At 39.8% G+C, this 72,089-nt stretch overlaps 3 protein-coding genes and 1 long non-coding RNA gene across 4 annotated transcripts; 3 read left to right on the top strand and 1 right to left on the bottom strand.

The window, feature by feature from the left end:
* Positions 1 to 30,968: 30,968 nt before the first annotated feature.
* LOC130711864 (uncharacterized) lies at positions 30,969 to 31,558 on the top strand. The gene is made up of 2 exons (XR_009010797.1): positions 30,969 to 31,141; positions 31,242 to 31,558. It is a non-coding gene; the product is annotated as an uncharacterized LOC130711864 (long non-coding RNA).
* A 7,535-nt stretch (positions 31,559 to 39,093) lies between these two features.
* LOC130712695 (uncharacterized) lies at positions 39,094 to 40,666 on the top strand. The gene is made up of 4 exons (XM_057562516.1): positions 39,094 to 39,243; positions 39,336 to 39,603; positions 39,689 to 39,785; positions 40,492 to 40,666. Exons 1-4 carry the CDS (start codon positions 39,094 to 39,096, stop codon positions 40,664 to 40,666), a joined length of 690 nt encoding a protein of 229 aa, XP_057418499.1.
* An 11,352-nt stretch (positions 40,667 to 52,018) lies between these two features.
* Positions 52,019 to 52,747, bottom strand: LOC130712694 (uncharacterized). Its single transcript, XM_057562514.1, has one exon. The coding sequence runs from the start codon at positions 52,745 to 52,747 to the stop codon at positions 52,019 to 52,021; it is 729 nt and encodes a 242-aa protein (XP_057418497.1).
* A 10,859-nt stretch (positions 52,748 to 63,606) lies between these two features.
* On the top strand, positions 63,607 to 65,586 carry LOC130712693 (uncharacterized). The gene is made up of 4 exons (XM_057562513.1): positions 63,607 to 64,209; positions 64,318 to 64,715; positions 65,312 to 65,374; positions 65,463 to 65,586. Exons 1-4 carry the CDS (start codon positions 63,607 to 63,609, stop codon positions 65,584 to 65,586), a joined length of 1,188 nt encoding a protein of 395 aa, XP_057418496.1.
* The last annotated feature ends 6,503 nt before the right edge of the window (positions 65,587 to 72,089 follow it).

Genomic DNA, 72,089 nt, shown 5'->3' with positions numbered 1-72,089 from the left:
TTTTCTATTCTCAAATTCCTTTCCATGATCACTTCGAATTCTCACAATTCCATGGCCCTTCTCTCTTTGGGAGTTGTTGACTTAGTTCTCTGAAGACTTCAAAAGTGTCTGATTTTTCTGAAATGAAACTCACCCAAGTGAATCTTGAAAAATCATCTACACAGACAAAGACATACATTTTTCCTCCAAAGCTTTCTTTCTGCATTGGTCCCATTAAGTTCATGTGTAGCAGTTCCAAAGATCTTGTTGTAGCAACATGAGTTAATTTCTTGTGAGAAGTCTGAGTCTGCTTTCCAACCTGACATTCTCCACATACTTTGTCCTCTTCAATCTTCAGTCTAGGAAGGTCTCTGATAGCTTCCTTAGAGATGATTTTCTTCATGCTTTTAGGATTGAGATGCCCTAGTTTTTGATGCCATAGCTTTGCCTCATCTTCCTTTGACACGAGACACATTGAAGTCATAGCCTTGTTATGTGGAGACCACATGTAGCAGTTGTCTTTGGATCTCACTCCAGCCATGATCACTTCCTCATTCTCATCAGTAACTTTGCAACCAGATTTGTTGAATGAGACATTCAGATCCAGGTCACACAGTTGACTTATACTGATTAGGTTTGCAGTTAATCCTTCCACCAGTAGCACATTATTCAGATTTGGACAACCACCACTAACAATCTTCCCATAACCTTTGATCTTTCCTTTTGCACCATCGCCAAAAGTGACATAGCTGGTAGAATGTGGCTTGATGTTGTCAAGATACATCTTCACCCTTGCCTACACTCTTAGAGAGGTGTAGGCAACCACTGCTGTAACATTGTTCTTAGGTTTCCACTCTCTTCTTTTTGGATTAGCATAAGTGTACTTCTGAGTGTGTTTCCAATTCTGAGGAGCCCCATAAAGTCTGTAACAATAAGGTCTTATATGTCCATGCTTACCACAATGATGACATCTCCAGCTTGAGCTTCTCACTTTCTGAACCGGAGGATAAGAATATGGAATCTGGCGATGCACGTGTTGGACGCCATGTTGTCACATCCAGTTTGACATCTTGAACTCAGTCTTCTTCTCTGTAGGTATGAACTTGTGAATGGCCTTTTTGGTTTCTTCTGATGTAGTGTCATCAACATAGCCTAAACCTTTCATATCCTTTGCCACCTTTCCTGTTTCCAAGATTAGATCAAACACATCAGTTCCTTTATTCAACATACGAACAGATTTTATCATACCTTCAATTTTTTATTTCAACACAGTGACTTCTTCTTGAAGGTTGTCATTTATGATCAGCAAATTCTGTTTCTCAATCTCCAGATCCTTGACAATCCCTTCCAATCTCTTTCCTTTTTCACAAGCATCATTCCAGATATTGAATAATAATTTATAGGTTTGAGCAAGTTCCTCCTCAGATATTTCATCATCACTTGATTCAGTTTCAGAGTTACATTTCACAATAAGACCCATGACTTGAGGTTCATCTTCCTCTTCTGAATCATCATCTGACCAAGTAGCCACCATTCCTTTTCCTAGCTTCTTCAGATAAGTTGCACATTCTGCCTTAATATGACCATAGCCCTCACATTCATGACATTGAACTGCTTTTCTTTTATTAGGTTTGTCTTCTTCCTTGTTTCTACGAGCATAACCAGAGTTCTTCACTATGTCAGACTGCTTGTCTGGCACATTTGGTCTAGGCCTTCTTTCAAACCTCCTCATAACTTTCTTGGATTTTCTTCCAAGCAGTGCTATTGCCTCAGACAGATTTTCATCAGAATCCTTCTCACTTAGATCATCATCTTCAGTATTTGACACAAATGTTATGCTTTTATTCTTCTTAAATGATCTTTCATTAAGAGACATTTCAAATGTTTGCAAAGAGCCAATGAGTTCATCAACCTTTATATTGCCAAAATTCTAAGCTTCCTCAATAGTTGTGTAACCTACATATTAAATCTCTTAGGTAAGGACCTGAGAATCTTTTTGACAAGCTTTTCTTCAGACATTTGTTCTCCCAGAGTAAATGATGCATTTGCCATGTCTCGCACCCTCATATGAAATTCAGATACAGTTTCATCCTCCTTCATCTTCAGGTTCTCAAATTGAGTGGTGAGAAGTTGAAGCCTTGACACTCTCACTCTTGTAGTTCCTTTATGAGCCACCCTAAGAATTTCCCAGGCATCCTTTACCACAGTGCGAACATGTTCTTGTCCACTCCATTGAAGATGGCATTCAGTGCTTTTGAGTAACCTAGTGCTTCATCATCTTCTTCCTTGGTCCAATCATCCTCAGGCTTCAGTTCAGTGGTTGAAGTTCCTTCTTTGTCACTCTTCACAGGGTGCTTCCAGCCTTTGACAATAGATTTCCAGGTCTTGCTATCAATTGATTTCAAAAATGCAATCATGCATGCTTTTCTAGTAGTCTATGAACAGATCCTCCTTCCTTGCTGTTGTCCATAATACCAGAAGTAGTTCCCTAGATCTCACCCAATACCAGAACAGGGTGCCTGCTCTGATACCAATTGAAATTCTGGCAACCTGTAGGACATATGTTTTACCAGATGTCTAAGACCTCTTGTACAATATTACACAAATCACAACAAACAATTAAGCAAGTATAAAAACAGAAACACTGGAATCACACAAGAGATTGTTAACCCAGTTCGGTGCAATATCACCTACGTCTGGAGGGTTTTCACCCGAGAAAGATAATCCACTATTAGAGAGAAATTGTACACAAAGGTCTCAACAGATTTGCCCCAGTTTAACTACCTTTTCTACCTATCTCTACCCGTGGCTTATTACTAGTCATTCCCTAAGTATGAGAGCCCCTATCACTTTCTCACTCTCAATCACTTCCATAGTGATTGAACTCTAACAAGAGTACAAAGACAGATCTGAAGATCACACAACTAACACAACTCTTAGCTTACAACAATGGCATAAAGCTACTAAGAGAACACTCATTATGAACTCAATAAACCCTAATACAAAACACACGGTAAGCACCTAGCAACTAGGTCTTGGGTCTTCATAAGTAGTAGTCTTCCAGGCCTTGTCCTCGTTGGGCTTGAAAGAACATAGAGTTCACACACAATTAACCGGAAGTTGTTTAAGAAACAAACTAGTAACAAATCTGCACAAAATCTTCAAACTGTGATTTAAGGTGCAGACACAAACTTCCACAATTAACTCCAAATCAAACCCTTTTGAACCGGGTTTGACAACACTGAATATCTCCCTTGACGGCGCATAGAAGCTTCAACAATAACCTAACTTGGTCATAAAGCAATCAATACAAAGCTTCACAAAACCCGCCAAGTAACAGAATGTTTCCCAGGGACAAATGTCATAGCACGATGTTACAACATCTTGTCCAACAACTTGGCACACACAAGCATTAGCTAAAATGCAGACAACCATAATAAAGGAACAACAGACATAATGCCAAAACTCAAAACGAGGTTCTTTAAATTGAAGAAAATGATTCAAACGTAGTATGGATCAAAATACGTTGGAAAACTACTTTTTGTAGTTGGCGTCGGATGAAGAAACCTCCTTTTGAAGAAAGATCGCAATCGTCAAAAGAAATGACGCGCGGATGGAAGCTTCGTGAAAAGCTCAGAATAGAAAAACTCTTCATTCAGGGTCTTTATTAAAGTCCCCAAGAAGATAAAGCCTAGCTTCGACGGACTTCCGAGAAGCCAAACCTATCGTGTGTACAGTCCAGAGTTCCGTAGCGAAACACTGGTCATGGGAAAAATACCTGAAGGTTCTTATTTTTCTAACGATTTTGATTTTCTCTTAATGTAAGACCCTAGTTTTTAGTTATAGAATTAAACAATTAAATTCCTATTCATGCTTAGGTTTCGATATATCGTGAAGGAAACCTGAACAAGTGATTCACTAAATTGGATGACTTAAAGAAGGAGAAAGTTCAGAAATGACTAAGAATAGTACTATAGTCATTATAAGTTATAGCACGAGCCTTATTCACTTCCGCCTTAGGGCGAGAGCGATAATAAAAGGCTAATCTGCTCTTAAAGCACTGTATAAGCGAAATTCAAAATCTTCAGAGAAATATAAGAATTTATCTTTATCCTTTCCATGACTAGTGTTTCGATACGAAACCCTGGACTGTACGCACGATACGTTTCATTTCTCGGAAGCTTGCCGAAACTAAATTCTAACGTTCCAAGAACCTTAAAATGAACCCTGGATGAAGACTTTTTCTATTCACAGCTTCTAACGAAGTTTCCATCCGCATTAACTTATTGCCTTCAACGATTGCAACCTTTCTTGAGAAGGAAGTTTCTTCATCCGACGTCAACTGCAAAAAGTAGTTTTTCGGGTTAAATCGATTCATACCGTTATTGGATCGTTTGCTTTGAATCCAAGAAACCTGTTTTGAGTTCTGGAATTATGTTGCCAGAATCTCACTTAGAATTCACAGAGGAATGTACAGATAAAAACGGAATCGCGAAATATTCATTTTCCCGCGTTTTCCCTTTCCTATAAATAGCTTGAAAATCAAAATATCTTCACCACCATCAACACACAACCCGCGAGCTTTAGAGGAGAAGTGGGAGAAGAGATTTTCGCCGATTCTTGACAGATCGTCGTGCTGTCAGTTGCTACGCGTTGGCATCGAGGTATGGATACTACTTCTTACCTCTGATCGTCAATTCTGTTGCTTTTCTACATCGCTTTCTATGCTTAAAGATTGGAGCTTTTTGTAAAAATGTCCAAATAACTCGATTTTACTTTCAAAACTTCATCCCTACCATTCATACATCATAATTACTCCATCAATATCCGCCGATTCTCGCCGGATCGTCGTAGGAATGGAAAACTGTCCAAATACCCATTTTTACTCTAAGGCTTTGCTTTTTGAATAAAAAACTCTTGACTTAGCTTAGCGTTAGTAGGATTAGTTGCTATAAATGTCTTTGTTAACAACCTCATCAATTTTATTTTTCAAAATTCCAACTTTGAATTTTTGAGCCTAAAACCTTGACCAAATTACCCCTATTTTAGTTTTCGACCCGATAATTTTTCCGAGCTTAAATTCACCCTAGATACGACCCATGATAACCTAGGAATCAATTTTGATTGAAGAAAAAGCGTCGGAACACTATTTTGAGTGTCACGGCCGAGAGCACCTCCAAGGGGAGGAAAATTTCTCTTTTCGTGAAAACTCATCTTCTAGTGTTAGGTTATCGTACTCTGGAGCTTATAATGCTTCGTCTAACGTTAGTAAATATTGTTTGGCTAGTAATGACTTGTTTTGATTGAATTCTGCCATGTTTGCTCAAAGGTTCGACTGAGGAAATCTTTGGAGCTTTAGGAGAAGTGAGTGAAGGAACCCTGCCAATTCACACTGGAAGACCCGGAGGTGAGGGAAACTTACTTTTCTAGATAATTACTTAGGCGTCAATAACCTCAACTTGATTATTTTTTATGCTTATGATTGATTAAGTTGATTTGGAAAATGTTTTATGAGGCTTAGGCCGTTATTAATCAATAGAGACGTGTGTCTCCGATTTCTGGGGCTTCGACCGACATTTGTGTTATTGCTTGATTATTGCTATTGATTGATTCACATGCTATACGTGCTAAGTGGTTAATCATAGGATGTGTTGATATATGTGTTATGTTTTGCTGGATTGTACTAACTATACTGTGCAATTATACATATATATGTTGAACGTCAGAGTGTGGGGAAACGGGAAGTTATGTCATACTAGTGATGAGATTTTGAGAGAATGTTTGATGGGATGAACTGAGGTTCGGGCCCTCATTATTTTTAATGGATCGAGACCTTCTCAGGGAATTACTTGGGATTATGGGATCTTTTAAGCTTATAGAGTTAGAGACAAAAATAAATGGAAACTATTTTACAAAATAAATTCATAATACACTAATCAACATCTGAACACTTTAAATAATAATAACAATCTCTGAAGAAAGCTTAGGGCTTGGAAATAAGTTTTGGAAAAAGAGAAGTGTCGCCGAATTCAAGTTTTGTTGAAACCCTGTGTGCTTTGGAACTTTGCTCGATGAGCAGTTTGTTGTTTGGCTATCTAAAGGATAAGCCGGGGAAACTGATAAGTTTCTAAGTACGTTGGTACTCTTTTGCTCGATGACCAGTTTGTTGTTTGGCTATCTTAAAGATAAGCCGGGAAACTATAAGTTTCTAAGTACATTGGTACTCTTTTGCTCGCTGAGCAGTTTTTGACCATCCGATGGATGAGCCAGATGACTCAAGAAGTCATCAAGGGTGTTTGCACTCTTTTGTTATTTGATTTCATTTTTGTTGCAGAATCGACATTTACCTTAGGGTATTTTTAGAGACAATATATTAGCTAGAACACGTTAACGGGAGAGGTTGATACGTTGTTTGACTAACCATATTGCATCATGCATACATATTGAGGTTAAATGTGATGGGATGTCGGACCTCGGTGAATCCAAAAATGATCATAAGATCGGGTTTTCACATAAGAATATCGAGTGTGTTTCTTAGTAGCAGACGGAAATGGCAGACCTGCGGGTTACGGCTAATCTGACTACATTTGTTTGGTGTAAGAGACGCCCGAGAATAAATGGTTAAACACTAGGCCAGCCTTAGGACTGACTCAATGGTGCCCATCTATTCCAGAGCATTTCTTGCAGCATGTCATTGCATATCATCATACATTTATGACTTGATGATTTGATGTTGTTGAACATCGTTGTATTACTTGATAAACTGGTTGAGTTGTCTGTATTTGTCTATTGTTATTTCATTTGAGAATATGATACTGACATGCTATGATAAGCCTATTGAACCTAAGTATCTATTCCCGTACACTTTACATGTTGTATGTAATATATATATATATATATTATTCTGTGAATTGACCCTCGCGTTGTGGCTTTGTGTGTATGCTTGTGTTTGGGCGGTCGGCCTGCTGCCAAATGTCGATGGCGGATTGGTTTACGTTGGTTCACCCCTCGGGGGGGACCAAGTATGAGATGTTGGACCAGGCTAGCCCCGTCGCATGGGTGGCTGACCCCGCCAGTCACCAGGCGATCTATATGTGGAGGATCATGGAGGACCAGATCGATGAGTTTGGGCGTTTGACCAAAGGAGTTTTGCGACGCTACTCAGTGAGCTTTAACCTGCCACCTACTGTGCATTGTGGACCTGGTACTCAAGTGCCACCACCACTGTCGTCTGACGAATAGGATCCCTCTGAGGATGAGCCTGCCGATGGAGCATCATCTGGATCGAGCTCTCCTGCCGCCGCTGACCGTTCTAACGCCGCGTCTTCTTCTAGGCCTGTTGAGCCGGAGGATGAGCCTGACACTGCTACTACCTTTCTCTTCAGGGGATCTACTTCTTCCCGTAGCTATCGCGTGGTACCCTTGGTCCACGTGATGGAGGGGGATGTGCTCATCAGCGTGATGGATGCGGAGACAGGGGTTTTTAGGTCAGTGACTCGGTCTGTGAGGAGAGACTTCATAGATGTGGATAGAGAGTTGATCATCCTGGATTCTGACACTAACGATGATTATGCCAGCGAGGAGAAGGAGGAGTGTTCAGAGACACGCTTCTTCGGGTGGTTAAAGTAGAGGTTGTGTCGTAGCTCTGATTGTCATCTCTCATTTTGGGGAAGGGTGCGTGATTCTCTTCCATGAGGATCACATTGTAAGACCTGGATTTACAGAACAAGTTTAATTTCCGACTCACGCGTAGAATCAGTGTAAGCGTGACAGGAGTTTGCTGTTCGAGAAAGATTAATGAAGAAGAAAGTTCAGGAATTGCTTGAGGAATGTTTCATAGTTGTTTTAGGAGTTAGTGCGAGTCGTCTGCACACCTGCCATATGGCGAGAGTGTCCATAATAGGCTAATTTCGCTTTTAAAGCAACGTTTAAGTGAGATTTCAAATCCTAGGAAAAATTAAAAAGTTCTCTTTATTTTTCCTTCAACCAGTGTTTCATTTCGGAACCCTGGACTGTACGCACTATAGTATTCACTTCTCGGAAGTCCGACGACGCTAATTTCTTTGCTTCAAAACCCTAAATTCAATCACTGAATGAAGACTTTTTCTATTCGGAGCTTTTAACGAAGTTTCCGTCCGCGTTGCCAGATTTGTTTCGATGTTTCCAATCTTTCTTCAGAACGAAGTTTTGTCGTCTGACCTTCACAGCAAAAAGTAGTTTTTCGGGACAGATTAACTTACACCGCTTTTGGGATTTTAGAGATCGTTTTTCCCTAATTATAGAGATTTGTTTTGAGTTCTGGAATTCTGTCGCCAGAATCTCTCATAGAATTCATCGATGAATGTGCTGCGAAAATCGGAATCGCGAAATTTTCATTTTCCCGCGATTTCACCTTTCTATAAATAGTTGAAAAATTCAAAAATATCTCACAAAACCCACCAAGAGGCCGCGAGTTGAGGAGAGAAAGGGGGAGAGGAGATTTTCGCCGAAACTTGACCGATCTTCGAGCTGTTCGTCCCTACTTCAAGGTATCGAGGTAACTAACTTGATTCTTACCTCTGATCATCGTTTCTACTGCGTTTCTTTAGTCGTTTCTGTGCTCAAAGTTTCGAGCTTTTCGTAAAACTATCCGTTTTTCTTGATTTTTCGCTTGGGGTATCTTCTGTACGTGCCCAAAAGCCTAGAACACTCGCCGATATTCGCCGATTTTGATCGAGTTGTCAAGGATCTGAAAAACTGATTCAAAACCCTTTTTGCGCACATTTCGAAACTTTAATGTCGAAAAGTCGCAATCCGACTTCGTGCCTTTAGGATTAGTTGTTACAAATGTCGTTAGGAACATCGCTGTCAAATTTGTTTTCCGAAGTGTTAACTTTGAGGTTTTGAGCTTTTATTTTGGACCAAAACGCCCCTGAATAGCCGTAATTCGATCCGATCATCCGAAAATTTTTCCGACAGTTTCTTTGCCTTAGTTTTACCCTAAAACTACCTTGTAAACAGATTAGATCGAAGAAAAAGAGCCGGAGCTCTTTTCTCTTTATGGCCGAGAGCTTAGGCAAAGGGGGGGGGGGAGTTTTTCGTTTTCGAAAACTTGTCTTTTCGTACCCGATTGTTGTATTCTGAAGCTCCGATGCTTTGTCTATCGTTAATGAGTTGTATTGTGATCGAGCTAATCGATTTTGTTTGGATTTCTGCTTTGTTTTCTCCGAGGTTCAGTTGAAGGAACTTTGGGTTTTTCAGAGCATTTGTGTGAAGAGAACCTTGACCAAGAGACTGGAGCAACTCGAGGTTAGGGCAACTTACCTAATAGCTAAGACTGCGTGATAGACGTCGATAAATTCGACTTATGCTTTACTTTGATATTGATTATGATGATGAATTAATGTTATGATGTTTTCCATAACTTATGATATTGAGATGTTATTGAATTGTGCGTTTTGACGCGACTTCGGAGGGGAGATTCATTGAACTGGTTATCTTTGATATTTCGGGTTGGGGAAACAACCCTAGGCAAGTCCAAACGTGGGGTTTGAGACTTAGCCATTCGTTGGTATACTTAGACTTTCCCCGGGAATTTCTTTTGGTGAGTTTTTGGAAAACTTAGAATGAATAGATTTTGAAAACTAGAGACTTTGGGAAAACTTAGACTTTGAGAAATAAACTCATAACTTGACTAATTCGATTTCGAAACAATTTTTATTAACGAATAAACATAGGAAAACTTAAGGGGAAAATAATTGCGAAAGACGGGGAAAAGTCGACTTTTGTTGTGGGTTTTGGAGAATTGCTGGACACCAGGGGGGTGAGCCACGGTGATGATTGAAAGTCACCGAGTACTCTAGTACTCTTGTTGTTGGAGTTGTGTTGTATTGACCGACACTAAACTCTTGGGTTTTGAGATTGGGTTTTGAGCTAAACACTTGCGTTGGGAGGACGATTCGATGTTTGGCTAACCATATTGCATCATGCATCATTCAGTGAAGAACGGGAATGCTTCACCAATAGTGAAGAATGGGAATGCTTCACGAGTGAAGAACGGGAATGCTTCACGAAGGTTGGGGATTGCCTTCATCGAAGAACACCTGGGTGTATCTTCGGCATAGCGGGCAGAGTGGCACGACCATTGATGGTTGGGGCTGATCCGACTATGTATGGGTTTGTAAGTGACACCCGAGCGGAAATGGTTAAACACTAGGCTGGTGATAGGACTGACTCGATGGTGCCCATCCCACTTGAACTATCCGGATCATATTGATTGCATTTCACGCATACATTCACTCTGACTGGAATTGTATGCTATTTGAATTATTGAAGCATTGTTAGAGCCAATAACATGCTAGGATTACTTATATATATATATATATCAACATATATATCTATAGCCCTGTCACATGTTGAGTGTATAATTACTTTATTCCGTGAGTTGACCCTAGCGCTTTGGCTTTCGTTGCATGTTTGTGTTTGGGCGGTCGGCCTGCTGCCAGATTTCGATGGCGGACTGGTTTTCGATGGTCTCTCCCTCGGGGGGGGGATCAGGTATGAGTTGGTGGACCGTCATGCCCCCACCGCTTGGGTGATCGATGTTGCGGGTCACCGAGCGACGTACCGGGGAAGGGTCATGGAGGACCGGACGGACGAGCGTGGACGTTTGACGAGAGGAGTGCTACGACGCATGGAGCTGAGCTTTGACTTGCCGCCTTCAGTTCGCTGTGGACCAGGTACTGGTCGAGGACCACCTGCACCACCTCCGACTTCATCTTCTTCTGATGACGAGGACCCAGCTGAGATCGAGGTTGATGTTGTTACACCTGTTGCGCCACCTCCTGCTACTGCTATCGATCCTACCGATGTGGCGTCGTCCTCGAGGCTCGTGCAGCCGAAGAGGGAGTCTGTTGTTCCATCTGCCTCACAACGTTTTCCTTTTACTCCACCGCGCGGCTACCGTGTGGATCCCCTGGTTCGGGTGGTGGAGGAGGATGTTCTTACTGGAGAGGTGGATGTTGAGACGGGCTTGACTAGGACGGTGCGCAGGACAGTTAGGAGGGAGGTCGTGGACTTGGACACCGAGATGATTACGGTGGATTCCGACTCGGACTCCGACAGCAGTGGGGACAGTTACTCGCCGAGCGACGAGGGAGAGGAGGAGGAGCTATGAGCAGTACTGGGAGGGTAGATTAGGCAGCGTCATATTTTGTGTCGAGCTCTGATTCGTCTTACTTTTGGGACAGGGTAGGTTCCCGATGAGTGGCTTTTTGTGTGGTTCTTTTGATGAGGAATCACAGAGAGTCTGTCGGATTATAGGGGTCTTTTGTTCAGGCCATTTTGGGAGCCGACTTTCTCTTGGATGACTGTACTTTTGATACTTTTACTTACATTACTGGTTCTGTACATATTTGCCTACGGGCACACTACTTTGAGGTCACTGCGAGTGCGCGTGACGTTGGCGTGCAGCTGAGGCTGTACATGTATATATGTTGTATATCGGTTAGTTTAGTTGTTCGGTTATGTTTTTATTTTCTATCGCTTTAATTAAAAGGAATCAAACGGAAAAAAAATTACCTGTTTTCCGCGTAAAGTTTATTTTAGTTACTAAAGTGACACCTGGAAAATCGGGGTGTTACACACATGGAGTTTGTTGGACGTAGGAGGTCTTGTGGAGGCCATTTTGGCCTGACTTACTCTTTTGGAGGACTGTATTTATAAACTTATCACTCTAACTATGGTTTGTACTTATTTGCCTGTGGGCGTTACTTTCAGTTACTTTCTGTCACTGGAGGTTACTCATGACGTGTCTTTTAATTACAGCGGGGGCTGTAAATATATTGCACATTAGTTTATGTTTGTCGCATTTGGGTTGAGTCTTTACTTTGTAAAGTCTTTTATTTAAAAAGAAAAACGAAAAAAAAATACATGCTTTTCCGCTTTATGTTGATTTTGGGTTACTAAAGTGACCCCCGATGTAAGACCCGAAATTTAATAGAACATTTATTTATTTAATCTCCTAAATCCCGACAACACGTATTATTTATTAATTAAATGTGATTGAAATATTATACGCGCCACGACGGCGAGAAATACCTTAAGGAATATTTTCCTTATAGTTATTTAATCGCGCATTTATATTATAGTATTTTGATATTATTTTCTTGACTCGAATTTAATCGCGGTTGGTGAAAATTAATCAAGTAATAATTACTTTCAATATTTCAATCTTATAGAGGTTTATTTAAGTACAAGAATAAAATTAGAATTATTTTTATGTGTTATTTCATTTTAATCTTAGAAATGTATACTATTTAATTATCTCTTTCTTTTATAGAGATGACCTGCTCTAACATGTCACCTTTTTATAATTACCTATGTTAGCCTATCACTAAAGAATATTCTTTATTCTTTTCCCTCGACCACTTATCCTTTCATTCAAATTTCCACTAACACTTTCTCTCTCTTCGTGGTCCCCACCTCAATCAGTTTGACTTTTCCTCTCTCCCCTCATTCACTCTCCAACCGTTTCCACTCTCTCTCTTTACTCATCCAACTAGAAATTAAACCCGTGCGTTGCACGAGTTCGTTTTTAATTTGTATTTTTTAATTGTAATATTTAAATTTGTAGAAAGGTAAGAAATCTATTATTTAGAAGAATATTTAGAATATGTGTATAATTAAATATAATTGAGTTATGATATTCTCACACTTTCTTTCTCTAATAAGGGAAAAAAGGATCAAACAGGTAGATATTTTTTTTTGTTGCTTCATCAGAAGAAAAAATAGGTAGATTTCTATTGAGATTGAAATGAGAGTAGTTTTTTTTGATATAAAAGAAATTTAATTACTTAATTAGATTAGTATTGAAATGAACGTGGTAGTCTACTATTTTTTTTCTAATATTGATTTAGTCATTGCAATGATGTTATCAGTTGTGCTAATTTTTTTTATCAAGATTGATGTGGTTGTTTACCATTGCTGATGGCATAAAAGTTCTTTTAAAATCACTTTCACGAACATAAAAATAGATTCTATCTAACTGCAAGATGGACGTCATTAACCTTTGAATGATTAAGTTGCTATTTTTTTCCATAATATGACAATATTGAGGAGTGAAAGATTCCTATTTCTTATCAAGAATATAGTGAGTACTACATTTTACACTTATCTTTCTAGTGCAGTATATAAATTTATGTGGCTCACACTTTGTTACTGATTTGTGCCATATAAATATATAAATGATGATATATTTCTATGATTTCAATTGAATGAGAAGAATTGTTTAGTAAATTACCATATATGTGAAACTCACAGTTTTATTTTTCAATCATCTGCAACGGGGATATATCACTAAGTAATGTAACACCCCGATTTCCAGGTGTCACTTTAGTAACCAAAAATAATCTTTACGCGGAAAACAGGTAATTTTTTTTTCCGTTTTCTTTCCTTTAAATCAAAACGATAAGGAAGTAAAGACAAAACCCAACTACTAAACTAACCAACATACATCAAATATAAACATGTACAGCCTCAGCTGCACTCCCACGTCACGCGCACTCGCAGTGACTCCAAAGCAGTGTGCCCGTAGGCAAATATCTACAGACCCAGAAGTGTGAGTGAGAAAAAGTATAATTACAAACCACTAGGAGAAAGTCGGCCTCAAAATGGCCTAAGCAAAGACCCCTATGGTCCGACTGACTCACTGTGATCCCTCCGTAAGAGAACCACACAAAAAGCCATGCATCGGGAACCTACCCTGTCCCAAAAGCAAAACGAATTAGAGCTATTACAGTAACAACCAACTCCAAAAGACTCTAACCACCCATACCCCACACTACTATCATCGACCCTCCCTCGATCAGCCATGAAGTCTGGGTCCTCGTCGAAAGCTTCAGTAATAGACATCTCGCTCCGGGTCTTTCCCGCACAACGAATCATCACGAACCGGCTGACAGACGCCTGGCAGCAGGCCGACCGCCCAAACACAAACATACAAACAAAGCCAAGGTGCTAGGGTCAACTTACAGAATACAATAGATATACAATCAACATGCGATAAAGGGGGTATATACATATGTTGTATATATATACATATAAGTTATGTATTGCCTACTCTAAGGTATATACATAGCATGTTCTCGAATCTCCTACACAGTTCAATCATTAATACCTAACGATGTTCATCAACATCAAATCATCATAATCTCAACATATGAAGTTAGGTGATAAGGTTAGTCAAACAATGTATCGTCCTCCCAACACACACGTATCCAACTAAACCAATGTTCCCTGTCGTTGCCCTAGGGTAAACGACGATGAAATCTCACGCTTCCATGAAGTCTCACGCTTCAATGGGGTCTTACGCTTTCACGAAGTCTCACGCTTCAGTGAAATCTCACACATTCACGAAGTCTCACGCTTCAGTGAAGTTTCGCGCCTTCACGAAGTCTCACGCTTCAGTGAAGTTGCACGCCTCCGCAAAGTCTCCCGCTTCAGCAAAGGTGTACGCCTCCGCAAAGTCTCCCGTTTCAGCGAAGGTTCCCGTCTCCACGAGGTCTCCCGCCTCAGTGAGGTTTCTGCTTTCACGAAGTCTCACGCCTCAGTGAAGCTTACTCACTTTCACGAAGTCTCACGCTTCAGTGAAGTTCCATGCTTTCACGAAGTCTCACGCCTCAGTGAAGCTTCCCGGCTCATCCTTTGGATGGCTAAATAACCTGCTCAACGAGCGAAGGAGTACCAATGTACTTGGAAACTTATAGTTCCCCCGGCTTATCCTTTAGATAGCCAAACAACAAACTGCTCCGACCCAAACTCAAAACAACCCAAGAGTTAGTGTCGGTCAATACAACACAACTCCACCAACAAGATTACACGAGGGTCTAGTGTCGGTCAATACAACACAGCCCAAACAACAAGAGCACTAGGTGTCGGTCAATACAACACGGCTCCATAACACTTCCCCAAGAGTACTAACGTACTCGGTGACTTTCAATCATCACCATAGCTCACCTTAGTGGCTTTCCCAATTCCGATAACTCTCCAAACCCACAACAAAGGTCGACTTTTCCCCGCCTTTCGTAAATATTTTTCCCCTTCAGTTCTCCTATGCTTAAACGTTAATAAAAATGATTTCAATTCAAATTAGTCAAATTATGAGTTTATTTCTCAAAGTCTAAGTTTCCCAAGTCTTTATTTTTTGAAAGCTCTATCATTCTAAGTTTCCAAAAATCAACCACCCAAAATACATTTCCCGGGGAAAGTCTAGGAATTCCAACGAATCCCAACAAATGGCTAAGTCTCAAACCCCACATTCGGACTTGCCTAGGGTTGTTCATCCAACCCGAAATGTCAAAGATCACCAGGTCAATGAACCTCCACTCCGAAGTTGCGTCAAAACGCTCAATTCAACACATCATCAATATCATAAGTTATGAAAACAATCATAACAATAAATCATCATCATAAACAACATCAGATAAAGCATAAGTCGAATTTATCGACGCCTATCATGCAATCATAGCTAAATATAGCAAGTTGCCCTAACCTCGAGCTGTTCCAGCTTCGCAAACAAAGTTCTCCTCAAACAATTGCTCTGAGTATTCCAAAGTTCCTTCAACTGAACCTCGGAGGAAAACAAAGCAGAAACCAAACAAAATCGATTAGTTCGATCGCAAAACAATACATAAACGATAGACAAAGCATTAAAGCTTCAGAATACGACAATCGGGTACGAAAGGACAAGTTTTCGAAAACGAAAAACTCCCCCCCCTTAGGAAATAGCCCACAGCCATAAGGAGAAAAGGGCTTCGGCTCTTTTTCTTCGATCAAATCAATTCACAAGGTAGTTTTAGGGTAAAACTAAGGCAAAGAAACTGTCGGAACAATTTTCGGACAATCGGGCCGAAATACAACTATCCAGGGGCATTTTGGTCCAAAATAAAGGCTCAAAACTTCAAAGTTATCAGTTCTGAAAACAAATTTGACAGCAACGATCCTCATGACATCCGTCACAACAAATCCTAAAGGCACAAAGTCAGATTAAGTCTTTTCGACAATAAAGTTTCGAAATGTGAGACAAAAAGGGTTTTGAAACAGTTTTTCAGATCCTGGACAACTGGATCACAATCAGCGTTTACTGACAGAGGTTTTAGGCTCTTGGGAACCTAAGGAACATAACCCAAGCGAGAAATCAGAGAAATCGGACAATTTTAGAAAAAGCTCAAAACTGTGAGCACAGAAACGACTTCAGAAACGCAACAGAAACAACAAACAGAGGTAGGAATCGTGTTAGTTACCTCGATACCTAGAAGTAGGGACAAACTGCACGAAGATTGGTCAAGTTTTCGCGAAAATCTCCTCCCCCCTTGCTCTCCACGAATTTTGGCCACTAATGGAGGAAAATGAAAGATATTTTGCTTTTTCGCCTATTTATAGGCGGCGAAATCCCGGGAAAATGAAAATTTCGCGATTCCGATTTTTGCAGCACGTTCACCAAGGAATTCTAAGAGAGATTCTGGCATCAGAAATCCAGAACTCAAAACAAATATCTATGATATGGGAAAAACGATATCGAAAATCTCAAAAGCGGTGTAAGTTAAATCTGTCCCGAAAAACTACTTTTTGCTGTGATCGCCGGACGACAAAACTTCCTTCTGAAGAAAGATTGGAAACGTCGAAACAAATCTGGCATCGCGGACGGAATCTTCGTTAGAAGTCCCGAATAGAAAAAGTCTTCATCCATTGCTCGAAAATAGGGTTTCGAAGCAAAGAAATTAGCGTCGGCGGACATCCGAAAAGTGAAACCTATCGTGCGTACAGTCCAGAGTTCCGAAATGAAACGCTGGTCGATGGAAAAATAAAGAGAATCTTTAAATTTTCCGAGAGTTCGAAATCTCACTCAAAACGTTGCTTTAAGAGCGAAATAGCCTATTCTGGACACGCTCGCCATAAGGCAGGTGTGCAGACGAATCGCACTAGCTCCGAAAGAAACAACGCCACATTCCTCGAGCAATTCCTGAACTTTCTTCTTCATTAATCTTTCTCAAATATCAAACTCCTGTCACACTTACACTGATTCCACGCGTGAGTCGGAAATTAACTTGTTCCGAAAATCCGGGTCTTACAATACTCCCCTCCAAAAAGAAAGTTTCGTCCTCGAAACTCAGAGTTCTGAGAAAATTCCGGAATACAGTTCCTTGATCTGGTCTTCCAATTCCCATGTAGCATTGCCCGTGTCATTGTTCCTCATAACCTTTACTTAAGCAAGCTGTTTTCCCCTTAACTGTTTCACTCTTCTATCCCCACTGCTAACTGTCGGTGTCTCAAAAGACAAACCATCATTCAACTTCATGTCGTCTGGCTCGATCACTTGCGTCGGATCTCTGCTTGAAATGATACCGGTTGGCACTCCGTGCAGTCGCTCAATCTTAGCCACTTGTTTTTTTTTTTTACTGTCGGTCATCCGAAATCCTTCTTAAACTCGGTGCCTCTCTGTCATCTCAAAGTAGATACTCAACTTGTCCTCGTGATCTTCATCTACAGTCCAAAACTCCACTTGTTCGTTCGATAACTCCTAGACGAATCCTCCCCCTTGGAAACCGCTAGTCCATTAAAACACCTCTAACTTCGTAACTATCTTTACACACACCAAGAAATCACACTTCTACTTAGTCACTATTCGAATTAAAGCACGACTTATGTCCTTATTTCTTGTCCTTCACTAATCTTATCCCCTTCAACATCAATTTATCAACAACTTATAAGATAATCCTCCTCTTAATACCTAACAATCCATTATTATCGTCTTCTTCCTCAAAACTTCCCTCACTCAAACCTATTTACACTTACTGAAATCCCTAACACTTCGCACAAATCGAGACTTATCCTCTAGAAGATTAAATCATAACTATACCTCAAGGGACTTAACTAGCCATTTTATCATCCGATCCTTCAACATTCTGAGATTTAACTGTTATCGTAGCCGCTAACACCACTAAATCTCTTATGTGTACATGAATCTCAGCTCACTAGGTCAACCTTAGCCCTAGGATTCTCATTCAACTTTAGTAAAATTCACTTGTTACCCGTAATATGCATCATCAAAATCCATAACAAAGTCCCATTGAATCTTATACTCTACGAAACACGTCAAAATATAACAACCTCAGGTATTCATCTTAATACTAACACTTTCCTTTTCGTCACTCCATCACCATCTCGTCACTCAACTTCTTAATCTCTCAATCAAATTCTGACAACCTTCGAGTCTTACACACCTTAGATAGACATTCATAGATTTAAAACCTAAACCTACACCAAGTTTGGTCCTCTAACGACCTTTAATCCTTCAATACTTCTTAAATGAATATCCGTTCCTTAAAACTATAACTCCTTCACTTACCCAAACGACCTGATAAGTGTCGTCATGCTTCCACACTCACCACTTGATCCTGCTATCCATAATCATAACTTATTATGCTAACGTCATTCAAATCTTATCACATGGTCATGATGTCCGCAACCTCATAATCAACATCAATCGATCACCAACCTTAACACTCCACACAACCCAGAATTCCTTTACTTCAAGATCTCTCTTATATTATACCTCAATGGTCTTAACCCGAAGCTCACCTTCAGGTCTTCAATCTTCTAAGATTCAACTCCTATTGTCACACCTACAACCATAAGATCTCCTATTCGTACGCGATTCTCGACTCTCAAGATTCAATCTTAACCCTAAGATTTCAATCCAACTTAGTAAATCTCACTTAGTAATCTCAGCATATTTCCTTGGAATCCATATCACCAACCTCAAGTATTCAACTTATGCTAAAACTTTCTTTCTCCAACTTAATCATTAATTCAACACTTTTCAAATGAAAATTCATCTCTTAAGACTATAATGTCTCCACATATTAATCAAACGCTTAGCGAAACTTATTGCTCGAACTCGACTATAACAATCTAGTTCAGAGTTAATTCTTCTCACTCTTGCTACCATCAAGCTATCATCTAAAACCTGATTAAATCCAACTTATTTAGTCTCTAACAATTCCACTCAGCAATCACATAACATATAACTTCATAACTTCCGAGAAACTACTTAATACTTTTCCAGCACTAAATCTCTTGACTTGGTCTACCTCTACTTGGAGTAATCACACGAACTAACCAATCAATGTCTATACGACACTCATCGACTTCCACAGATTCAAATCTTAATCTTTTACAATCAAATGCTTAACACGAACTTTCCTCCCAAATCCGACTAATCCTCAATCAATTCAAATTCATCTTACACATCCTTCTATCAAGGTCCATTACCAGCTGTGATTCCGAATATCACCCCCTCAATATTAGGTTGATCAAGCCTAATACATCGAAGGTCGAAATTTAGAAAAACCCACTGGAACAGTCAATGAGTTCCTAACATCCAGTAACCACAAATATCCCGATACTAAATCTTCTAATGATCCCGCTACGGAACTACACACCCTCAACATAACACGTATACTGCCCATACGGAATATCCCTAAGATTCGTTCTTCAGCTACTAGCTTCCTCATAATCGCATTGGTGGAAGACTACTTTCTAGACTTAGTGTGTCATTCTAAACCTCATGTAACTTCTATAGTTAAAACACGAGCAACTTCGAATAAGGTCCTACATCGTTCCCACGTTCTTCCTCGTTCAACTCCTCAGCTCTTGCCCTCCTTGGCATGAATCCTTTCCTCTGGAGCAAGTTGTTTTCCTTTCCCAACATTCCCTAATGATTCGCCCTTGGGTGCCTTACAATCTCTGAAGAAATGTCCCGGTTGGTTGCAATTGAAGCATAGACTCTCTTTGGTCTTGCAGTTCACAGCTAGATACCCCTCTCGGTTACACTTGAAGCATCTCCGTCCAATCACTGAGCACTTGTTAGCAAAATGCCCAAACTTTCCACAACGAGTACATGTCACACCTTTGTCACCAACTGGCTCCCCTCCAGTATCAGCAGTCGTTGGTTTGTAGACTCTTGAGATAAGATCTCTTCCCTTGAAACGCTGATACGGTCCCCACTGATGGTAGCTCTCCCTTCTGTTGTAGCCTTGAGATCCTGACCTTATTGGTCCCCCAGCTCCTGTTCGGTTCATTCCTCTTTGTTGATACATCGCCGTCGCCATCAATCGTTGGTGATGCTCACGTGCAGCCTCTTCAGCGCGCATATAAGCGTCTTCCGCAGCCTGGTTCATCATTGCCTCGATCAGTGTAGCTATTGCCCCCGCCATCCGGTTAAGGTCCACCATCCTATATCTCATCAAACGTCCGATTAGTACTAGCCATACGGTAGCACTAGACAAACCACTCAATCCGATTGAGTAGTAACGCAAGCAATTAGAGCGGAAATCGCTCTGCAGACAATCAATTTTCACTCTTTACAGAGTCACAGAACCTAGCACAGAAGACCTATTCCCCAAAGACTCCCAAAAGACTCGACTAAGCTCTGATACCACAATGTAACACCCCGATTTCCAGGTGTCACTTTAGTAACCAAAAATAATCTTTACGCGGAAAACAGGTAATTTTTTTTTCCGTTTTCTTTCCTTTAAATCAAAACGATAAGGAAGTAAAGACAAAACCCAACTACTAAACTAACCAACATACATCAAATATAAACATGTACAGCCTCAGCTGCACTCCCACGTCACGCGCACTCGCAGTGACTCCAAAGCAGTGTGCCCGTAGGCAAATATCTACAGACCCAGAAGTGTGAGTGAGAAAAAGTATAATTACAAACCACTAGGAGAAAGTCAGCCTCAAAATGGCCTAAGCAAAGACCCCTATGGTCCGACTGACTCACTGTGATCCCTCCGTAAGAGAACCACACAAAAAGCCATGCATCGGGAACCTACCCTGTCCCAAAAGCAAAACGAATCAGAGCTATTACAGTAACAACCAACTCCAAAAGACTCTAACCACCCATACCCCACACTACTATCATCGACCCTCCCTCGATCAGCCATGAAGTCCGGGTCCTCGTCGAAAGCTTCAGTAATAGACATCTCGCTCCGGGTCTTTCCCGCACAACGAATCATCACGAACCGGCTGACAGACGCCTGGCAGCAGGCCGACCGCCCAAACACAAACATACAAACAAAGCCAAGGTGCTAGGGTCAACTTACAGAATACAATAGATATACAATCAACATGCGATAAAGGGGGTATATACATATGTTGTATATATATACATATAAGTTATGTATTGCCTACTCTAAGGTATATACATAGCATGTTCTCGAATCTCCTACACAGTTCAATCATTAATACCTAACGATGTTCATCAACATCAAATCATCATAATCTCAACATATGAAGTTAGGTGATAAGGTTAGTCAAACAATGTATCGTCCTCCCAACACACACGTATCCAACTAAACCAATGTTCCCTGTCGTTGCCCTAGGGTAAACGACGATGAAATCTCACGCTTCCATGAAGTCTCACGCTTCAATGGGGTCTTACGCTTTCACGAAGTCTCACGCTTCAGTGAAATCTCACACATTCACGAAGTCTCACGCTTCAGTGAAGTTTCGCGCCTTCACGAAGTCTCACGCTTCAGTGAAGTTGCACGCCTCCGCAAAGTCTCCCGCTTCAGCAAAGGTGTACGCCTCCGCAAAGTCTCCCGTTTCAGCGAAGGTTCCCGTCTCCACGAGGTCTCCCGCCTCAGTGAGGTTTCTGCTTTCACGAAGTCTCACGCCTCAGTGAAGCTTACTCACTTTCACGAAGTCTCACGCTTCAGTGAAGTTCCATGCTTTCACGAAGTCTCACGCCTCAGTGAAGCTTCCCGGCTCATCCTTTGGATGGCTAAATAACCTGCTCAACGAGCGAAGGAGTACCAATGTACTTGGAAACTTATAGTTCCCCCGGCTTATCCTTTAGATAGCCAAACAACAAACTGCTCCGACCCAAACTCAAAACAACCCAAGAGTTAGTGTCGGTCAATACAACACAACTCCACCAACAAGATTACACGAGGGTCTAGTGTCGGTCAATACAACACAGCCCAAACAACAAGAGCACTAGGTGTCGGTCAATACAACACGGCTCCATAACACTTCCCCAAGAGTACTAACGTACTCGGTGACTTTCAATCATCACCATAGCTCACCTTAGTGGCTTTCCCAATTCCGATAACTCTCCAAACCCACAACAAAGGTCGACTTTTCCCCGCCTTTCGTAAATATTTTTCCCCTTCAGTTCGCCTATGCTTAAACGTTAATAAAAATGATTTCAATTCAAATTAGTCAAATTATGAGTTTATTTCTCAAAGTCTAAGTTTCCCAAGTCTTTATTTTTTGAAAGCTCTATCATTCTAAGTTTCCAAAAATCAACCACCCAAAATACATTTCCCGGGGAAAGTCTAGGAATTCCAACGAATCCCAACAAATGGCTAAGTCTCAAACCCCACATTCGGACTTGCCTAGGGTTGTTCATCCAACCCGAAATGTCAAAGATCACCAGGTCAATGAACCTCCACTCCGAAGTTGCGTCAAAACGCTCAATTCAACACATCATCAATATCATAAGTTATGAAAACAATCATAACAATAAATCATCATCATAAACAACATCAGATAAAGCATAAGTCGAATTTATCGACGCCTATCATGCAATCATAGCTAAATATAGCAAGTTGCCCTAACCTCGAGCTGTTCCAGCTTCGCAAACAAAGTTCTCCTCAAACAATTGCTCTGAGTATTCCAAAGTTCCTTCAACTGAACCTCGGAGGAAAACAAAGCAGAAACCAAACAAAATCGATTAGTTCGATCGCAAAACAATACATAAACGATAGACAAAGCATTAAAGCTTCAGAATACGATAATCGGGTACGAAAGGACAAGTTTTCGAAAACGAAAAACTCCCCCCCCCTTAGGAAATAGCCCACAGCCATAAGGAGAAAAGGGCTTCGGCTCTTTTTCTTCGATCAAATCAATTCACAAGGTAGTTTTAGGGTAAAACTAAGGCAAAGAAACTGTCGGAACAATTTTCGGACAATCGGGCCGAAATACAACTATCCAGGGGCATTTTGGTCCAAAATAAAGGCTCAAAACTTCAAAGTTATCAGTTCTGAAAACAAATTTGACAGCAACGATCCTCATGACATCCGTCACAACAAATCCTAAAGGCACAAAGTCAGATTAAGTCTTTTCGACAATAAAGTTTCGAAATGTGAGACAAAAAGGGTTTTGAAACAGTTTTTCAGATCCTGGACAACTGGATCACAATCAGCGTTTACTGACAGAGGTTTTAGGCTCTTGGGAACCTAAGGAACATAACCCAAGCGAGAAATCAGAGAAATCGGACAATTTTAGAAAAAGCTCAAAACTGTGAGCACAGAAACGACTTCAGAAACGCAACAGAAACAACAAACAGAGGTAGGAATCGTGTTAGTTACCTCGATACCTAGAAGTAGGGACGAACTGCACGAAGATTGGTCAAGTTTTCGCGAAAATCTCCTCCCCCCTTGCTCTCCACGAATTTGGGCCACTAATGGAGGAAAATGAAAGATATTTTGCTTTTTCGCCTATTTATAGGCGGGCGAAATCCCGGGAAAATGAAAATTTCGCGATTCCGATTTTTGCAGCACGTTCACCAAGGAATTCTAAGAGAGATTCTGGCGTCAGAAATCCAGAACTCAAAACAAATATCTATGATATGGGAAAAACGATATCGAAAATCTCAAAAGCGGTGTAAGTTAAATCTGTCCCGAAAAACTACTTTTTGCTGTGATCGCCGGACGACAAAACTTCCTTCTGAAGAAAGATTGGAAACGTCGAAACAAATCTGGCATCGCGGACAGAATCTTCGTTAGAAGTCCCGAATAGAAAAAGTCTTCATCCATTGCTCGAAAATAGGGTTTCGAAGCAAAGAAATTAGCGTCGGCGGACATCCGAAAAGTGAAACCTATCGTGCGTACAGTCCAGAGTTCCGAAATGAAACGCTGGTCGATGGAAAAATAAAGAGAATCTTTAAATTTTCCGAGAGTTCGAAATCTCACTCAAAACGTTGCTTTAAGAGCGAAATAGCCTATTCTGGACACGCTCGCCATAAGGCAGGTGTGCAGACGACTCGCACTAGCTCCGAAAGAAACAACGCCACATTCCTCGAGCAATTCCTGAACTTTCTTCTTCATTAATCTTTCTCAAATATCAAACTCCTGTCACACTTACACTGATTCCACGCGTGAGTCGGAAATTAACTTGTTCCGAAAATCCGGGTCTTACATTATTTAATATAAGTAGTTGAATAGGTTTTTATAATACAATTTTTTTCAGTTTTTAGTTTATTAAATTTTTTATTTTTTAATGTATTTAATATAAAGGTATGTGAGCTTTTATGGTTTAATACATATGTGTATTTGTACTTAATACTTAGCTCAAGTGAGCTTTACTAATATATATAGATAGATAGATATTTTCTTTTTGGACAAACCAAATATATATATATATATATAATTACTTTGAGAAATAAGAGCCCCAAGTACAATATAGATAGATATATATTGATAGAAATTTTTTTATTTTAAAAGTATTTTATCTAAATTATTTATTAATGAATATTATTTTTTTATTTTGATTTTTTAAATTTGTCAAATGCAAAGCTCAAGTCAATTTTAAGTCTATGAATTTTGTTATTTAATATAAGTAGTTGAATAGGTTTTTATAATACAATTTTTTCAGTTTTTACTTTATTAAATTTTTATTTTTTAATGTATTTAATATAAAGGTATGTGAGCTTTTATGGTTTAATACATTAATTGCATGCAAAAATACAAGTGTGCTTTACATATATATATATAGATGAGAACAACCTTCTCATTTAGATAATTGCATTGGGTCACACACATACCCATATCTGTTGTTCCCTACCACACCCTTGATTTGCCAAAAAGTTTGTCACAGTGTTTCCCTCACGCAATACATGCACCACACCAATACACTGAATTATAGACATCTGATGATCTATATGATTAAATACATGTTCCAATTTTCATGACCTCTTATCTCCCCTAGACATTCACTGTGAGACCCAAGATTTTAAGCTTAGAATAAATTAGTGAAATTCCTTATTAACGAATAAGTTCGATGTATCGTGAAGGGAAACCTGAACAAGAGTTTATTGGATGAAATAAATTTATGAAGGAGAAGGTTCAGGAAAAGTTCAAGGATTGTATCAAAACCGATATAAGTATAGCACGACTAACATTCGCCTAATCTTAGGTCAAAGACACTAGTAAATAGCTAATTTACACTTTAGGACGCGATGGAAACTAATTCCAAAAATCTTCAGAGAAATGTTAGAATTTCTCTTATTTGTCAGTAAACAAGTATTTCGATGCGAAACCCTGGAATGTACGAACGTCAAATTCCAATTCTCGGAAGTTTGCCGAAACGGAATCCCTGATAGTTCAAAAACCCTAAAATCGACGGACGATGAAGAATTTTTCTATTCGGAGCTTCAAATAAAGATTTCATCCGCGCACGCCCACTCTAATCGACGTTCCGAATCTTTCTTCAGAAGGAAGTTTCTGCATCCGAGGTCAAAAGCATAAAGTGCATAAAGTGCATTTTTAAGCCGGTAAACATTAAAAACAAGCCTCGAAAACCAAAAATCATACTGATATTTCTTTGGAGAATTAGAAGATTCAGCGGGAAGAATATCGTGTCTAAAATACGTTGGAATCAGTAGGAAAAATCGGAATCGCGAAATTCTCATTTTTCTGCATTTCCCATTTCCTATATATAGTATGAAAAATGAAAAAAAAAACAAAAAAATTCACAAACACACACACACGGCCGAGGGGTGCAAGGAGGAAAAAGGAAGAAGTTGATTTTCGTCGTTTCTTGCCCGATTGCTTCACCGTTCGTTGCTAATCGAAGACATCGAGGTATAGTTACTATCCCTCACTTCTGATCGTCAGATCTGTCGACTTTTTCTATGTTTTTCTGAGCTCAAAGTTTGGAGCTTTTTGTAAAACTGTCCAAATAAGCTGATTTTGGTGTCTAAACTTAATGCCCACGTGCTCTAGAGCATGAATATCCAGTTGTTTTCGACTGAATCCTGTCGAAATCGTCGCAGAGGTCAAGTTTTCTGAAAATACCCATTTTCTGACAGAGGTTCCGCTTTTTGGATCAAAAACTCTCGACTGAGCTTAGCTTCAGTAGGATTAGTTGTTATAAATGTCGTTAGGATCGAGCTCATCAAATTTGTTTTTCGAAATTCTGATTTTGAGTTTCCGAGCTAAAAATAATGACCAAAATACCCCTGCGACAATTTTCGACCCGATAATTTTTCTGAGAGTTTCCCTGGCCTAGATATCGCCTAAGAATACCTAGGGATTGATTTAGATCGAAGAAAAAGTTCGAAAACCCTATTTTCTATAGTGGCCGAAACCTATTTGCTTGGGTACCGGGTCCAAAAATAATTTTTGAGTCTCTATGACCTGAGCCATTGCGTAGCTCTTTCAATTGTGGAAATTTTGGCGCCGGTTTCGTGTCATTCCGAGTTCTGTAGCTCAAGTTATGCACGTTTTAGCGAATAAAGTGTTTTTGTACAAAACCTGAATCGAGTCAAAACTCATCCATTCGGGGAAAGCCCTTCCTTTCGTGCCTAAATGTTGTACTCTGAAGCTTCTTGAGCTTAGTCGAACATTAGTTAGGATTGTTTCGACTGTATCGACTTGTGTTGATTCATTATTGCTTTGTTTGCTCAAAGGTTCAATTGTGGAAACCTTGGGATTGACTGAACAAGCTTGTGAGGGAGACCTACACCGCGAGACTGGAACAACTCGAGGTGAGGGCAACTTACTTACTAGCTATTTTTGTGTGTAGGCGTCGATAAATTCGACTTGAATGTATTGTGATCGTGAGTGGCAACTCACCGTTATTAGTTAATGACCTAGAGTCGACTTGTTCGACTTATTTGTTAAATTCTGCACAAATATTGCATGAACTGTTCTGAAAAATGTTTTCTAGAGGCTTCGACTGAGTGAACTTATATGAGACGTGTGTCTCCGTTTTCTGAGAGGCTTCGGCCGTTTACTGGTTTCTGTCTTATCGCTTTCTAGTGGACATGACAGGGTTATGTTTTGCAGCACTGCATTAATGTTTCATCGCTCAATAGAGCTTGATTTATTTGTGTTTAAGATTAAAATGTGCTGACTGTATTCGTGCATTTAATGCGACTTTCGGAGTGTGGATTACACTTATCTTCGTCATGGCAATGACGGGTTTGTTTTGGGAATGTTTGATAGGTCGAACCAAGGTTCGAGCCTTTATTGTTTTAGGAATCGAGACCTTCCCGGGGAATTACTTGGGTTTATTGGGATCTATTACTTATAGAGTTTTGAAACAAACGAAATCAGAACTTGATTTGTAAATGAAATTCATAATACACTAATCAAAGATAGAACACATTTTAAATAATGATGATAACCTCTTGGAAAAGACTTAGGATGTGAAAATGGTTTGGAAAACGGGAAGGGTCGACAATCTAAGTGTGAGGAAAACTTTGAGTGCGATAGCACCTTTTGTTCCTTTAGTGGTTTATCTAGCCATCCAAAGGATGAGCCTGGGATGATTGGAAAGTCCCCAAGTGCGAGTGCACCATCTTTGCTCATTGAGCAGCCTTTCGGCCATCGAGCTGATGAGCCTGAGTAAATTGAAAAGTCACTGAGTGCGAGCAGCATTCTCCTTGTTCGTTGAACAGTCTATTCGACCATCGAGCTGGTGAGTCAAAGTAACTTGAAAAGTCACTGAATGCCAGATGCATTCTTTTGCTCGTTGAGCAGTTTATTTGGCCATCGTGACGGTGAGCCCAAGTGACTAGTAAAGTTACCAAATGCGATTAGCACTTCTTTGTTTACCTTAGAGTATTGTAGAGACAATGTACTCTAGCTAGACACGCGTGCCTTGGTGAGGACGATTCGTTGTTTGGCTAACCATATTGCATTCATGCATACATTTCTTGGAAAGTGTGCTGCTTTCCGAAGGACGATCTCAGATCGGACTTCAACGGAGCTTGATGCCCCAAATGGAGCTAGCTGCTTCACAAGAGCGTGCTGCTTCCCAGGAGCGTGCTGCTTCATAAAAGCGAGATGCTTTAGCGAAGCGAGGTGCTTGGCTTGTCCCATCCATCGAGATGGTGACATTTTATCCGGATCATCTTTTGAGCATGACATTGCACTGGCACGCCATGCACCTAACCATACTTGTGAATGTTATTGTGATTTGTTGTTGATAAACATCGTTATATATATCTTGATGATTTTATGTTGATAAACATGCTATGTATCAACCTTAGGGTAGGCAATACATGACTTATAAGTATATATACAACATATATATATACCCCCTTTATCACATGTTGTTTGTATTATCTATTTTATTCCGTGAGTTGACCCTAGCGCCTTGGCTTTGTGTGTATGTTTGTGTTTGGGCGGTCGGCCTGCTGCCAGGCGTCCGTCAGCCGGTTCATGATGATTCGTTGTGCGGGAAAGACCCGGAGCGTAATGACTATTACTGAAGCTTTCGACGAGGACCCGGACTTCAGGCCTGATCGAGGAAGGGTCGATGAAAGTAGTGTGGGTTATGGGTGGTTAGAGTCTTTGAGATGGTTGTTAGAGTCATAGCTCTGATTGTCATTCCTTATTTTGGGGCAGGGCAGGTCCCCGACTATTAGCTTTTCATGTGATTCCCTTCCATGAGGATCACAGGGAGTTTGTCGGACGTAGGAAGTCTTTTGAGGCCGTTTTGGGCCGACTTACTTTCGTTGGAGGACTGTACTCAGAATACTTAACCTTTGTTTTAGTTTGTACATATTTGCCCACGGGCACTACCTTTCCGTCACTGGAGGTCACTCGTGACGATGTTTAGTTGCAGCGAGGGCTGTGCTTGTATTGTATATTAATCGCTGTTAATCGCGATTGAGTTGAGTCTTTATTTCGACAAGTCTTTTTATTTAAACAAAACAAAAAAAAATACCTGCTTTTTCCGCTTTATTTTATTTTGAGTTACTAAAGTGACGCCACCGAAATCGGGGTGTTACATTCACCCAACCACTAAGGAGGAATCACTCTCAATCACCACATTTGAAAATTTAAATTGCTAGAAAAATAACAAAGCATGTAACACTATTTGAACCTTCGTCAAAAGCCCACAACTATTCAGTTCTTTTTACAAAGTATCTTGAAACATCCCCTTCTTGATCCCTCAAAACCTTACCAATACCACTCACCACTGGTTCCCTTTCGACGCCCCATCCACATTACACTTCAAAAACAGTGGTTGGCGGTGACTCCCAATACATTGTACGTGGCATCTTTTGTTTTCGTGACCATTCTTTACGCTCAAAGCCTCTAGCAAACTGTTCCAAATCATATGGACAATCATTCTACTTCCCCTTAACCCACCAAAACACACAAACCAAGCAATAGTCTTATATATGTTCAAGAGAAATAACTTTGTTATTAAACACTCATGCATTTCTCTCTAGTAATTGATATTAAATAATTAGCCCTGAAGTAGTCTTAATATTTTATTCATTTTAAAATATAGAAATTCATTATGTGAATTTGAAATATATTCAAGTAATAAGTTTTTAATATCATAAATAAGTTATAGTGACATATTTTCTTACACTTTATATCCACAATGAAGTAATTTTAACTTTAATAATTATAATAAGAAATGATTTTTTAGTGTAAATAATTATTTATTAAATTTAAATTTATTGGACTTTGGTCATAGTTATTTTACTTTGTTATTCTTTCTCAATCATTTTTACTAATATATAATAGATCAAAAATTATATTTGAAATTTTTTTTCGACGAATACACACACATTATAGTTAATGGTAAATACCTATAGAATGCTACTTTTTATTTAAAGACTACTCTTTCTTAATTATTTTTAATAAATATTATTTTATTCTAATTAATTTTGACTCTCAATATTTTTTGTATATCAAAATATTACTTAGTTTTATATTAATTTTTTCCCCTTCAATTTATGATTGATAATTAATATTCTAACATTTTTAATTACTATTGAATAAAATATTTTCTTATAAGTAACTAAAATTTATAATTAATAGTTAATACAATTAACACAACACATGAGTTTTTTATTATTTAAGGAATTTTCTATTTTTACTATTTAATATATAGTACTGCCATTTGATTTAATGTATTTTTTTTTACACTTGATGATTTTTTTTCCTGAAATAAAGAAATAATTTTATTATTTAATATAGGTAGCAAAATAGTCTCTAGTTAATTTCTTTCAGTTTTCAATCTTTATATTTAATGTATTTAATAAAAAAATTATTACATAATTTAATTCAAAGGTTACATCATATTGGCATGTGTAAAGTCAAAAAACAAAAAAATTGACATGTTTCAAAAGTTACATTATATTGAAAGTTGAATAGAAATTTAATTTGTTTAACTTTATTTTTTAATGCATTTAATACTTATAGCTCAAGTGAGCTTTACATATATATATATTTAGATTTATTTTTCCTTTCCCAATCTCTCTCCAAGGGCCCCACATCCACCCATTCAGACTTTTTCTCTTCCTTACTTCACACTCTCCCTTCTCACTCACGATTCTCTCCCTCTTTCTCCCACAAAAGAAAAATATCTCTCTTTCTTTTATTATTCTGATTTCTTTCTCTCAAAAACAAAAGCTGCAGAACACTTTCTCTGAACCTTGTCTGCAACTTCTCTTCTTCCTCCTCACCATTTTCTTCTTCCCAACATGTCTGGAACAACACCACCACCACGATCCAAAACCGCGAGCACCATCACCTCCATGCCTCCTTCACGCAGCAACCACCACTGTCCCTGTTCTGTTTTTTTCCTCTCCATGAGAGCCACCACCAAAACCCTAGCCGCCACCTTGTTCCTCCGATCTCCGGCGAACCATTAAGTTTTTGGAGAAACCAACACCACCACTGAACTCCCCTCATCATCCGCAACAAAACCCCCTCCATCGATTTGATGATCGGCCACCGTGACTCCGGCGACTGCCGCCGCCGCCGTCTTCTCCGGCGAGCTTTGTTATGAGAAAGGAGGCCAATTTCGTGAAGCTCTCAACCTCCTCTTCCTGAATCCAAGGCCCAATCATCAGTAAGAGGTGATTCTCCTTATCTATTTCAAGTTCCCCTTTCAAACCCTAACTTTTTTTAGTTCACCTCATGAGTTCATGCCCTGAATATTGTGTCTTTGCTGTTCAGCCATGAGGTTCACTAGCAGAGAGGGGAAACACGACCAGACCAAAGGATTGAAGCTCAGTCCCATGACCATGAGACTTGAGGTAGAAGGAGGAGGACATGAACACTATGAGTTTAAAAAGCTTTGTGTGATTTCTGATGGACTGGAAAATTTCATCTTTAAAACAAATAAAATCAGCTTCTGTACAATCTTTTGATAATAGGTTGCCATTGTAATGGTTCATGTTTTTCTTCTCTTTTTGAAAGTCAAAAGTGTACTTAGAGTACTGTCATGTGGATAAAAGCTTTGTTTTTCAAATATAAGGCAGATTTGAATTGAAGGATTAAAGTCTATCTTTTAGATTAATTGCTTGGGGTGATACCGTTTGACTTGTTTTAGTCCTACTAATGTAGGAGAGCATAAGTATATGGGAAAGAAATTAAAATCCTTAAACTTTTTGAACACAAATTATAAACTCTGACTTAGTGGCATATGCGCGTGAATTATTTAACCCCATCCCTCTATATACTGTATACTAATTTGGAGAATGAAGATGTTTTAATCCTTAAGTTGCGTACTGTATGTACCTTGTGTTTAGAACGCGTGAGATAGTAAACCTTTAAGCCATACTACTAATTGTATAGGCATTGCTTCATAAACTCCTAGCACTTGCAATAAGGAATCTCGTGATAGAGACAAATTGAGGATGTCATAGTGCACGTGGTTGTAGTTATAACTGAAATAGAATGTTGGAAGTTCATGTTCGGAATTAAAAAGAAAAGGTACTGATGTGCATGAGACGAGTGATAGTTATAGAATACAAAATATTAAGATTTATTGATTAATTCAGTCATGAGCCCTTATCCATTACCATTTGATGCCTAGGTTGTGAGATTAAGATTTATAATTTTTGGTTAGGTGATTGGGTGAGAAAAGTGATTTATTAAGTCAGAACTTTGAGGACGCTTGAGGTCAAGAGTGTAAGTTGTGTTGGAAGCCGTGGTGTCAAGAAGGTGAATTGGGGTTGAATCTCAAGTTTTAAGGAGTTAGAGGCCCTTTCTTATAAACATGTGCATGTAGAGGTTTAAGGTTTGAATCTTTAGAAGTTCGATGACTTTGAGGTAATTAATTGATTAATCGAGAGCTAGAACCTAATTCGTAGAGATTGAGGACTCATTTATGGATTGAGCTTTTGTGGAACCAAAATGGAGTTCCAAAGAAGGGTTTTGTTTCTTTAGGAATATAATGGTTTAAGTTAAGAGAAATGATTCGACAATATAAAGAGCTTAGAGTCATTGCTTTATTAGACAGAACAAATGATGGTTATAGGAAATAATAAGAGAATGCCATTGCAAGGTGATGTGTTAATTTCTTGAAGAAGTTTTGTGTGCATATTGTTTTGAAATGCCTCAATGAGCACCCAAATAGAGATTAAGAACTCTAAGGACAACGAGAGGAGTAACTACTAGTGATGTATACTTTTCTATTTTAACAAAGATATGAGTATTTGGTTTTAAAGTTGATTTACTAAGCTAAAAGCTTTTGAAGCATTGTTATTCGTTTTTGTTGTCATTATGACGACATGCCTTGATTTCTGAGTTTAATCCTAATGGGTTATAGCCATTAAGGAGATTGAGTGTATGTAGCTCAATTAGAAATTACGTTATGTGTACTTATGAAGGGTACGAATGACGGGAGCGTTTGACGACGAAGCTAAAGAATAAAAGGAAGCGAACCGACACGGGAAAGCAAAGATATGTTGGGATTGAAATTGCAGTTAGTATGGGAATTGGCTAAGGTGAGGGCTACTCACTGAATACTAGCTAATGCTTTAGGTGTCGACGAATTCGACTTGATTTATTGTTTATGCACTTGATTGTGTTTGACTGGGAAAAATGTTTTCTGAGGCTACGACTGACAATTGATAATCATTTATCGCTTGAATTGTTTTTGAGATTGATTCACATGCTATGTGCTAAATGGTTAATCTAGGATGTGTTGATATATGTGCCATGACTGTTGGATTGTGTTACTTTGATTATGCAAATACACATATATATGTTGTACGTCAGAGTGAGGATAACGGGCAGTTATGCCACACTCATCATGAGATTTTGGGAAGTTTGACGGGACGAACCGAGGTTCGGGCCCTTGTTATTGTTTTAATGGATCGAGACCTTCTCTGGGATTACTTGGGATTATGGGATCTTTTAAACTCATAAGGCTAGAGATAAAACTAAATGAAAACTACTTTACAAGGAAAATTCATAAGATACTAAACAACCTCTGAACCTTTAAATAATGATCACAAACTCAAATAAGAGCTTAGGACTTGAATATTAGTTTTGGAAAAATGAGAAGTGTCGCCGAGTCCAAGTTTTGGGGAACTAATAAGTTTCCGAGTAAGTTGATACTCTTTGCTCGATGAGCAGTTTTGTTGTTTGGCTATCTAAAAGATAAGCGGGGAAATTAATAAGTTTCTGAGTACGTTGATGCTCTTTTGCTCGATGAGCAGTTTATTGTTTGGCTATCTAAAGGATAAGTCGGGGAACTATAAGTTCTAAGTACATTGGTACTTTTTGCTCGCTGAGCAGTTTTTGACCATCGGATGGAGATGAGTCGGATGATTCGAGAAATCATCATGAGATACTTTTCATAATTAATTATCTTTTGTCGCAGAATCGACATTTACCTTAGGGTATTCTTTTTAGAGACAATAAGTTAGCTAGAACACGTGACGACGTGACGAGTGAGGTCGGAGACGTTGTTTGGCTAATCACTTTGCATTCATGCACTCATTTTGAGGTATTAACACGGCAGGAAGTCGGACCTCGGTGGATTCCAAAAATGGTCATAAGACCCGGATTTCCACATAAGAACACTGCGGTGATTCTTTGTAGCAGACGAAAATGGCAGACCTGCGGGTTCACTGCTGATCTGACTACATTTTGTTTGGTATAAGAGACGCCCGAGCGGAAATGGTCCCACCGTGGCTGGTGTTAGGGCTGACTCGATGGTGCCCATCCCTCCGGATTAAGAGCTAATAATGAGCATTGAAAGCTTTGTCTCCATTTGAATTTCAAGTTTTTTTGTGAATGCTTTGCGGGAGTGTTTGGCCGCAAGTTTATTAGGGTAAAGGGGGGCAGATTTTCTTCTCTTACCATAGACCATAAGCTGAGTTAGTAGCCTACTCTCACACTTCCTCATCATTCTTCATTTCCTTTGCAAAAAGAGACAAGAAAGAAGTGAGAGAGAGAGAGAGGTCGGATTTGAGAAGAAGAAGAAGGAGAAGAAGAAGGAGAGGAGAACGTGTAAGAACAAGGGAGAAGGAGAGAGCTTCAGCAAGGAGGGGAAAGGAAGAGCAATCTCTTCAAAGACCAATCACCTTCATCACGTTCCTTCTCAATCACCAAACTTAAGGTAAGGGCTGGTCCTAGGATTGGGCCTGTTGTTAGGGAATTGTTGCCATGATTTGTTGTGAAAAGTTTTGTTGTTGAAGGGTTTTGCATGAGGGTTGGTCTGGGATAGCTTGCTGGACTTTTATGATCATGATGCTTGCTGGATTGTTCCATGAGATACTATGTGTTATTGTTTCACTATACTTGCCATAGATCTTGATGCTATGTGAAGATCCCATGCAATACTTGCTAAGTTTGGCATGAAATCTATTTGTCCAACATGATGATTGAGATGTGTTAGGTTCTGAAATCTTTTCTTTTGGGGTGATTCCACATGAATATATGATGTTTTGTTGCTGGAAAATGGTTTTGGAACCTTGCACTTGCATTTTTGAAATTTTAATTTAGGGCAGAAGTGACCCTACCAGTTTTATGTACTGGACAGCGAACTTCGTGGCCCAATATCACCTATTTTTGGTCTTCAGATGAAAACGTGGTAAACTAGAACATTGTAGGTTATTAAGTTGGCTTTCCAGGAATATAAAGAACATAATTTTTGGTTTAGTAATGAGGTCTGGAGGTCGATCTTAGTGACTGTTGCACCTGCTGTTCTTCCTGTACCGGACAGCAAGCTTTAAGGCCTAATATCACCTAATTCTGGGACTCAAATGGAAAAGTGATAAACTAGAAAGATGTAGAGGTTCGAATTAGCTTTCTAGTCATGCATCATGTGAAATTTTTGGTTAAGTATTGCGGTCTGGAGACCAGTTTTAGTACACGCTGCACCTGCTGTCCAGAAACACTAAATTTTGTGAAATTGTTGGAAATGTTAGTAACATGTGCCTAGGGACATTTGTGAGATTTTTATATGATGATAACTGTAAATTGAGCTTCTGGAATTTGTAAAGAGTTTGTGAATTTGTGAGGCCCTGATTATTTTTATGCTATGCATGAAGTTTAGTCGAGATTTGTCTAGGAGGTCGCTCATCCAGCTGTAATTCCTCCTAGTGTGACTGTTATTTCTTGACGTTGTAATCTGATACGATATTAACTCATAAGACTCTAGGATTGACCTTAGAGCCATAAAAACCAAGAGAATGAGACTTAATGAGATTCAACTCGCTTGCAAGTAAACTTAATTTAACGAACATAGGTCGGTGTAGACTATGGTCCATGAGAACGATGGGCTTGCACGCGAGGGAGACTTGTGGATTGACTGTGTTGGTCTCCACGTGATAACCAAGATTGAGTCATGGGATAGGGATTGACTGTGTTGGTCTCCCTGAGATTTGTGGATTGACTGTGTTGGTCTCCACGTGACTTTGTGTTGGGTCCAGGTGGGCCAGCATCCTGCCTGCTAGGTAGCGTTCGAAACGGGGCGCTGTCTGCTACGCTATAAGGAAATAACGTTGCGCCCTCACTAACACCAATTGGTTTTGGCGTAGTGGTAAGCGCGTGATCCTTTAATTGGTATCAGAGCCAGGTCCCGTGTTCGAATCCCACGGAAGGCATGTTGTGCAGCTAGTTTGGCTGGCAGGTGCTGGGGGGGGATTGTTGGGTCCAGGTGGGCCAGCATCCTGCCTGCTAGGTAGCGTTCGAAACGGGGCGCTGTCTGCTACGCTATAAGGAAATAACGTTGCGCCCTCACTAACACCAATTGGTTTTGGCGTAGTGGTAAGCGCGTGATCCTTCACTTGGGTCGACTGTGTTGGTCCTCTTGTGATTGTGCATCTGCGGATGTTCGAGATTGACCAAGGTGTTTTGGTGGGTTGTGTGAAGTGAGGAATCCGTTAGCCTAACTGAATAACTATTGATGAAATCCCATAAGAGACATTAATTCTTAAAGTGTTGATTTTTTATTATTATTTGTTTTGCTGTCGACCTGACCCTGCTTGTTTGTTATGTGTTTATTTGGGGGGGGGGGGTAGATGGTGAACACCAAGACAGTGGAAGCTATCGTGATCTGGGAGATGGTGTTGAGTGATCCCGAGGATGACCGACTATGGGTGACCGACGCGTCTGGAGTCCGGAGAAGCTACGCCGGCGATGCAGAGCTCGTAGGAAGGGACATACATGGAAGAGTCGTAGAGAGACAGACCCTTGCGGATGGGGTAGTCATGTTGCCTCACCCTCCCGCTAGGTTTTGTCATACCCAAGAGGATAAGCCGCTCGAATCATGGGAGGACGAGGAGGATCCTTCAGAAGAGACTACAGCTGAATCACCACCAATGGGGGAAAAGGATGCAGTGGAGTCTTCTCCACCGGAGCCGAAGCAAGCTAGCCATGTTGATGAATATGGAGACATGCCCGCATTGGAGCCTGTTCCGGATGCCACTGAAGAACGACCGCCTAGGAAGAGGCAATGTGGATGGCTTTCAGGATCTGAAGGTGAACCAGCTTATCCAATGAAGAGTCGAGTTGCCAAGGACTCGGAGGTCATATACATCTCTAGTGACGACGAGGATTAGAGTCGAGACTTTTCTATGTTGGGGTTTTTCTATGAGAGCTATATCGAATTTTAATTTATTTAACCTGTTGGATTATTATTTATTTCAGTTTTTGAGATCACTTATGTACTTGGTTTTAGGCTTTGCCATCGGATTCGGTTTTGTACTCTTGGATTTACTCCTCGATTTTTTTTTAAATGCTATTTCATTCAGAAGTGCATGATTTATTTATTCCACAAAATTTATCCGTAAAGTTTCAAGGGTTTCACAATAAATGAGCTTTGTCATTAATTAAAGATTAATTAATTGAACGGCGAAAATGGTGACGTTTGGGTTACTGTGTGACGCTCGAGAAATCGGGGCGTTACATCTCGAATCACACCTCCCATGCCCATGCGACGTCTGGTATGATCATACGAACCATCAACGGTAAGGGACACAAAACTTGTGGTCGGAGGATGCCACCACTCCATCTGCAAAAGCTCCATGATCCTCCTCTCTTGGGTTTTGGCAAGGTACTGGATATACTCCCTTTCCTCATTATGAATCTAGGAATAAGCAAATTCAACTGTCCTTTTAGCATCCCCAATCACCCTCTTGTTCCTCCACTTCCACATGCGCCATAAGGTCGAAACAAACAAGGTGGAGTGCTGGCCTTGCGTCTGAGACCGAACCCAAGCCAGAACATCCATGTTTCCAAACTACGGCCAAACAAAAACTTACAACCTCAACTAGATCTCCCTCAAGTGCGGGCAGTCTCAGGGACAATGTAAAGCATCCTTCACAGGATGCAAGCACCGAGAGCATCAAAGAGAGGCAACGAGATGACAACGAAACCGCACAACATTAACCTAAAGCACGTCGTGAAGGATCAACATAAATACTTCCATCTTCTCTGGTGCCCTGATCTTCCACAGCCACTTCCAATCGCTACCCATAGCCACCGGGGATTGTCGCTGCAACAGCCAGTGGTACGTCATTGCAACAGAATACTCACCGGCCCGATTCAAACCCTAAACCCAAGAGTCTGGTAAATGCGTGTCCAAGACAGGATGAACCTCCATCAACGCCGCAGAGATTGGAGAAGGGAGCACCGTGTAAAGGCTAGACAAGTCTCAAGTACTGACAACAATTAAATCTTTCAGGCTCAACTAAATATTATAAATGTGCATAAAGGGCAACAACGAGTCAATGACAAGACAAGAGCATCTTAATTCCATTAAACATTTAGCTTTCAAAAAAAATAGAATCCACTTATAAATGACTCTCCTCAAACCCATCTCTCTGGCTGACAAGTGTCACCGCCAGAGAGACTTTCGCATATTAATTGTTAACACCAATTTCTCTCTAATTTGTCACCTATTAAATTAACACCCATTAAATGACGAAACAAAAAAAAAACAGTTTGATACACCAAAAACATTTAGATCCAATCAAAGCGTTACTATTCTTTTGCCAATCATATATTTGAATTTTAAATAGCTTGACTTTTTACCTCCAGGCTTGAACGTTGTTTTGCAAGATTTTTTTCAATCATAAATGCTTGATTTGGTCCAAACATAACTACACGCTATTTCTGCATGACTTTTTTCAAACAATAAATGCATTAATTTTCACCTGTGCGTTGTTATTTGAAATCCACGTTTTTTCATTCATAATCCCACAATTCCATGCGTGCATTATCAATGCATTTGATTTTTTAATTTTATGGACAATTAAGGAATCTTTTTAATTTTTTACGGAAAATTGATTGATTGGCCCGTGCCTACAACAAAATATATGATGGCAATTATTTTCAAAAAAAGTCTCGATTTTGTAAGAAAATAACACGGTGATTTCATGTGAATAGAATCAGAAATAAATGAGGAATAATTTGACCGCACCATTTATTACTAAAATATCGTAGGGAATAAAATCAGAGTGTGAACCCTAATTTCACACTATATATACCCCCTCATGGCACATTTCTCCTCCATCATTCCCAACATTTCCCATCATTCCTTGCATATTTCAACTTAACCTCCTTTTTGATGGCTTCAAGAATCGACGATCTGGCAAAGGTCGATGCCTCCAAAGAAACCTGGACAATTGTTGCCAAAGTCAGTCATCTATGGCTTAGTCCGAGCCTATATGGCTCAAAACTACCCTTTTCATTGGACATGATACTTATGGATGGCAAGGTATACTTTATTTCTTTTGATTTAAACCTTTTTAATGTAATTTTTCTTATGCATTCGTAAATTGCTTAGTTTGTTTATTTTTAAAATGTCAGGGCTGCAAGATTCATGCTACTGTTAGGAAGACTTTGATATATCGATTTCAGTCTTCCCTAACTGAGGGAAAAGTATACCAGATTTCCTACTTTGGTGTGGGCGAGAGCGGACGTGATTTTCGCCTGACCGAGCATCCATTCAAGATCAACTTTGATATTCAAACTTCTGTACGACTACTACCTAACAAGGCTATCAACATAACGACGTACTCTTTCGTTCCACTTGCTGACATTATGTATAAGGACCTGGATACATCATTCCTTATAGGTATTTACTCTTCTGCATCCTCTTGATCTTTTCAAAAATAGTAATTAATTTGTCTTAACATTTTTTTGTTTACTTTTTTCACCAGATGTAATTGGAATTCTAACGGGAGAAAGTGGAGAACAAGAGTTCGAAAAGGATGGTACTAAACAGAAGAGGATAACTATAGAACTTGATCAAGATGGGTATGTGGCGTCCCCTTCCTTAAGTGACGAGTTCTCCCTAACTCCATCACTCAGGAGTGAGCACGCTACGTGAAATAGTGAACTTTTTTTTTTCTACTTAGGGTTTCCTCATTAGGTCGGGATCGCAAGAGTAAAGAGTACTCGAGCGTCTCCCTTAACATCCCTAGGCATTTCGCCCTCCTAACTTAAGACTACGGAGAATAACGATATAAACCACACAAATCATACATAGCATGCATAGTTGGTGGACGGATCCACCGCATAAGTCTGCAGATAAGAAGACAACACATAAAGAGGACACAGTGCCCTCAAACACATAGTCTGGTAGAGGTAATCAAAATGCAGAAACGGAAACATAAATCATCATCATCAGAAACTCGGACCATATGGCTTCATCCCCTCGAATCTTCCTCATCTGGATCCTCCTCACTGACTCCCCCGCTGGCTGCTGGCACTGACCCTGGCTCTGCTGTCGGACCCTGCTCTGACTCCCTGACTCCGGACGCCTCGCCTCTCTGAAATCTGCGACGGTAAATCCTGGCATCTCGGGAGAATCTAGGGGATCTCACTCGCTTGCGGGCTGTGACCCGAAAGCAAGACAAGTTCCTCCGGGGTGGAGGAGATCCCATAGACTCTTGGGTCTGCGGAACTCTCTGATCTGGGGATCCCGGTGGGCTCACCACGGTGACTGGTATTGCTGGGATAGGTCTCCATTGGCTCGCCTGTCTGTGGATATGGCACCTGTGGACTGCCTGGACTCCGCGGACCTACGTGCTCAGCGTGGGTCGGCAGGAAGAATGAGAACACCATCGGGAGTGTCACTAGGAAACCGATGTGTCCTGCTCTTGGATCCCTGCACCACAAAAATTGTGAGTCCCTGATAAAAGCAGTATCCGGTAACTGGGTCAACATGCCAGCCAGGTCGGGACGGGAAATCAGCGTGGATCGCGAGGACTGGAGGGAAGCTCATTGTCACACCTGTTATCTGCTTTTATAAAAATAAGTGTAAGGGTGAGTCATACGCGACTTGCACAATAATACACATCAGATAAGATAAGCGTTAAAACATAAGCCAACATATCATTAATCACACACATGTTAGCAAACACTAGTAATAATGCAATATGGCTAAATCAACCTTATTCCTCCGTCCTTCGAATTGACTTCTCTCACTACTTCGTAGGAAATGGTGAGTTCATCGCCAACCTTTTTATTATTTTATTTATCATGTGATGAGTATAATTTAAGGGCCCGAAGCTATTGCTTCGTTATCTTCGGAAAGTCGTCTCGGGAACATGGACACTCCTTACAGTCCACTCTTTACCGGATAATGATTGCTCAGTAGCTCACAGACAGAAGTACACGACTATGCGGTCCTTGTTACATCACATCAGGCCGGCCTTTCCGGGACCCTGCCGGTAGCTGATGGAGAGGTAGGGCCATCGCGTAAATCCCGGGTCAATTCATCTCTGAACATGACCACCTTTGGCGTCTCTGTATTCCCACTCTCTTAGTGGTAGTGACAGTACTTTCCTACTCCTTATTGCTCCTTAAGTGTATTTTCAAATATCGATCATCTCCCCCTTATACTTCCATTAAGTTTCTAATACATTAGAAACAAGCATCTGCTGCCTTACTTAAAGTAAGTACACCATAGTAATTATAGAGGTGGGATCTTTGATAAGATCAAGTAGTTCTAGGAATACAAGCGGGAGTTCTAATCCGCCGTTAATGGTTATGTACTTTTAATTGCTTAGAGAAAAGGGCTCACTTACTTATTCTACTATCATTATTCATTTTATTATTCTACCTATCCTACGGTTAATCCTAAGGTGTTATAGGTGGTTTAATTTTCAAAAGCAAGTATCAATAACACATTAAATCGGGGATTATCTTTTCCCTCTTCCCACTACCTCAGATGCTTAGCGTATCAGGAACAATCCTAATACCATGTCACTTATAATCCTAAGTACCACTATATATCCCATAGTGTACTATCATCCCTTTCTACTGTGCATCAGTTCAATCATAGATCACAGTCACAACAATTCAGCACAATAATTCATCCAACATTCACTCTTCAAGCACAACATCCAATCATGCATCCAATAACATATAAGCAAGTAATAATATGCTTTCTACCGTAATAACGTTCAACTTATGAGTTGTGTACCAAGACAAGGTCTTGTATAATCCCCCTTACCTTTAACCTTTACCAATAGAGGATCGTGTGTGTCTGAGATAGCTCCCTCTGCATCATTGATTATGCTTTGGTCAAGATAAGCTAATCGAGGCATTAAATCGTTCGTTACTATATATTATTATTATTATTATTATTATTATTATTATTATTATTATTATTATTATTATTATTATTATTATTATTATTATTATTCCTTTTAGCTATTAAACTAGCGTCATTCTAACTTAGCCTTGATCTCAACTAACTAGGGTGTAACCTATATTTTGCATGTCCATTAATCTGACCTAATTAGTTTTCAGTCACTAAATCATCCACTTAGGTTAATTACTAATTTAACAACAACTTAATCATCTAGTTATATTATGCAAACTAATTTCATTTTCTAATAGCTAATTCCTATAATTCTTTTCATGTTACCATTTCTGTCCTCATGTCCTATACATCCTCATAATCTGATTTCATTATTTCTAAGTCATTAATCTAATAATCTAACTTAAGCTAAAATATTTCTACTTAATTATTTCTAATTACTTAAGCCATATTATGTAAATTAATTCTATGACTAACTTAAAATTCCTAAGTCTTTACCTGGTTATTATCCTACTGGTTTCAGGTTCTATTAAGCTCATTTTACTGTTCTCAGTTTAAACTCAGGTTCAGAATCACTTATTTTAAGCACTTAATTCAAAGTCTACTTGCAAACTAAGAAATCTATAAACTGAGCCTAATGTTAACATCTAATAGTCTATTCCTATAGTTTTCTACCTTCTGAGTTCAATGGAATCATCAATTTCAACTTCTGGACACTCTAACAGTGCCAATTCACGATTTCAGGGGCTGCCTACAAGGTGAAATTGGGGTTTTCCTCTTCAGGGCTCTAACACTACAATTAACTATCCTAAAAGCTCCTATGACGTTCCAGAAGCATAAACTAATCCAGTTTGCAGGCCAATTCACTCTCAGAAGCTCAACCCGATAGCTTCTTCGAGCTTCAAAAACCTTGGATCGGTTCTCATTGATTCCTAACGATTCATGGCTCTAAACTAGTCTAAAGCTTCCTATCTATGTCCTAACATGCTCAGGGGATCAATTTGGATCGAAAACAAGCTAAAATTGGCGAGTTTCAGAAGCTACCTCGCCGGAAGTTGCAGAACTCGCCGAAGAAGACGATCGGAGGGTTGAAAAACGTGACCGCCGTGCTACTCCGAGTACTGGGGCTTGATCTACAGGTTGTGGGGAGTTGAATGGTACTCGTGGGTGTGGCTGAAGTGCTCGGTGATGAGAGAAAATGCGCGTTACAGGTTGAGGGGTCGTCGGAGCTTCGCCGGAGATGGTGAAAGCTTCGTTTCTCGACCAAAACTTGACCACGAATAGTCAATCCTCTTCCTATCCTCTCCAGGAACACAATGGGACAAGAATCAGGGTCTAACTCTCTCTGGTTTGATAGATTCGAAGAGAAGAAGTTTCTGAACTTCCTCTCGGTTTTTCTCTTCTCTCAAGCTCTCTGCGCACTCTCTGAGGGTTTCAAGGGGCTTAGTGTGATGCTGTGGTCGCGTGGAGTCGAATGGTACTCCTTATATAGGCTGAAAAGTGATTAAATGGCTAATCCAAGCTTAAGCATTTTCAAGGTTGCACCACCAATGGGTTTTCATGCATGGTGATTAACCTAGGGCTTCTGGTTGCGTGGGATGAGTTTGGAAAGCTTCAGAAGCCATCAGAGGTGATGAAGGAAGGGTGTCATGGCTGATTGCATGCTTGAGTCAGCGGCACACAAATCCTAGGGTTCCGACTGGTCGATTTCTTTATTATTTTCCATGTCGGGACAAAACTGATGCAATATTATACTGGTTCAGGTTTGTTAGTGCTAAATTAGAGTGTATTTCCCCTCTCAAGGTTCAATATCATCTCCTTAGAGTGGTTAAAGTATCACTCTTTTAGCTTGGTTCGGGTTTCGATCACTCTGAGACAATGCATTTATCATTGTCAAGAGATGTGATCAGATCATCTATTTAGCCTATCCTACCTCTATCTCGAATTCATCCTCTTTTTGGGGTTATTGTGACCATGTCTTTGGTACTTTCATTGCCGGGTCGATTGACCGACGTCTCGGTTTACGTGCAAACAAGCAATATAGTAAAATATACACACATACATGCATACACACACACATATTATATATATTATATATATTATATATATTATATAGTATAGTTAGATTGTTAGTGCGTATTTACCTATTCCGACTTTCTAGGGTTTCGTATTTCCTATGAGGTCGTTACCTGGTTGGTGGGATGTTGCACTCTCCCCTCCTTTTTGAAAATTTCGTCCTCGAAATTCACATCCTAAGATACTAAACAGTTGAGGGTATTTCCTCCTCATATCCTCCTCTAATTCCCAAGTAGCTTCCTCATTTTCCCCCTCACTCCAAGCTACTTTCACTAACGGGATTTCCTTTTTCCTAAGTTGTTTCATCCTCCTATCCAATATCTTTTTAGGTTCGGCCGTGTATGTTAAGTTCTCCTTGAGTTGTATATGTTCAGGTTTTATCACATGAGAAGGGTCGGGAATGTATTTCTTTGTTTGGGAAACATGAAACACATAGTGCAAGTTTGACAAAGATGGCGGTAGCGCCACCTGGTAGGCTGATGTTCCTACTTTCCTAAGGATTTGGTAAGGTCCTAAATATTTTGGTGTAAGCTTTTTCGACTTAATTGACCTTCCTATCCCTGTAATTGGGTTAACTCTGAGGAAAACATGGTCTCCCTCTTCAAACTCCAAAGGCTTTCTCCTACGATCATAGTAAGCTTTCTGCCTATCCTGTGCTATCTTAAGCTTCTCCCTAATTCCTTGTACCTTTTCCGACATATCCTGCACTACGTCGGGTCCTAGTACTAGCTTATCTCCTTCATCAAACCAACTTAACGGGGTTCTACACTTCCTTCCGTACAATGCTTCAAATGGTGCCATTCCTATGCTTGAGTGGAAGCTATTGTTATATGAAAACTCCACTAATGGCAAACAATCTTCCCAACTGCTTTGCTCTTCTAAAGCGCATGCTCGCAACATATCTTCCTGTGTTTGAATGGTTCTTTCTGTCTGTCCGTCCGTTTGGGGGTGATATGCTGAGCTAAACTTCAAGTTTGTTCCCAAGGCTTTGTGTAGGCTCTTCCAAAATTGTGATGTAAATCGCGGATCTCTATCCGAAACTATGCTTGCCGGTATTCCATGATGTCTCACTACTTCTTTCACATATATCCTTGCTTATCTCTCTAGTGAGTATGTCATGTTAACCGCTATGAAATGCGCGCACTTAGTGAGTCGGTCTACAATTATCCAAATAGCATCGTTCTTGCTCTGAGTTCTTGGTAATCCTGTGACAAAATCCATGGAAATGCTCTCCCACTTCCATTCAGGTATCTCTAGAGGTCTCAATTCTCCAGAGGGTTTCTGATGCTCCACTTTCGCCTTTTGACATGTCAGACAGGTCATTACCTTCTTCAAGATGTCTTTCTTCATTCCGGGCCACCAAAATCTTTCCTTCATGTCCCGATACATTTTGGTGAATCCAGGGTGTATGCTCAAAGCGCTTCTGTGTGCTTCTTCTAAGATTCTTTCTCTCAGCTCCTTGTCTTCCGGGATGTATATCCTCTCGTGGAATCTCCACAATCCACCTCTCCCTTTGATTAGCTTCTCGCCTTCATTTTTCCCCATCTGCTCTTGAAAATCCTGGTCTTCCTCTTGTCTTCGCTTAATTTCCTCTAGAAATTCGCTAGTCACCACAACCATACCGAACTTCATCTGCTTTGGTCGCAGTTCCACAGCAAGGTTCAGGTCTCTGAACGCTTCCAATAGCTTCAGTTCCTCTATCATCATTGCTGAGACGTGCAAGCTCTTCCTACTCAGTGCATCTGCCACCACATTTGCTTTTCCTGGGTGGTACTGTAACTTGAAATCGTAATCCTTCAAGAATTCTACCCATCTCCTCTGTCTCATATTCAACTCCTTTTGGTCGAATAGATACTTGAGACTCTTATGATCACTGAACACCGTGAAGTTCGCACCATACAAGTGGTGTCTCCAGATCTTGAGCGCAAACACTACTGTTGCTAGCTCTAGGTCATGAGTGGGGTAATTCACTACATGAGGCCTAAGTTGTCTTGATGCGTACGCTACTACTTTCCGCTCTTGCATTAGCACGCATCCTAGTCCCATCTTTGACGCGTCACAATACACTTCAAATTCCTTTGCAAGATCGGGCAATACCAAAATTGGCGACGTAGTTAGCCTCTTCTTAAGTTCCTTAAAGCTCGCTTCGCACTCTGGCGTCCATTTATAAGGCTGATCCTTCTTCGTCAACTTGGTTAATGGCATCGCGATCTTGGAAAATCCTTCGATGAATCGCCGGTAGTATCCTGCCAATCCGAGAAAACTTCGCACTTCCGTTGTAACACCCCGATTTCGGTGGCGTCACTTTAGTAACCAAAAAGAAATTAAAGCGGAAAAACGTGAATATTTTTTTTTATTTGTTTAACTGATAAAACTACGAACTTAATGAAATAAAACTCAAGGATAAAAGACAGCATGACTAATGTACAATATATAATTACAGACCCAGCTATAAGTAGCGAACCACGTCACGAGTATCCTCCTCCAGTGACGGGAAATAACAGAAAGTAACGCCCGTAGGCAATATGTACAATCCAAAAGGGAAGGTCAAGTGTCCGCAACACAATCCCTCAAAAATGAGAATAAGTCAGCCCAAACGGCCTAAAACAAGACCCCCTAGTCCAACCAACTCTCTGTGATTTCCGTAGAGAAACCACACAAAAAGCTATCGGTCAGGAAACTACCCTGTCCCCAAATGAAACATGACGGGTAGAGCTATGACTCTACTCCTACACTAATCCTGTCTAGAGGAGCTCACACCAGCACTCACAACTACATGCTAGCATGATCATCGTCCGAATCGGAATCCAGAACGACTAAGTCAATGTACACCATCCTCCCTCCTCTCGCTACCGCGACACGCTCCTGTGCTGGCCTCACGGGCTTAGGGCCCGAGCCATGGTCATCAATGACAGCAACAGTGGGTGAGCTAGACTCCGCAGAAGTCCCTCCCACAGGCTCCTCCTCTGAGGGGTCCTCATCATCCGAAGATGACGGTGGTGGTGGTGGTCATACACCGGGTCCGCAGTGCACGTCGGGTGGCAGGTTGAAGCTCACAGTGTATCTCCTCAGCACTCCTTCCGTCAAGTGTCCCAGACGGTCGACACGGTCCTCCATAATCCTCCCCGAGTAAATCGCTCGGTGGCCAGCGGGGTCGACCACCTATGAGCCGGGGTCATCCTGATCGAGCATCTCGAATCTAGTCCCCCCCGAAGGGTGAACCATCGTGAACCAGTCCGCCATGGACATCTGACAAAGGGCGTAGTCCGCCAAAACACACGCAGAAGACGCGAGGGTCAACTCCAAAGAATTATGTAAGTAATAACTCCAATAGATCCAGTTTAAGGGATAACTATTTAGGCTTAGTAGTTAGTGATAGCATCATAACATTGTATATCTTCCAATGAATATAAATGACAATAATAACAATTATCATGCATCAAGTAAGATTAACAAGTATCAATCACACTCGGCAACTAAGTAAGTATGCATGTTGCATGAATGAGATGCCGGTTGACAAGATGCATTCCGGAGGGATGGGCATCAACGGATCAACCCTAACACCAGCCACGGTGGGACCATTTCGGCCCGCGTGCCTCTTACACCAACAACAACGGTAGTCAGATCAGCAGTAAACCCGGAGGTCTGCCATTTCGGTCTGCTACTAAGAATCACCGCTGTGTTCTTACGTGGAAATCCGGTCTTATGACCATTTTGGAATCCACCGAGGTCCGGCATCCCACTGTGTATTAACCTCTTAATGTGTGCATGAATGCAAAGTGATTAGCCAAACAACGTCTCCGACCTCACTCGTCACGTCGCCACGTGTTCTAACTAACTTATTGTCTCTAAAAGCATACCCTAAGGCAAATGTCGATTCTGCGACAAAAGACAATTATTTATAAACACATTATCTCGTGATGATTTCTCGAATCATCCGACTCATCTCCATCCGATGGTCAAAACTGCTCAGCGAGCAAAGAGTATCAGCATACTCGGAAACTACCCGTTTCCCGGCTTATCTTTTAGATAGCCCAACAACAAAACTGCTCCTCGAGCAAAAGAGTATCAACATACTCAGAACTTATTAGTTTCCTCAACACTTGGACTCGACGACACTTCTCATTTTCCAAAACTAAGATTTGAATCCTAAGCTTTCCTTCGAGATTGTTATCATTATTTAAAGATTTAGAGGTTGTTTAATGTCTTATGAATTTTCCTTGTAAAATAGTTTCCATTTAAATTTATCGCAAATCTTATGAGTTTCAAAGATCCCATAATCCCAAATAACTCCCAGAGAATGTCTCGTTCCACTAAAACAATAACAAGGCCCGAATCTCCGTTCGTCCCGTCAAACTTCCCAAAATCTCATAATAAATTTGGCATAACATGCCCGTTATCCTCACTCGGTAGCACAACAGATATATGTGTAATTGCATAGTCAAATTAGCGCAATCCGACAGTCATGGCACATATATTAACACATCCTAGCTTAACCATGTAGCACTTAGCATATAGGGCAAATATCACACATCCTAGATTAAGCACTTAGCACATAGCATGTGAATCAATCTCAAAAACAGTTCAGAGGTGACTAATCATCATTGTCAGCCGAAGCCTCAGAAAACATTTTCCCAGTCAAACACAAACAAGTGCATAAACAGTAAATCAAGTCGAATTCGTCGACACCTAAAGCATTAACTAATAGTTCAGTGAGTAGCCCTCACCTGTAGCTCCTCCAGCGTTATCCTCAAGCGTTCCCTCACAATCTCCGCCTTCCTCTTCTTGAAACTCCTCAAATGAACCTTAGAGCAAAAACCACAGAATTTCCATCATAATCAGTCAGAAACTCAGCACTCAATACTCACTAAGGTTACACGAAGTAGCATATACTCCGAAGTACGATAATCTAACGCGATCGGACAAGTTTTCGAAAAAGGAATTTTCTCCCCTCCCTTGGAGAGCTCATGGCCACACACTTTAATTGTGTGCGCCGATTTTTCTTCGATCAAACTTGGTTCCTAGGTTATCATTAGTCGTAACTAAGGCGAATCTAAACTCGGAAAAATTATCGGATCGAAAACTGTCGCAGGGGTATTTTGGTCAATATTTTTAGCTCAGAATTTCAAAATTGGAAATTCGAAAAACAAATTGGATGGGGACGTCACCAACGACGTTTATGACAACTAATCCTACTAGCGCTAAGCTAAGTCGAGAGTTTTCAGTATAAAGGATGAAACTTTGTCTAAAAATGGGTATTTTGAGCAAAATTGAAACTCGGCGACAATTCGGCGAGAATCGGCGAAATGTAATCCGCTAAACATGCTCTTAGGCACGTAGGGAAGAGGTTTAGATAGAAAGATGAAGTTATTTGGACAGTTTTGCAAAAACCCTCAAAACTTAGAGCACAGAAAGACATAGTGAAAAACGACGGAATTGACGATCAGAAGTAAGGATTAGCATCTATACCTCGATATCTTCAAGTAGCAATTGTTAGAACAACGATCAAGCAAGAAACGGCGAAAATATTCTTCTCCCCTCCTTCTCCTTAAGCTCGCGGGTTTGGGTTGCAAATGGTGAAGAGTTTTTGGTTTTTCTCCTATTTATAGGGGATGCGAAAATGCGGGAAAATGAAAATTTTGCGATTTCGATTTTTCCGGCGCCATCCTCCGTGAATTCTAAGATAGGTTTTGGCGACAGAATTCCAAAACTCAAAAGAGGTTTCTTGGAATTACGGTAAACAATCCAAAGTCGGTGTAAATCTATTTTACCCGAAAAACTACTTTTTGCAGTGAATGTCGGATGAGAAAACTTCCTTCTGAGGAAAGATTGGAAACATCAAGAAAAATGGGTGTACGCGTGTGGAATCTTCATTTGAAGCTCCGAATAGAAAAAGTCTTCATCGACCGTTCATTTTAGGTTTCTTGAGCTATCAGGGTTTTAGTTTCGGCAAACCTCCGAGAATTAGAATCGGACGTTCGTATATCTCAGGGTTTCGTATCGAAACGCTTGTCATGGAAGGATTAAGAGAAGTTCTAACATTTCTCTGAAGATTTTTGGAATTAGTTTCCATCGTGTCTTTAAGTGCAAATTAGCTATTTACTAGCGCTCTTGCCCTAGGTTTAAGCGTATACTAATCGTGCTATAACTTTTATCGACTTTGATACAATCCTTAGCCTTTTCCTGAACTTTCTCCTTCATAAATTTATTCCATTCAATAAACACTTGTTCAGGTTTTCTTTCACGATACATCAAACCTAATCGTGAATAGGAATTTTATTCCCTTATTCTAAACTTAAAAACTTGGGTCTTACATCCGTGACCGTCTTGGGTGCTTCCCATGAGTTAACTGCCTCTACCTTCGCCGGATCGACTGCTATTCCTGCCTTACTCACCACGTGTCCTAAAAATTGCACAGATTCTAACCAAAACTCGCACTTGGATAGCTTGGCGTACAGCTGTCGTTCTCTTAGTATTCCCAATACTAATCGAAGATGTTCCTCATGCTCTTGCTTGCTCCTCGAGTAAATCAGAATATCATCAATGAAGACCACAACAAACTTGTCGAGATACGGGTTAAAGATACAATTCATGTAGTCCATGAATATTGCAGGCGCATTAGTCACTCCGAACGGCATGACTAAATGCTCATAATGCCCATATCTTGTCCGAAAGGCCATCTTCGGTACGTCTTCCTTCTTCACTCGGATTTGATGGTCTCTGGATCGCAGATCTATCTTGGAGAATACTTCCGCTCCTCTTAACTGATCCATCAGATCATCAATCCTAGGCAACGGGTACTTATTCTTGATCGTCACCTTGTTCAGTTGCCATAGTCTACGCATAACCTCATGCCACCATCCTTCTTCTTTACCAAAAGAACTGGTGCTCCCCAAGGGGATACACTCAGTCGCACAAACTTCTTGTCCACGAGCTCTTCCACTTGCTTCTTCAACTCCGCTAGTTCCACTAGTGACATCCTATACGGGGCTATAGAGATAAGTCTCATTCCAGGAACTAAGTCTATAGAAAACTCGACTTCCCTTTCCGGTGGTAACTCGGTTACTTCCTCGGGGAAAACGTCGGGAAACTCCCTCGCTACGGGTATCCCTTCTATACCTAAGTCGTTCCTATCCGTATCTAGCATTCCTAAAAGTACGTTCGATTCGCTCTCGGGCGCTTTTCCTACGTCTTCGGTTCACTTAGTCCGCTTAGCGTCTCCTTCGCTAGTCCCAAAGGTAACCGTCTTCCTCCTACAGTTCAGGGTTGCATCGTTGGTCGCTAGCCAATCCATTCCTAATATTACTTCTAGTCCTTCTAAGGGTAAGCACACTAAGTCTTGCCTAAAGGTTCTTCCTAATGTTTCTAACCTACAGTCTCTACAAACTTTCGAGGTTCTACAGGTATTTCTAGTTGGGGTACTTACTTCTAAGTCCCATGCCAAACTTGTCACTGGTATACCTAATTGTTTGACCCTCTCTTGTGATATAAACGAATGCGTTGCACCCGAATCATATAAAACACTTAAAGGAAAACTATCAACATAACATGTACCTTGGATAAGTTCTGGCGCTTCAACTGCCTCCTCCAGTGTCATCACAAACACTTTCCCCTTATTCGCGGGTCGTCCCAACTTCCGGTTATCTCTCGGTGCCGGCGCTCCTCTACTACTTCCCTCGCCTGTTGTAGCGGTAGGGTTTCGATTCCCATTTCCGCTGGCCTGTGTACTAGCCTGTTCCCCTAACACGGCTCTACACTCCGGAGCACGATGTCCATTATTTCGGCATCTCACGCAGAATGGATTGTTAGGATTGAACCCACTTGTCCTGTTGTGGAATCCAAATCCTCCTGTTCGATTTCCGAACTAGTTCCTCACTTTCTCGGGTGGCCTAAAGTATGGCTTCCTCCTCTCTTCCTTCTTCTTCGGGGCCTTGTTAACACCTTGTCCCCTCAAGTACTCCTTCCTAGACTTCTCGTTTTCCTCAAAAATCCTACACTTCTCTACCAGAGTAGCAAAGTTTCGAATCTGGTCATGTCCCACAACAGTCCTGATGTCTGGCCTCAGTCCATATTCAAACTTGACACACTTTGAGGTCTCATCAGCTGCTGCACTATAATGCGGGTGGAACCGACACAGTTCTTCAAACTTAGCTGCATATTCTCCTACTGACATCATACCTTGCTTTAACTCCAAGAGTTCCATCTCTTTCCTCCCTTTTGCGTCCGTCGGGAAGTACTTTTCCAGAAATGCATTCCTAAAGAGCTCCCAGGTTATGGCTCCTTCCGCTGGAGTGATCCTTCCTCTTACTCCAGTCCACCATGTCCTAGCTTCTCCTGAAAGTAAATAACTAGCAAAAGCAACCTTACGCGGGTCAGCACATACTAACGTCTCATAAATCCTATCTAATTCTCGGATCCACTCATACCCTCCGTCGGGATTGTAACCCCCTTCAAACTTTGGCGGATCTCGCTTCAGAAACTTGTCCAAACCGTGGTAGACATCCTCTTCCGCTGGTTGGTGTCCACCTCCATTCCCAGCTCTTTCCGCTTGCTCGGTCAAGAAAGCGGTAAGTTGTTCAATAGCTCTTGCCATTGCTGTCGTCATCCTTTCCTGAAATTCACAGAGTGATTAGTTTCCTATGACCTCAACTACCTATCCTAGACTCCCTAGTAGGCTTCTAACCCTAGGCCGACGAATCACTGCTCTGATACCAATCCGTGTGGCGTCCCCTTCCTTAAGTGACGAGTTCTCCCTAACTCCATCACTCAGGAGTGAGCACGCTACGTGAAATAGTGAACTTTTTTTTTTCTACTTAGGGTTTCCTCATTAGGTCGGGATCGCAAGAGTAAAGAGTACTCGAGCGTCTCCCTTAACATCCCCAGGCATTTCGACCTCCTAACTTAAGACTACGGAGAATAACGATATAAACCACACAAATCATACATAGCATGCATAGTTGGTGGACGGATCCACCGCATAAGTCTACAGATGAGAAGACAACACATAAAGAGGACACAGTGCCCTCAAACACATAGTCTGGTACAGGTAATCAAAATGCAGAAACGGAAACATAAATCATCATCATCAGAAACTCGGACCATATGGCTTCATCCCCTCGAATCTTCCTCATCTGGATCCTTCTCACTGACTCCCCCGCTGGCTGCTGGCACTGACCCTGGCTCTGCTGTCGGACCCTGCTCTGACTCCCTAACTCCGGACGCCTCGCCTCTCCGAAATCTGCGACGGTAAATCCTGGCATCTCGGGAGAATCTAGGGGATCTCACTCGCTTGCGGGTTGTGACCCGAAAGCAAGACAAGTTCCTCCGGGGTGGAGGAGATCCCATAGACTCTTGGGTCCGCGGAACTCTCTGATCTGGGGATCCCGGTGGGCTCACCACGGTGACTGGTATTGCTGGGATAGGTCTCCATAGGCTCGCCTGCCTGTGGATATGGCACCTGTGGACTGCCTGGACTCCGCGGACCAACGTGCTCAGCGTGGGTCGGCAGGAAGAATGAGAACACCATCGGGAGTGTCACTGGGAGACCGATGTGTCCTACTCTTGGATCCCTGCACCACAAAAATTGTGAGTCCCTGATAAAAGCAGTATCCGGTAACTGGGTCAACATGCCAGCCAGCTCGGGACGGGAAATCAGCGTGGATCGCGAGGACTGGAGGGAAGCTCATTGTCACACATGTTATCTGCTTTTATAAAAATAAGTGCAAGGGTGATGTAAGATCAAGATTTGGTCATGTGGTACAACTCTATGTTTTGATGATAACAAGTATTTATTTGTGGATGAACAACTATGATACTCTAATGTTTGTCTTGAGTGTTTTGACAAACAGGTTCTGATTCTGACACCAGAAGATATATTCGTCAGAAGATCTGAAGATCAGAGGATCTGAGGATCAGAGGATCTGAAGATCAGAAGATCTGAAGATCAAAGGATCTGAAGATCAGAGGATCTGAGGATCAGAGGGTCTGAGGATCAGAAGATCTGAAGATCAGAGGATCTGAGGATAAGAGGATCTGAAGATCAGAGGATCAGAGGATCTAAGGATCAGAGGATCTGAAGATCAGAGGATCTGAAGATCAGAAGATCAGAGGATCTGAGGATCAGAGGATTTGAGGATCAGAGGATCTGAAGATCAGAGGATCTGAAGATCTGAAGATCAGAGGATCAGAAGATCTGAGGATCAGAAGATCTGAAGACCAGAAGCTCTGAAGGACCAGAAGGCTCTGAAGGTCCAGAAGCTCTGAAGGTCCAGAAGCAGAAGTTACGAAGGTCAGAGGATCCAAGCATCCCTCTGACTCTGATCACCAAGCTTCACAAGTTCCAACACGAAGCATTCCTCTGATCAGAAGTCAATGGTTAAAGGCAAATGTCTCTATCAAGAAGTACAAGAGCAGTGTACTATTCTGAAAAGCCTACCTACCAAGGTTCAGCCACAGCAGGTTCTGGAAGTTCCAGAAATGCCCTCCAACGGTCATATTCTCTCAACAAAAATATCCTTTGCACCTTGGACTATAAAAGGCTGAAGAAAAAGAAGAAAGCTAAGAGAGAGATCAAGAGCTGCAATACAAGAAAAGATTCAAGCCTCTACTTTCTTCATCTGTTCTTATTAAGTTTACACTCACCTTATTTAGAAGCAAACCTTTGTAAACACCAACCTCAAACAGTTGTTTGATTTTCCTTAAGGGACCGGGTAGGTCAGTATCCTTAAGAAGACTAAGAGAGTGAATCTTAGTGGTGATTCCTTTAGGAGATCAAGGTTGATCGGATCCTAGAGAAGACTAAGAGAGTGAATCTTAGTGTGAGCTAAGTCAGTGTATTGTTAGTCACTTGTAGGTTTCAAGTGCAGTTGTAACAATTATCTGATTAGTGGATTGCCTTCATTCTAAGAAAGAAGAAATCACCTTAACGGGTGGACTGGATTAGCTTGAGGGATTTATCAAGTGAACCAGGATAAAATACTTGTGTGCTTTTCTCTTCTCTCTATCTTTATCCGCTGCACCATCTATCTCAGAGAAACCGAAAAGATTTACTTTAAATCTTAAGGGGAAAGTTTTTATATTCAAAACTCTATTCAACCCCCCCTTCTAGTCGTTTTTCACACCTTCAATTGGTATCAGAGAGCAAGTTCTGATTACCACACTTAACAGTGTTCAGTAGATCCGGGTCAGTGTGAAAAACTCATGGATTCCACCACTACTACAAGCAAATATCAATACAGTGCAAGACCACCTATCTTTGATGGTCAGAGATTTGATTTTTGGAAAGATAGAATCAAAAGCTTCTTTCTTGGCTTTGATCCTGATCTCTGGGATTTTGTTGTTGATGGCTACACCCCTCCTGTCGATGAACATGGTGTAAAGATCCCAAGGGAGAAGATGAGTGAAGATCAAAAGAAGGAGTTCAGAGATCATCACCGATCAAGAGCTATTCTGCAAAGTGCCATTTCATATGAAGAATATGAGAAAATTACTGATCGTGATTCCGCCAAGGGCATCTTTGAATCCTTGAAGATGTCTCATGAAGGAAACAAGAAAGTGAAAGAATCAAAGGCACTGTCTTTGATCCAGAAATATGAATCCTTCCAAATGGAACCTGACGAATCCATTGAGGATATGTTTTCCAGATTCCAGTTGATTATTGCTGGAATAAGACCCCTCAGCAATAGCTACACCACTGCGGATCATGTCATGAGGATCCTTAGAGGTCTTCCTGAAAGCTGGATGCCTTTGATAACTTCCTTGGAGCTAACTAGAGATGTTGAGCAGATGAGTTTGGAAGAACTCATAAGCATACTGAAGTGTCATGAACTAAAGCGTGCTGAACATCAGGATCAGAAGAAGAAGTCTATAGCCTTGAAATCCAAATCTGAAAAGGCTAAGGCTCTCCAAGCAGAAGCAGAAGAATCTGAAGAAGCCTCTGAAGATTCTGATGAAGATGAGCTGACTCTGATATCCAGAAAGCTCAACTGCATCTGGAAGCACAGGCAGAGAAAATTCAAAGGCTCATCAAAGGACAAAAAGTCAAAGAAGCATTTCAAGACCAAGAAGAGTCTGATGGTGACTTTTGATGAATCAGAGTCAGAGGATGTTGACTCTGATGGTGAAGTTCAAGGACTCATGGCTATTGTCAAAGACAAAGGAGCAGAGTCAAAGGATGCTGTTGACTCTGACTCAGCATCAGAAGGAGATCCTACCTCAGACGATGAAAATGAGGTATTCGCTTCTTTCTCAACCTCTGAACTGAAACATGCTTTGTCTGATATCATGGATAAGTATAACTCTTTATCGTCTAAGCATAAAAAGTTGAAAAAGGACTTATCTGTTGTTTCCAAGACTCCTTCTGAACATGAGAAAATTATTTCTGATTTGAAAAATGATAATCATGCTTTGGTAAATTCTAACTCTGTGCTTAAGAACCAGATTGCTAAGTTAGAAGATATAGTTGCTTGTGATGCCTCTGATTGTAGAAATGAATCTAAGTATGAAAAGTCTTTTCAAAGATTCCTGGCTAAAAGCGTAGACAGAAGCTTAATGGCTTCAATGATCTATGGCGTAAGCAGAAATGGAATATATGGCATTGTCTATTCTAAACCTTCTGAAGTTGCTGCATCATCTCTTAAGAAAGGAACTTTCTCTATGTCAAAATATCATGCTCAAATTCCTTTCCATTATCCTGCTGAAAGACCCAAAGTTGTTAGAACTTCTGGGCTAACTAACAAGAAAGGACCCAGAAAGTGGGTACCTAGGGATAAGATTATATATGTTGCAGGTATCTTCAATAGGTCCATCGAAACTCCAACCATGGAACCTGGACAGTGGATGCAAGCAACACATGACGGGAGAAAGACATATGTCCCAAGATCCAAAACTTGAACCTGAAGGTAAAGTTGTTCTTGGAGGCATCAGTAGAGTAAGATTTGGTCAAGGAATCATTGGTTTTTGATATGAACCCCTCTGTTGATATTCTGAACGCTATTCATGTTAGAATTAATGATAAGCTTGACTCTGACAAGTCAAAGCTAGCTGAAAAAGCTTGCAGAGATGAGCATGACCGTTTCAGAAAGAAACAAAGACTCAGAACTTGACGAACTAGAAGCAACAACATCAGAAGATGCTACTACAACTTCTGACTTGCGTCATCAGAAGAAGAGTAGGTTCCTAGCTTCTCATTCTGAAGTATCTGAAGATGAAATTTTGTCCAGAACGAAGATGTCACCAGAACCACACTTCTGCTCTCATCAGAAGATACACTAATCAGCAGCCAAGTATCCCTTGGTATTACTTCTGAGGGGGAGTATTTCGTCTTTTGCTCTTACTATTTTTTTTCCACCTTCATTCTTTTTGCTTATGACAAAAAGGGGGGAGAACTTATAGTATCTTGACAACTCCTATATTATTTAGCTCAGAATCTAGATATTACTAACATTGATATTAAGTATTAGATTCAGGGGGAGCTTAGCTCAGAATCAAGCACGAGTCTTGGATTCAGAAGGAGCACGATAAACTATACACATCAGGATAAGTTTTAACTCTGATACCTTATACTCTGAGTGTATTCAGTTTATTTGTTTAGAGTTGTTCATCAAAATACATGGTTTTGTCATCATCAAAATGGGGGAGATAGTAAGATCAAGATTTGGTCATGTGGTACAACTCTATGTTTTGATGACAACAAGTATTTATTTGTGGATGAACAACTATGATACTCTAATGTTTGTCTTGAGTGTTTTGACAAACAGGTTCTGATTCTGACACCAGAAGATATATTCGTCAGAAGATCTGAAGATCAGAGGATCTGAAGATCAGAAGATCTGAAGATCAAAGGATCTGAAGATCAGAGGATCTGAGGATCAGAGGTTCTGAAGATCAGAAGATCTGAAGATCAAAGGATCTGAAGATCAGAGGATCTGAGGATCAGAGGATCTGAAGATCAGAAGATCTGAAGATCAAAGGATCTGAAGATCAGAGGATCTGAGGATCAGAGGATCTGAAGATCAGAAGATCTGAAGATCTGAAGATCAGAGAATCTGAGGATCAGAGGATCTGAAGATCAGAGGATCAGAGGATCTAAGGATCAGAGGATCTGAAGATCAGAGGATCTGAGGATCAGAGGATCTGAGGATCAGAGGATCTGAGGATCAGAGGATCTGAAGATCAGAAGATCTGAGGATCAGAGGATCTGAAGATCTGAAGATCAGAGGATCAGAAGATCTGAGGATCAGAAGATCTAAAGACCAGAAGCTCTGAAGGACCAGAAGGCTCTGAAGGTCCAGAAGCTCTGAAGGTCCAGAAGCAGAAGTTACGAAGGTCAGAGGATCCAAGCATCCCTCTGACTCTGATCACCAAGCTTCACAAGTTCCAACACGAAGCATTCCTCTGATCAGAAGTCAATGGTTAAAGGCAAATGTCTCTATCAAGAAGTACAAGAGCAGTGTACTATTCTGAAAAGCCTACCTACCAAGGTTCAGCCACAGCAGGTTCTGGAAGTTCCAGAAATGCCCTCCAACGGTCATATTCTCTCAACAAAAATATCCTTTGCACCTTGGACTATAAAAGGCTGAAGAAAAAGAAGAAAGCTAAGAGAGAGATCAAGAGCTGCAATACAAGAAAAGATTCAAGCCTCTACTTTCTTCATCTGTTCTTATTTAGTTTACACTCAGCTTATTTAGAAGCAAACCTTTGTAAACACCAACCTCAAACAGTTGTTTGATTTTCCTTAAGGGACCGGGTAAGTCAGTATCCTTAAGAAGACTAAGAGAGTGAATCTTAGTGGTGATTCCTTTAGGAGATCAGGGTTGATCGGATCCTAGAGAAGACTAAGAGAGTGAATCTTAGTGTGAGCTAAGTCAGTGTATTGTTAGTCACTTGTAGGTTTCAAGTGCAGTTGTAACAATTATCTGATTAGTGGATTGCCTTCATTCTAAGAAGGAAGAAATCACCTTAACGGGTGGACTGGATTAGCTTGAGGGATTTATCAAGTGAACCAGGATAAAATACTTGTGTGCTTTTCTCTTCTCTCTATCTTTATCCGCTGCACCATCTATCTCAGAGAAACCGAAAAGATTTACTTTAAATCTTAAGGGGAAAGTTTTTATATTCAAAACTCTATTCAACCCCCCCTTCTAGTCGTTTTTCACATCTTCAGGTGAGTCATACGCGACTTGCACAATAATACACATCAGATAAGATAAGCGTTAAAACATAAGCCAACATATCATTAATCACACACATGTTAGCAAACACAAGTAATAATGCAATATGGCTAAATCAACCTTATTCCTCCGTCCTTCGAATTGACTTCTCTCACTACTTCGTAGGAAATGGTGAGTTCATCGCCAACCTTTTTATTATTTTATTTATCATGTGATGAGTATAATTTAAGGGCCCGAAGCTATTGCTTCGTTATCTTCGGAAAGTCGTCTCGGGAACATGGACACTCCTTACAGTCCACTCTTTACCGGACAATGATCGCTCAGTAGCTCACAGACAGAAGTACACGACTATGCGGTCCTTGTTACATCACATCAGGCCGGCCTTTCCGGGACCCTGCCGGTAGCTGATGGAGAGGTAGGGCCATCGCGTAAATCCCGGGTCAATTCATCTCTGAACATGACCACCTTTGGCGTCTCTGTATTCCCACTCTCTTAGTGGTAGTGACAGTACTTTCCTACTACTTATTGCTCCTTAAGTGTATTTTCAAATATCGATCATCTCCCCCTTATACTTCCATTAAGTTTCTAATACATTAGAAACAAGCATCTGCTGCCTTACTTAAAGTAAGTACACCATAGTAATTATAGAGGTGGGATCTTTGATAAGATCAAGTAGTTCTAGGAATACAAGCGGGAGTTCTAATCCGCCGTTAATGGTTATGTACTTTTAATTGCTTAGAGAAAAGGGCTCACTTACTTATTCTACTATCATTATTCATTTTATTATTCTACCTATCCTACGGTTAATCCTAAGGTGTTATAGGTGGTTTAATTTTCAAAAGCAAGTATCAATAACACATTAAATCGGGGATTATCTTTTCCCACTTCCCACTACCTCAGATGCTTAGCGTATCAGGAACAATCCTAATACCATGTCACTTATAATCCTAAGTACCACTATATATCCCATAGTGTACTATCATCCCTTTCTACTGTGCATCACTTCAATCATAGATCACAGTCACAGCAATTCAGCACAATAATTCATCCAACATTCACTCTTCAAGCACAACATCCAATCATGCATCCAATAACATATAAGCAAGTAATAATATGCTTTCTACCGTAATAACGTTCAACTTATGAGTTGTGTACCAAGACAAGGTCTTGTATAATCCCCTTACCTTTAACCTTTACCAATAGAGGATCGTGTGTGTCTGAGATAGCTCCCTCTGCATCATTGATTATGCTTGGGTCAAGATAAGCTAATCGAGGCATTAAATCATTCGTTACTATATATTATTATTATTATTATTATTATTATTATTATTATTATTATTATTATTATTATTATTATTATTATTCCTTTTAGCTATTAAACTAGCGTCATTCTAACTTAGCCTTGATCTCAACTAACTAGGGTGTAACCTATATTTTGCATGTCCATTAATCTGACCTAATTAGTTTTCAGTCACTAAATCATCCACTTAGGTTAATTACTAATTTAACAACAACTTAATCATCTAGTTATATTATGCAAACTAATTTCATTTTCTAATAGCTAATTCCTATAATTCTTTTCATGTTACCATTTCTGTCCTCATGTCCTATACATCCTCATAATCTGATTTCATTATTTCTAAGTCATTAATCTAATAATCTAACTTAAGCTAAAATATTTCTACTTAATTATTTCTAATTACTTAAGCCATATTATGTAAATTAATTCTATGACTAACTTAAAATTCCTAAGTCTTTACCTGGTTATTATCCTACTGGTTTCAGGTTCTATTAAGCTCATTTTACTGTTCTCAGTTTAAACTCAGGTTCAGAATCACTTATTTTAAGCACTTAATTCAAAGTCTACTTGCAAACTAAGAAATCTATAAACTGAGCCTAATGTTAACATCTAATAGTCTATTCCTATAGTTTTCTACCTTCTGAGTTCAATGGAATCATCAATTTCAACTTCTGGACACTCTAACAGTGCCAATTCACGATTTCAGGGGCTGCCTACAAGGTGAAATTGGGGTTTTCCTCTTCAGGGCTCTAACACTACAACTAACTATCCTAAAAGCTCCTATGACGTTCCAGAAGCATAAACTAATCCAGTTTGCAGGCCAATTCACTCTCAGAAGCTCAACCCGATAGCTTCTTCGAGCTTCAAAAACCTTGGATCGGTTCTCATTGATTCCTAACGATTCATGGCTCTAAACTAGTCTAAAGCTTCCTATCTATGTCCTAACATGCTCAGGGGATCAATTTGGATCGAAAACAAGCTAAAATTGGCGAGTTTCAGAAGCTACCTCGCCGGAAGTTGCAGAACTCGCCGAAGAAGACGATCGGAGGGTTGAAAAACGTGACCGCCGTGCTACTCCGAGTACTGGGGCTTGATCTACAGGTTGTGGGGAGTTGAATGGTACTCGTGGGTGTGGCTGAAGTGCTCGGTGATGAGAGAAAAGGCGCGTTACAGGTTGAGGGGTCGTCGGAGCTTCGCCGGAGATGGTGAAAGCTTCATTTCTCGACCAAAACTTGACCACGAATAGTCAATCCTCTTCCTATCCTCTCCAGGAACACAATGGGACAAGAATCAGGGTCTAACTCTCTCTGGTTTGATAGATTAGAAGAGAAGAAGTTTCTGAACTTCCTCTCGGTTTTTCTCTTCTCTCAAGCTCTCTGCGCACTCTCTGAGGGTTTCAAGGGGCTTAGTGTGATGCTGTGGTCGCGTGGAGTCGAATGGTACTCCTTATATAGGCTGAAAAGTGATTAAATGGCTAATCCAAGCTTAAGCATTTTCAAGGTTGCACCACCAATGGGTTTTCATGCATGGTGATTAACCTAGGGCTTCTGGTTGCGTGGGATGAGTTTGGAAAGCTTCAGAAGCCATCAGAGGTGATGAAGGAAGGGTGTCATGGCTGATTGCATGCTTGAGTCAGCGGCACACAAATCCTAGGGTTCCGACTGTTCGATTTCTTTATTATTTTCCATGTCGGGACAAAACTGATGCAATATTATACTGGTTCAAGTTTGTTAGTGCTAAATTAGAGTGTATTTCCCCTCTCAAGGTTCAATATCATCTCCTTAGAGTGGTTAAAGTATCACTCTTTTAGCTTGGTTCGGGTTTCGATCACTCTGAGACAATGCATTTATCATTGTCAAGAGATGTGATCAGATCATCTATTTAGCCTATCCTACCTCTATCTCGAATTCATCCTCTTTCCTACCTCTATCTCGAATTCATCCTCTTTTTGGGGTTATTGTGACCATGTCTTTGGTACTTTCATTGCCGGGTCGATTGACCGATGTCTCGGTTTACGTGCAAACAAGAAATATAGTAAAATATACACACATACATGCATACACACACATATTATATATATATATATATATATATATATATATATTATATATATATTATATAGTATAGTTAGATTGTTAGTGCGTATTTGCCTATTCCGACTTTCTAGGGTTTCGTATTTCCTATGAGGTCGTTACCTGGTTGGTGGGATGTTACAGGGTACACCTCATGTTCTTTGTTTATTAAAATGATCGATCCTAATTTTACCATGAGGGTGTTTTAAAAACAGATATTTTCTCAAGAAATTATAAATGCTCTTAATTGTATATTTTAATAAAAACTAAAAATGAAATAATCAAGGTCAATATTTAAGGCATAAGAACTGTTAAGGGTGTGGTTTATCCCACTTTCCATGATGCGTGCGAAGCAATGGGATTGTTGGAGGATGACCGCGAGTTTGTTGATGAAATTTCAATTTCAAGTGAACTTGGATCTGGAACTCAGCTAAGGAAACTTTTTTCTAGAATGCTGATGACAAACTTGATTTCTAGGCCACAAGAAGTTTGGAGAAAGTCTTGGTCTCTTTTATGTGATGGCATTTTATATGACAGAAGGAAAACTCTCAACATTCCAGGTTTTCAATCTTTTTTAATTTACTTAAGACACTGCTTAATGTTTAGATTTATGTTTCTTCTATTTCTTTTAAAACAATCAAAATTCATTCTATCATGCTTCAGTAAATTAATACTAATACACGCATAGCTCATATTCCATAATTAACAAGTTAAATAATTTTCATATTTATTACTGAATGAAACCATTAATTGACCACCCACAAATGCATTTGTTTAAACATAATAAAACCACTTAATAAACTTTACCGATTTGTCTTGGTAATGAAATTGAAATTAACTATTATATTTGTGCTTTCATTCAGATCTGCATATAGATGATGAAGAATTAAAGAACCTATGTTTGATAGAGATGAAAAAAATTCTTCAAGGAAATGGAAGGTCACTGAAAGAATTTCCATGTTTGCCATATCCTAAATTTACTGAAGCGTATAATTTTGAAAATAGATTCGTTGCAGATGAGTTGAATTACAATAAAGATGAAATGCTTAAGATTCATGAAGAATTGGTTTGTTGCCTTACTTTAGAGCAAGAGGGAGTTTATAAAAATGTTTTGAATGTTGTATTATCTGATAATGGGGGATTCTTTTTTCTATATGGTTTTGGAGGAACTGGAAAAACATATGTTTGGAACACCTTATCTGCTGCTTTGCGTTCAAGGGGCCTTATTGTGTTAAATGTCGCATCCAGCGGAATAGCATCGCTGTTGTTACCCGGAGGTAGAACTGTTCATTTCAGGTTCTCTATTCCTATTTCAATAAATGAGATATCAACCTGTAATCTTCGTCAAGGTTCCCCAAAAGCTGAATTATTGAAAAAAGCAAGCCTAATTATTTGGGATGAGGCACCTATGTTGAACAAACATTGCTTTGAAGCTTTGGACAGATCTCTAAATGACATTATGAAGACTAGATCTATTTATGGTTATGACATTCCATTCGGAGGAAAAGTTGTGGTACTAGGAGGCGACTTTAGACAAATACTACCAGTTATTTCCAAAGGAAGTTGTTCATAGATTGTGGGTTCTGCTATCAATTCTTCATATCTATGGAAGCATTGCAAGGTAATGAAATTAACTGTTAATATAAGATTGCAAAATGCTAACTCATCTTCTTCATCAGCAGAAATGAAAGAGTTTGCTGATTGGTTGCTTCAAGTGGGAGACGGAACAGTTACAACCATTCGTGAAGCCGAATCACTCATTGAGATTCCTCCCGATCTTCTTATTGAACCGTGTAAGGATCCCTTACTTGAAATAGTAAATTTTTCATATCCGAAACTTTTGTTTAATTTGGAAAGAAATTCATTCTTCCAAGAAAGAGCAATCCTTGCACCAACACTTGAAAGTGTAGAGGAAATCAACAACTTTATGTTAGCTATGATTCTTGGTGAGGAAACAGAGTATTTGAGTTGTGATACTCCATGCAAGTCCGATGAAGATTCGGGTGTCAATGCGGAATGGTTTACATCTGAATTCTTAAATGATTACAAATGCTCCGAAATTCCAAACCATCAAATTAAACTAAAAGTCGGTGTCTCTATCATGCTCATTCGAAACATATTGACCAAGTTGCAGGGTTGTGTAATGACACTCGAATGATAGCCACCGCTTTGACTAAATATATAATTGTTGCTACTGTTCTAAACAGAAACACGATGAGAGAACAACCTTTATTCCAAGGATGAGCTTAACTCCATCTAATGCTGACATTCCATTCAAATTCCAGCGCAGACAATTCCCTGTTACTTTATGTTTTGCAATGACTATAAATAAAATTCAGGGACAATCTTTATCTCATATTGGACTGTATTTGCCAAGGCCTGTCTTTACTCATGGGCAATTATATGTTGCACTATCAAGAGTTAAATCTAGAAAATGTTTGAAGATACTAATCCTAGATGACCAAGGAGTAGTTTCTAACACTACCCACAACGTTGTCTATCAAGAAGTCTTTGAAAATATTTGACATGTAAGTGCTGTTTTTTACTACAATTTTGTTGGGTTTATATTTTTTTAAATACCAAATCTTATATGTCTTTGTTTTAACTGTTGACAGTATAAATAAATGTCAAGCAGCTTATTGGTCATCTAACTTGAAGGATTATTCCGTTGCTATAAGGTTTGTTTTTAATTTTCAAATGATATATCAAGTTCATCTTTGTATTGCTTACTAATTATTACTCTGATATCTACTTTTTCCATTGTAGGTTATGTTGCTCAAATATTGAATTGGTAGCAAAATTCAACTTCAAGTCTGAAGTCATTATCACTGAACATGGACAACAAGTTCTATTAAGCGATCATGTTGTTGACATTTTTGTGATTTTTTAATTTGTTTGTTTTTGCAACGCATTCCGTAAAAACTTGGATTTATAATATTGTTCATGTGTTGACATCGGTAGACCATACAATAAATTCTATCTAACATTTTTAAGTTGGTCTATTCACATACATGTTTGAACCTATTATCTGTTATTTGATATTTTACAGATATATCTATACAATAAACTTAATCGCCGCGCAACGCACGGGTGAAAATGATTAGTATATTTCTAAAAGACGAGCAATATATGTTGCACAGGTACATACTAGTGAACAACGTAGGTGGTGATACCCTTTAAATAAAAAATGTAAGTGGTGATACCGATATTGGAGTGTTCACCCAAATCTAATCAAGCGGCTAGCTAGTTTAGTTATCCTCGTTTCAAAATTTACATGGATCAACTTAAATGCGGCATATATTACATGAACTTGATAATTATTAACTCTAAATAAAATTCTAATATTTGTTTATAAACTCGTGCATTGTGAGTCTACATCAGTTTATACTAATTATTGGGTAGTGTGGATCCCAGTATCCATCACAATTATTTTTTGGATGAAAAAACTTGGTCATTTGTCGTAATATATGAGGATCTTTGTCTGTGGCGGAAAAGTAAGGAAGATTGGTGTATTGGTTAATTAAGTATAAGAATAAGCCTAGCCAACCGCGCCACTTTGCCCTTCTTGCTACCAACCTACTAGAACAGTGCAGAGAAGAAGCAAGCCCTTCTTCTTTTGCAAGTGAGGCATGGAGGTTTGTTTTAGATTTTTATTTTTCACAGTCAAGTGGAAGCAAAAGAAATATCAAATATGTGTAAGGCTTAAATATGGTCAGAGTCCTGAAATTATAAGAGGAATCATATTGAGTCACTGGAAAAAAAAAATTGAAATATCATCCTGTAATTTTTTCTGAAACCAAATTAAGGTCAAAGTGTGTTTTGTACTGATGTCGCGAATTTTATCAGGTCATCATTTTCACTTGGCTTTAATAATTTCCAGGTCGTATACTTAATTTAAAAAATAAAAATTCCAAAAATTATATTAAACTTCTTCAGCTTTCACTTTTTTTTCTTTGATACTTTTTAATATAACTTTCATCTTCTTTCAGAAAAATTTATTCCAGAAACATTTCCACTTCCACCATCTTCATCTCCATGGTCTTTATTTTCTTCAAGCAAATATGAACCCCACCAACATAAACCCATAAGTGAAAACCAACACCTGCCTTAAAAAATTTAATTAGCTGGAATATTCTATCAGAAATAAATTAGATCAAATTTCATTTTTGATAACAAAATTAAAACAGCCAAGTTTTTTAAGACATCAACTACAAACAAACAAACATAAACTGGCAATTTAGTTGGTCTAATAATACTAAAATAATCCTATTGTATTTATATTTAGAAGCAATTCATTTTTCTCCACCAAAAGCTCCACCCAACATTCAAGAGCCATTGCCTTCACCTTATTAGATCCTTCCCGAGTCACCCTCCATAACTAGAACCTCCATCTTCTTCCTCGCCTCGTCTTCATTATCATCACCTTCCTTTCAAGACTGGTATGAACCTTTCTCCTAACAAACTCCCCCCCACCATGCCATCCAACTCCCTTCACTAGCTAACTCTCTATGTTGGTACCTCGGTACAAGTGACGAGGGTCTGGCAACAGGTTCCAGAATCTTCTTGCTCCATTAAAAATTTGAAACCCATAACAAAATAGACCAAAAATCAGTTTGGAGTGGGATTTGAGATTATTTCATTTGTTTATTGTTAAGAATCAGTTTGGAGATAATTAAGTTAGTGATTAATTTTTAGTATAACCGGTACGGGTCACAAAACATACTTTGGCCTTAATTTGATTAAAAAAAATATTCACAGGGATAAAATTTCAAAGACAAATTTTCCATATACCGAATTTGATTCTTCTTACAATTTCAGGGACCCCGACCATATTTAAGCCTATATGTAATAAGGTTAAGAATTTGTTGTATATGAATGATTGTAATTTAAGGAAAATGTTTGGTTGATATTAGTATCGGATAGGTACCGAAAATGAGATATGAAGATAACATAGATGATTTATAGATGCAACATGTGATGTGATAGAAAAAAAAGAGATGAAGGGAAAAGGTATTGTTATTGTTTTGGTGTACATGAACCGGGATGAACTAATTAATTGCCATGAAAACCCCTTCTCTTATTTTTTGTGGATTTCTAGTGCTTCAATGGGGACACATTGCAAGATGCTTTATGGTAAAAGACAGATGCTTTATGGTAAAAGACAGAATTGCATTCGCTGTATGAAGTGATAAAAAGTAAATTTACACTAAGACATTTAATAATGAAAGGGCACTACTGAGAATTTGAGTGTTGGTGGAAAATCTTGCAGCTTGAATATTGCTCATTTCATAACTTACATTCAAAAGACTGGTCATTATTGTAAGACTTTGCAGTACTCTGAAGGAATCAAGCAATGTCGTTAAAACATGTTCTCTATTGGTGTAATGTTGCGGGATTAGGATCTCCATAGTTTGGGTCAGAAATGCAGTCAAATTACATGACACTAGAACATCAAAGCGAACCATTAACTTGATATATATGGTAATGGAACTATTATTAGAAATAGAAAGGCTTAAATGCACTTTTGGACCCCAAGTTTACATTTTTTGCGATTGTTGACCCTGATCTTATTTTTCTACGAAACGAGACCCTCTCCAGGCAATTTGCATGCAGAAGATGGCTGGTCTTTTTGCCTGGAGAGGGTCTCGGTTCGTAGAAGAATAAGATCAGGGTCAACAATCTCAAAAAATGTAAACTTAGGGGTCCAAAAGTGCATTTAAGCCAAATAGAAATTAGCAGCAACACACTCTTTTTCCTCTTGTCGAAAATGAACAAACGAATGTTCTCTTAGACTTATGTTGTGTTGAAGGGATATCGCTTGACTTTGGGGTATAGGGAGAGATTCTCAAGATCTACATAAGGCAGATATTGTACAATTGTTCAATTTTGAAAGAATTATCGAGGGTTCAAATCCCTCTTGGGGTTGGAAATGAGGGAATGTCTACACTACCGGGGGTGAGACGAGGTGTAGCGTAGTCTGGTCAGCGCTTTTTTTTATTATTGCCAAGGAAATATAATAAAAGATACGGTAGAGTTATGACAGTTATTGTATGGGGTCTACAAATAATGCGTGATAATGGATGTTTAAGTATCCATTGGCGGCAACAACTAGAATGAAATATTATTCAATCGTGTAATCTCGTAGTTCCTACGGGGTGGAGACGATATCAATCAATCAATACTTATATTAAAACAGAATCACTCCAAGAAGTGATTAGCTGATGTGTCAGCTCCTCAAATATTTGGGAATATTTTATTCCCCCACCCTGAATAAACTGCAATATTTTATTCCCTCCCCTATTATTTTATTAGTTTTTATTCATTCTTTCACCACATTTCTCTCTCCCACTATCTCATTCTTATTTTTCTCTCTCCCATCCAAAACCTCATTAAATCCATCCATCCTTCTTCCATCTTCTCCTAGGCGCACGTTCCACGAGTTTTTTTACAACAATCGTAGCCAATCAAATGATTTCATACCCACTACCACTTCTAAAGCATGTGTGAAAATACCAATCTTCCTATTTCTTTCTCCAAGACCAATTAATAATCTGCAATACCTAGAATTTCAATTACTAATGCCTACCAACTTTTCTTTCAAATTTCAAATTTGAAATACAAAATTAAGACCCTCTTTTTTTTTTAAAACTTCATTTAATGATTTACTACCAATTGAATTTGAATTGCAAATTCCCTCATTTGAATTTTTTCTTTAACAAACCCTATGCCTCATCCAATCAAATCTCTTATCACATTTCAATACCCTCGGCCTCATTTCAAATTCTGATCTCTTACCCTCTCTCCTCTTTATTCCCTGCAATTAAACATAACACGCTTACTCCTCTTATCTGGTTGTTCATATTCCATCATTTGAAATTTCCCTAGGCTATGTTTGGATTGATGGTACATAATGGAGCGGAGCGGAATGGAATGTAATGGAACAGAATGGAGCGGAACGGAATGGAGTAAAAATCTCATTCCATTGTTTGGGTATTTTGTGATGGAACGGAACAAAGTTACCACTCCAATGTTTAGATATGGGACGGAGCAGAATGAATTATAACTTTATTATTCCTATATTACCCTTATTATAAAATATCATTAAAAAAAGTCATCTTAGCTTATAAGAATGTCAAATTGATCGTCAAGGGAGCTTAACAATTTATCTTCCTTTCATACATATTATATATCTCATCTCCAATCTGGTGTTTATATGAAAACGGGCTTAAACACTAATTATCCTTAAGAAATCAAAAATACCTTCAAACAAATGGTACAGTAATATCGTCAAAGTGGATTGCATAAAATAGTCCGTGATTAAAACATGATTGCAGGTAACAAAAACTAATTACAAGCCGGCAATGAGGAACATACTTAGAAAAATTAATGAGAAATAGCGCAAATATGCTTAGAAGTAGCCGATTTATACTTAATTTAAAAACAGAAAAAATTACTATAGGAAATAAACCTTGCTAGTTACAGAGTTATGACGTGCAAGGGAGGTTATGGTGGTAGGTTACCAGGGGTGAGAATTCAGAACAAATACATGTATATGAGTATATGGAAAGGCTTAGCTACATTGAAGAGGTAAAAAAAATTTACTTGCCCAGAGAAAAGCTTGCACCAGACATGGGAGCAACTGCAGGGGAAAGGCAAGAGAAAGTTGCAAACAAAGATGGCAGCAACTATTGAGAATGGGTGAAAAAGAGTGAGTAAGAACGTGCAAGGGAGGTTATGGAGGGAGGTTACTAGGGGTAAAATAGTATTTTTACAATTTAATTAAATGATGGTTTTGCTTTCCATTCCTTTCCATCCAATTTGGGGGGGAGCAAATATGAAGGTAACCAATGGAGCATGATGGAATTTGGACCATTACTTACCACTCCCTTCCATCCTGTTTTAAATAAAACAAACAATGGAACCCCCCCTCCTTCCACTCCACTCCACTCCACTCCTTCCCCCTCCTCAATCCAAACAGACCCCTAGGCCTTGCAATCTTCCAGAGACTTCAGCCGTTTTGTTGCCCAATCGCACGGCTTCATTTACTCAGCAGCCTCCATCACGTTAAAATTAAAATTGTGCATCCCCACTAACCTCCACCTAACCATTGATGGCTGAAGCCTATTACTCAGCAGCTTCTTCTCTGTTTCTTTCTCAACATCTCTCCCAGACTCTCTTCTCCATCTTTCTCCCAAATGAAATTGAATCTTGAGAGAACAAATCTGATAAATCGATTCACTTGCAGGGATAGAAATAGCAAATCGATCTCAGCGCCGCCCCCTCTCTGGTTAGGGTTTCACTGCGCCGCCACCAGAAGCCTTCTGGTCGCCTCCCTTCAACCCTGGCATCAACTAATTGGACGGAGCCCCCTCCCCCTCAAAGCTTCTATTCACGTCGTCTCCTTTGCCGCTCCGTTGATTCCATCTTCGTTCCTGTTCCCGTAGTACGAGAACCCAAGGCCCTAACCCAGAGTTTCTCAAGACCATGTGTTGATGGCTGTCATAGGATTTCTTTATCTTCTGAGTTAGGTTGATTCCTTTTTTTTATCTCTATATTTTTACTGATATTTTTCTGAATGTTTGATGAAAACTTTTTTAGTCTTAGGAGTCTTGGCAGTTTGTAATGGATTGTTATCTGAATTCCTATTCTAATCTATGGTCTCTTCTATGGATTTTGTAGCCTGCGTTTTTCATTGTTAGAGGGCTTTAATGATGAACCTGAGAAGATCGTGTTTGTGAGAAGAAGACAGCGTAACCACTATCGATTTGGACGACCCAGATGAAGGGAAGATAATTCAACTCTAATCTCAGCTCTCAGAAGAAAAGGTCTTCTTCATTATTATTATCATTAGCTTCAAATTCCACAATTTTCTGTTGTCATAAATATGAATTCTGTTTCAATTTTGTGTAGAAAAGTTGTGGAACATATTTGTTTCCTCAAAGCAAAGGACGATATCTCTGAAGAGGAAGATAGTGACATGCTTTGAAAGTTTTAGTTGTTGTTTGTAAATTCATGATCATATTCCCTTGAAGCATTCATCATTCTCACTAGAAAGAATGCATAGGAAGATCAATACACATGTTGAGCTTTTTTCAAGTCTTTTCCATGAATTCTCTTTGGATTTGTTTATCTCATTAGGTTGATTATCGTTGGTGGTCTATCAAATCCGTCTTTGCTATTTGTTTGGTGGTCGCAGTAGATGAGTAATTTAATTTCCAACCTGCATATATATGATATTTTTCAATATATAAGGTTTAACTTTTTTTTTGTTGCTGTAGGATGCTCAAAGCTTGAATTTGGTGAAAGACTCCAAATCTACTACTAGCAAGTGTTTTAATTGGAAGCAATATCCTTGGCATCCTCAAACCTCATGTTTGTATTGGTTAGTTGGTT

This window comes from Lotus japonicus, chromosome 4, assembly GCF_012489685.1.
Source record: "Lotus japonicus ecotype B-129 chromosome 4, LjGifu_v1.2".
NCBI classification, from domain to species: Eukaryota; Viridiplantae; Streptophyta; class Magnoliopsida; order Fabales; family Fabaceae; genus Lotus; species Lotus japonicus.
This window is presented reverse-complemented; position numbering and strand designations above follow the sequence as displayed.

Excerpts from the sequence above, each read along its gene's own strand:
- LOC130712694 (XM_057562514.1), bottom strand. The coding sequence starts at position 52,747 with ATGGCAAGAGCTATTGAACAACTTACCGCTTTCTTGACCGAGCAAGCG.
- LOC130712693 (XM_057562513.1), top strand. The coding sequence starts at position 63,607 with ATGAAAAAAATTCTTCAAGGAAATGGAAGGTCACTGAAAGAATTTCCA. Across the intron at positions 64,716-65,311 it reads TCGGGTGTCAATGCGGAATG|TATAAATAAATGTCAAGCAG; the intron begins GTTTACATCTGA and ends AACTGTTGACAG. Across the intron at positions 65,375-65,462 it reads GATTATTCCGTTGCTATAAG|GTTATGTTGCTCAAATATTG; the intron begins GTTTGTTTTTAA and ends TTTCCATTGTAG.
- LOC130712695 (XM_057562516.1), top strand. The coding sequence starts at position 39,094 with ATGGCTTCAAGAATCGACGATCTGGCAAAGGTCGATGCCTCCAAAGAA. Across the intron at positions 39,244-39,335 it reads TGATACTTATGGATGGCAAG|GGCTGCAAGATTCATGCTAC; the intron begins GTATACTTTATT and ends TTAAAATGTCAG. Across the intron at positions 39,604-39,688 it reads GGATACATCATTCCTTATAG|ATGTAATTGGAATTCTAACG; the intron begins GTATTTACTCTT and ends TTTTTTCACCAG.